Below are 72,089 nucleotides of genomic sequence, written 5' to 3'. Positions count from 1 at the left end.
TCCTCCAACAAGGCTCCTTTTTCCTTTTTCGACAATTTCTAATTAATTCGTACAAATCAAAGTGTGAATCAAGAACTTGTGAAATTTTGCAACCATTAATAGGTTAGTTCCAAAAAAAATATAAAGTTGTAGTAAAGATGATTGTAAATGGTCCAAGAATGATAATATAACAGCATGGAACAAGAAAAATTATAGATACGTTGGAGACGTATCATGTACCTCACCAACTCTCGTTGTAGTGTGTGGTTATTTGATACCGGTTCAGTTGCTCACACTTTCAACTCAAAGCAGGAACTACGGAATAGAAGGAGGTTGGCAAAGGACGAAGTGACGATGCGTGTGGGAAATGGTTCCAAGGTTGATGTGATCGCTATCGGCACGCTCTCACTTCAATTACCATCGGGATTAGTGATGAATCTGAATAATTTTTATTTAGTGGTTGCGTTAAGCATGAATGTTATATATGGATCTTGCTTATTGCGAGACGGTTACTCATTTAAATTAGAGAATAATGTTTGTTTCATTTATATGAGTAATATCTTTTATGGTCATGCAACCAATGTGTGGGGTTTATTCTTGCTGAATCTCGATAGTGATGACACACATGTTCATAACATTGATGCCATAAGATGTAGAGTTGATAATGATTGTACCACTTTATTGTGGCACTGTCGCTTAGGTCATATTGGTGTAAAACGCATGAAGAAACTCCATGCTGATGGACTTTTGGAGTCACTTGATTTTGAATCACTTGACACATGTGAACCATGCCTCATGGGAAAGATGGTTAAAACTCCGTTCTCCGGAACAATGGAGCACGCAAGTGACTTATTAGAAATCATACATACTGAATGTGTGCAGACCATGAGCATTGAGGCGCGTGGTGGATATCGTTATTTTCTCACCTTCACAAATGCCTTAAGTAGATATGGGTATATTTGCTTATAGAAACACAAGTCTGAAATGTTTGAAAAGTTCAAGCAATTTCAGAGTGAAGTTGAGAATCATCGTAACAAGAAGATTAAATTCCTACGGTCTGATCGAGGAGGAGAATATCTAAGCTATCAGTTTGGCTCTCACTTAAGACAATGTGGAATTGTTTCACATTTGACACTGCCTGGAACACCATAGCATAATGATTTGTCTGAACGTCGTAATCGTACTTTATTGGATATGGTGTGTTCTACGGTGTCTCTTGCCGATTTGTTGTTATCATTTTGGGGTTATGCATTAGAGAGGGCTGCATATACTTTAAATAGGGCATCATGAAAATCCGTTGAGACAACGCAATATGAACTGTACTTTGGCAAGAAAGCAGAGTTGTCGTTTCTTAAAGTTTGGGGATGCGATGCTTATGTCAAAAAGCTTCAGCCCGAAAAGCTGGAACCCAAAGCGGAGAAATGCGTCTTCATAGGATACCCAAAAGAGATAGTTGGGTATACCTTATATCTCAGATCCGAAGGCAAAGTGTTTGTCGCTAAAAACAGAACTTTTCTTGAGAAAGAATTTCTCTCGAAAGAATTGAGTGGGAGGAAGATAGAACTTCATGAGGTTGTAGAACCTTTACTTCAACTAGAGAGTAGCGAAACACAAGAAAATGTTTATGTGGAGCCTACATCAGTTGAAGATGAAGCTGATGATGATGATCATGTAGCTTTACATCAAGTTGCTATCGAACCTCGTAGGTTGACAAGGGAAGCTACTACTCCTGAGTGGTATGGTAACCCAGTCTTATCATGCATGTTGTTAGACAACGATGAGCCTCGAACTATGAAGAAGCGATGGTGGGCACGGATTCCAACAAATGGTTAGAGGCCATGAAATCCAAGATAGGATCCATGTATGAAAACAAAGTGTGGACTTTGGAAGTATTACATGAAGGGCGAAAGGCCATTCAGAATAAATGGATCTTTAAGAAGAAGACAGACGCGGGCGGTAATATCACAGTCTATAAAGCTCGACTTGTCGCAAAGGGGTTTTCACAAGTTCAAGGATTTCACTACGATGAGACTTGCTCACCCGTAGCGATGCTTAAGTCTGTGAGAATCATGTTAGCAATGGCTGCATTTTTTGATTATGTAATTTTTCAGATGGATGTCAAAACAACGTTCCTTCAGGGTTTTCTGAAGGAAGAGTTGTATATGATGCGACCGGAAGGTTTTGTCGATCCAGAGAATGCTGACGAAGTATGCAAACTCCAGCGATCCATTTATGAACAGGTGCAAGCATCTGAGAGTTGGAATCAACGCTTTGATGGGGTGATCAAGGCGTTTGGGTTTATACAAGTTTATGGAGAAGCTTGTATTTACAAGAAAGTGAGTACGAGCTCTATAGCGTTTCTAATATTATATGTGGATGACATATTGCTGATTGGAGACAATATAGACCTTTTGGGAAGCGTAAAGGATTATTTGAATAAGATTTTTTCAATGAAGGACCTAGGATAAATAGCATACATATTAGGCATCAAGATCTATAGGGATATATCAAGACGCTTAATAGGACTTCCACAGAGCACATACCTTGACAAAGTTTTGAAGAAGTTCAAAATAGAACAGTCCAAGAAAGGGTTATTGCCTATGTTGCAAGGTGTCAAGTTGACTAAGACTCAATGTCGAGTTACTGCAGAAGATATAGAAAAGATGAGTGTTGTCCCCTATGCTTCAGCCATAGACTCTATCATGTATGCAATGTTGTGCACAAGACCAAATGACAGCCTTGCCATAAGTATGACGCGAAGGTTTCAAAGTGATCCAAGAATGGAACACCAGACAACAGTCAAGAATATTCCGAAGTACCTGAAAAGGACTAAAGAAATGTTTCTCGTATATGGAGGTGATAAAGATCTCGTCGTAATGGGTTACTTCGATGCAAGCTTTAACACTCATCCGGATGACTCTAAGTCTCAAACATGATACGTATTTATTATCAATGGGGGTGCGGTAAGCCGGTGCAGTTCCAAGCAAAGCGTGGTAGCTGATTCTACATGTGAAGCGGAGTACATAGCTGCTAAAGAAGGTGTCTGGATGAAGGAGTTCATGACCGATCTTGGATTTGTTCCAAGTGCACTCAATTCAATGACTCTGTTCTTTGACAACATAGGTGCCATTGCTCTAGCCAAGGAACCAAGATTTCACAAGAGGACCGGACAAATAAATCGATGCTTCAAGTCCATCCGCGATTACATCAAGGAGGAGGACATAAGTATTTGCAAAGTGCACATGGATTTGAATGTTGCAGACCCATTGACTAATCCTCTTCCACGAGCGAAATATGTTCGACACCAGAACTGTATGGGTGTTAGGTTCATTACAATGTAGATCACATAGTAATGTGAGCTAGATGATTGACTCTAGTGCAAGTGGGAGACTGTTGTAAATATGCCCTAGAGGCAATAATAAAGTAGCTGTTATTATATTTCTTTGTTAAAGATAATCGTTTATTATCCATGCTATAAATGTATGATTGGAAACTCAAATACATGTGTGGATACATAAACAACACACTGTCTCTAGTAAGCCTCTAGTCGACTAGCTCGTTGATCAAAGATGGTCAAGGTTTCCTGGCCATAGACAAGAGTTGTCATTTGATAACGGGATCACATCATTAGGAGAAATATGTGATGCACAAGACCCAAACTATGAACGTGGCATGTGATCGTGTAAGTTTATTGCTACAGTTTTTCTGCATGTCAAGTATCTGTTCCTATGACCATGAGATCATGTAACTAACTGACACCGGAGGATTACCTTGTGTGTATCAAACGTCGCAACGTTACTGGGTGACTTTAAAGGTTCTCTACAGGTATCTCCTAAGGTGTCTGTTGAGTTGGCATGGATCAAGACTGGGATTTATCACTCCGTGTGATGGAGAGGTATCTCAGGGTCCACTCGGTAATACAACATCACAACAAGCTTCCAAGAAATGTGACTAAATAGTTAGTGATGGGATTTTATATTATGGAATGAGTAAAGAGACTTGCCGGTTATGAGGTTGAACTAGGTATAGAGATACCGACGATCGAATCTTGGGCAAGTAACATACAGATAGACAAAGGGAATAGTATACGTGATTAACTGAATCCTTGACATAGAGGTTCAACCGATAAAGATCTTCGTAGAATATGTAGGATCCAATATGGGAATCCAGGTCCCGCTATTCGTTATTGACTGGAGAGTGTCTTAGTCATGTCTGCATAGTTCTTGCACCCACAGGATCTGCACACTTAAGGTTCGATGACGTTTTGGTATAGTTGAGTTATGTATGTTGGTGACCGAAGGTTGTTTGGAGTCCTGGATGAGACCCCGGACGTCACTAGGAGTTCCCGAATGGTCCAGAAACAAAAATTGATATATAGGAAAGAGGTAAACGAATTACGGAAAGGTTTCCGGCATTACCGGTAAAGTACCGGAATTTACAAATGGGTTCCCGGGGTTCACCGGGATGGGCCACCCACCCCGGGGGGGGGGCATAGGCCTTAGAGGTAGCGCACCGCCCCTGGTGGGCAGGGTGGACAGACCTATGGGCCTATGCACTTTAATTGAGGAGGTGGGGAGGAGTCCGACTAGGAGGAGGACTCCTCCTCTTGGGAGCCGCCGGCCAACCCTAGGGTTTTCCCCTAGGGCGCCACCCATTCCCTCCCTCCTATATATATTGGAGAGGAGAGAGGGCAGCCGCACCCAAGCCACGGCGCAGCTCTCTCTCCCTACTCTAGTTCGTTCCATGTCTAGATTGTTTCGGTAGCGCACGGCGCAGCCCTGTCGGATCAGCTCCACCAACACCGCCACCACGCCGTCGTGCTCTCAGAGAACTTGTCTACTTCTCCCACCATCTTGCTGGATCAAGAAGGTGGAGATCATCATCGATATGTATGGGTGCTGAACACGGAGGTGCCGTCTGTTCCGGACTAGATTGTGATTGGATCGCGGGATGGCTTCCGATTTTGATCTTGAAGACGTTCAACTACATGAACCGCGATTCTTAATGCTTCCCGCTTTGCAATCTACAAGGATATGTGGATCCGATCTCCCCTCTCGTAGATGCTCATCATCATGGATAGATCTTGAATGTGCGTAAGATTTTTTTTGGTTTCCCATGCAATGTTCCCCAACACCCTCGACCGTCCGCGTCGGGGCTCTACGTCGCACCGCCCCGGTCGCGCCCTTGCGAGCGCCCCGGCTCGACCTCACCCAACGCCTGCCCTGCCGCGCCTCTAGTTCCGACTTGCAGTGCGTCTAGCCCGCACCACTCCGGCTGACCACCCCATGCCCGCGTCACGCACTGGCTCCACCTCCACCCGCCCACTGCGGCAGCCTCCATCACGACCGCCGGCTCACTGTCATGGCGCCTGGCCGGTTCGCTTTCACCGCGCGTGGGCTCTCTTTTAAGCCCGACACGTTCGTTCCCATGAGACGACTTAGTAGCTTGTACGGTACCAAAGGCCCATTCTTTGTCTCAGCTACAGACTGCACCATGGCTGTCTAGCTAGCGAGAGCAAAATTTGGAGGTCACCACACGCGAAAAATGTCTAGGGAGAAAACGGTTTGGGAGACACGGTCGCTTCATTTGTGAGAATCTGCTCCGTCGAGTCTGCTCCTAGAGTCCGAGTACTGTACACTCCATTCCACAACCCAGTATTTGCCTCAGATACAGACCGGCTCCCGACTGTCCGACTGGCAAGTGAAACAGCCAAAGAACGGAGAGATCATGAAAAACACTAAAGGGGGCTCGAACAAAAACGAGTCGACACCCTCTGCATAAACTTGCACTGCCAAAACCGAATATTTAATATGACCTAGAGGCTACTATCACGGGGGTAACCTCGGGTAGGCCTCCGTCCAGCCGGCTCCAAGGTGGGTCGGATCCCAAGTTGATTGGTCCCCAGTTTGGCCGGCTCCCCGGTCCGGCTGCTCCAGCTCCCTCCCCGTCCGGCTCCTCAAGCTGGCCAGCTACACGAAGTCCCCGGCGGACTCCGCGCCCGGCAGCGCCTCGCGCCCTTCACCCGGTGGACTCCGTGCCCGCTCCCGTCAACCGATGGACTCCGCGCCTGCGCCCGTTAGCCGGCGTACTCCGCGTCCGTGCCCATCAACTGACGAACTCCGCGTCTGCGCCCATCAGTCAGCATACTCTGCGTCCGCACCTGTCAGCCGGCGGACTCCGCATCTACGCCCGACATCTTTGACGCCACCATCTGCTTCAGCAACAACAAAGACCCGCCTGACTCTTCAAGTCGCCTGGAGGCTCGAAGGTTACACCTAGGAGGTGTGCTTGTGTGCCCCTGCTAGAAACAGCCAGACAGCTGGCCCCGCGCCCACCAGCCGACGGACCCCCATGTCGCCGTCCGGCAGGGCTCTGCGCCATCAGCCGGCAGACCCCACGTCTGCGCGTGGTAGGGCTGCACGCCCATCAGTCGGCGGACTGTACGTCCGCGCCCGACATCTTTGATGCCACCGTCTACTTCAGCAACAGCAAAGACCCTCCGCCCGACTCTTTGAGTCGCCCGGAGGCTCGGAGGCTACACCTACAGGTGCGCTTGTGCGCCCTCGCTGGAAACAACTAGCAGGCGGACTCTGAGTCCACGCCCGGCAAGGCCCCACGCCCACCAGCAGACAGACCCCGCGTCCATGCCCAACAGGGCCCCCGCGTACCAGTCAGCACACTACACGTCCGCACCCGACATCTTCGACGCCACCGTCTGCTTCAGCAATAGCAAAGACCCTCTGCCCAACTCTTCGAGTCACTCGGAGGCTCAGAGGCTACATGCAGCTCGTGCGCTTGCGCGCCCCCGCTAGACATAGCCAATCAGCGGACTCCACGTCCATGCCCAGCAGGCCCCGCGCCCATTGATACGTCTCCAATGTATCTATAATTTTTGATGGTTTCATGCTATTATCTTGTCAAACTTTGGATGTTTTGCATGCCTTTTATATATTTTTTGGGACTAACTTATTAACTCAGTGCCAAGTGCCAGTTCCTCTTTTTTCCATGTTTTTGACCCCTTTCAGAGGAGATTTTGAAATAGAGTCCAAATGGAAGAAAATCCCTGAAAAGATTTTTTCCGTAACGGAAGAAGATCGGGAAGCTTGAGAGCCAAGGCAGGGGAGCCTAAGGGGCCCCACAAGCCCCCACCCTGCGGCCAGGGAGGAAGCCGCGGCCCACAGGCTTGTGGGCCCCGTGGGCGCCCTCTACCCTAGGGGTTGCGCCTATATATTCCCTAAAAATCCCAAAAAATCAGGAGATAATCGAAAGTACTTCTCCGCCACCGCAACCTTCTGTCTCCGCAAGATCCCATCTGGGGCTCGTTCTGGTGCCCTACCGGAGGGGGGATTCGGACATGGAGGGCTTCTTCATCAACACCATGACCTCTCCGATGATGCGTGAGTAGTTCACCATAGACCTACGGGTCCATAGCTAGTAACTAGATGGCTTCTTCTCTCTCTTGGATCTTCAATACAAAGTTCTCCATGATCTTCATGGAGATCTATCCGATGTAATCTTCTTTTGTTGTGTGTTTGTCGAGATCCGTTGAATTGTGGATTTATGATCAGATTATCTATGAATCTTATTTGAGTTTCTTATGATCTCCCTTATGCATGATTTCATATCCTTGTAGTTCTCTTCGAGTTGTGGGTTTTGTCTGGCCAACTAGATCTATGATTCTTGCAATGGGAGAAGTGCTTGGTTTTGGGTTCATACCGTGCGGTGACCTCACCCAGTGACAGAAGGGGTAGCGAGGCACACATCATGTTGTTGCCATCAAGGGTAAAAATAAGGGGTTTTCATCATTGGTTTGAGATTATCCCTCTACATCATGTCATCTTGCTTAAGGCATTACTCTGTTTGTCATGAACTCAATACACTAGGGGGGTGTTTGGTTGCCTGGGGGGCTCCAGGCTGCATCGCATGAAGGAACCTGGGTGAGCGTGGCCTGGTTGAGCTGATGCAAATATGAACCAAGATGTGTGTTTGGTGGACGGTATGATATGAATGCATGAGAGATGCTATAGACAACATATGATGTTTGGTAGACTGCATTTGAGCTTAATTATGTGAACCTTTTTCTTCCAATAAAAGATGTGTTTAATGAGATGGAATTAAACATGAAACAATCAGACTGCAGGTACTAATTAAATCTACGAATGACAGCACTAACAACCTCAACCTTACATCCTGTCAACTCTCCTAGAGATCTCACAGATCCTACAGAACCCAAAGAAATATACTACAAGAATGTACCTAACGATAATCTCGCTACAACAAATCAGAAACAAAAACTGTAGAAATCTAAAGATCAAGGCTACGACATGAGCTTACAGGTGGTCATCAAAATCAAAGACGAAATCGACATGCATCCATGCATAGATGAGCATAGGTGGCGTCGCGAGCTCCAACTCTCGCCCGCAGGGCTGGGTGCACGTGGCTATGGTGAAGTTTGGGGGCGTTGAGGCTGCGATGGAACCCGGCGAGTCGAGGCAGGGAGGCGAGCCCCCGACATGGGCATGGAGGAGCGCCGGCGACGGAGCTTCGACCGATGGAGGGCAAGAGAGCTCCAACCTGCTGCGCACGCGGGGGCTTAGACGACGGCGGCGACGGGTTGGTGTGCTCGATGCCTCGATCTAATGCATGGGAGAGAGAAAGAGGATTGTGGTCGAGGCATGGATGCAGCTGCAGGCCTGGCTCCCGGATACGCCCGATTTCTGCGTTCCCCTCGGCCTGGCTGAGCGGGCTCCTTTTGCATGGATCGGGCCAGGCTGAGGACGCCGCGCAGGAAACCAATCACACTCAAATTTGCATGGCGGGTGCGAGCCAGGTGTGAGCCACTCATCCAAACACGCCGTAGATGCATGCTGGATAGCGGTCAATGTGTGGAGTAATAGTAGTAGATGCAGAAAGTATCAGCCTACTTGTCTCAGACGTGATGCCTATATGTATGATCATTGCCTTAGATATCGTCATGGCTTTGCGCGGTTCTATCAATTGCTCGACAGCAATTTGTTGACCCACCGTGATATTTGCTATTTTGGGAGAAGCCTCGAATGAACACTATGGCCCCCGGGACTACTCCACACCATATTTTCATCCTTAGACTTTTTACTTCGTTGCACTTTCCGCCTTCAGATCTCACTTTGCAAACAATCTTGAAGGGATTGACAACCCTTTGAAGCGTTGGGTGTAAGCTTGTTTGTGTTTGTGCAGGTACTTTGGACTTGACGAGACCCGCCTTCTGGATCGATACCTTGCTTCTCAAATTGAGGGAAATACTTACTGCTCCTGTGCTGCATCATACTTTCCTCTTCAAGGGAAAAACCGACGCAAAAAGAGAAGTAGCAAGAAGAATTCCTAGCGCCAAGGAAGGACTTTTGTTACCGTAGCACCCACCAGCTGACGGCCCCTCACGTCCTTGCGCGGCTGGGCTCCGTGCCCATTAGCCCGCGGACTGCGCACTAGCGCACGGCAGGGCTCCGCGCCCACCACACGATGGACTTCGCATCCGCACCCGACATCCTCGGTGTCATTGACTGCTTTAGCAACTAAGAAGACCAACCGCCTGACTCTTCGAGTTGCACTGCAAGCAAGCCATGTTGAATGCGTCCCGTTGTCGTCCACCACCAACGAACTCTCCTACGACCACACTAAAAACCCTCCGCCCAACTCTCCAAGTCACCCGGAGGATCGGATGCTATACTATCGGGGGGATAACACACGAGTAGACTCAAGGAGATGACTCAACATTTCAAAACATCGGGGTGGCTAACGCCCCTAGTCCTGTTACTCCGGCTGGCTCCCGGGTCCGGCTAGCTCCCCACTCCGGCTGGCTCCCCAGTTTGGCTAGCTCCCAGTTGGCCGGCTCCAAGGTTAGCAGCTCTAGGGTTGGCCGGCTACAAGCCCCTGTCTGGCTGCTCCGGTTGGCTCCCCGGTTAGGCTAGCTCCTCGGTCCTGCTGGCTCTCCAAACGGGCTGGCTCCTCAGTCCTTCTGGCTCCCCAGTTAGGTTGGCTCCTTAGCGCCATGGGGGCTTGTGGGCAGCCCACTGGCCGACTGGCCCCCCTCCTTTGCTATATGGAGGGTTTCATCCACGAAAAAATCAAGGAGGAGCTTTTTCGTGGTTTCGCCGCTGCCACGAGGCGGAACTTGAGCAGAACCAATCTAGAGCTCCGGCAGGACGATCCTGTCGGGGAAACTTCCCTCCCAGAGGGGGAAATCGTCGCCATCGTCATCACGAACACTCCTCTCATTGGAGAGGACTCATCACCATCAACATCTTCATCAGACCATCTCATCTCCAAACCCTAGTTCATCACTTGTAACCAATCTCCGTCTCGCGACTCCGATTGGTACTTGTAAGGTTGCTAGTAGTGTTGATTACTCTTTGTAGTTGATGCTAGTTGGATTATTTGGTGGAAGAGTTTATGTTCAGATCCTTGATGCTACTCATTACCTCTATGATCATGAATATGATTATGTTTTGTGAGTAGTTACTTTTGTTCCTGAGGACATGGGATAAGTCATGCTAATAGTAGTCATGTGAATTTGGTATTCGTTCGATATTTTGATGTGTTGTATGTTGTTTTTCATCTAGTGGTGTTATGTGAACGTCGACTACATAACACATCACCATTATTTGGGCCTAGAGGAAGGCATTGGGAAGTAGTAAGTAGATGATGGGTTGCTAGAGTGACAGAAGCTTAAACCCTAGTTTATGCGTTACTTCGTAAGGGGATGATTTGGATCCACTAGTATAATGTTATGGTTAGACGTTGTCTTAATTCTTCTTTCATAGTTCCGGATGCTTGCGAGAGGGGTTAATCATAAGTGGGATGCTTGTCCAAGTAAGGGCAGTACCCAAGCACCGGTCCACCCACATATCAAACTATCAAAGTAACGATCGCGAATCATATGAACATGATGAAACTAGCATGACAGAAATTCCCGTGTGTCCTCGGGAGCGTTTTTCCTCCTATAAGACTTTGTCCAGGCTTGTCCCTTTCTACAAAAGGGATTGGGCCACTTTGCTGCACCGTTGCTACTTTTGTTACTTGTTGCTTGCTACGAATCATCTCACCACACAATCAGTTGTTACCGACAATTTCAGTGCCTGCAGATTTTACCTTGCTGAAAACCACTTGTCAGATCCTTCTGCTCCTCGTTGGGTTTGACACTCTAACTTATCGAAAGGACTAGATTGATCCCCTATACTTGTGGGTCATCAAGACTCTTTTCTGGCGCCGTCGCCGGGGAGTGAAGTGCCTTTGGTAAGTGGAACTTGGTAAGGAAACATTCATATAGTGTGCTGAAATTTATTGTCACTTGTCACTATGGATACTAATCCTTTGAGGGGCTTGTTCGGGGTATCTTCACCTCGAACGGAAGCACGAATGGTTTCTCCTCAACCTTCTGCACCTACTGAAAATATTTGCTTTGAATTTCCTTCGGGTATGCTTGAGAAACTGCTGGCTAATCCTTTTACAGGAGATGGAACATCACATCGAGACTTGCATCTAATCTATGTAGATGAAGTTTGTGGTTTATTTAAGCTTGCAGGTGTGCCCGAGGATGAGGTCAAGAAGAAGGTCTTTCCTTCATCTTTGAAGGATAAGGCGTTGACATGGTATAGGCTATGTGATGATATTGGATCAGGGGACTACAATCGGTTGAAATAGGAATTTCATCAAAAAATTATCCTATGCATTTAGTACATCGTGATCGGAATTATATTTACAATTTTTGGCCTCGTGACAGAGAAAGCATCGCTCAAGCTTGGGGGAGGCTTAAATCAATGCTATATTCATGCCCCCACCATGAGCTCTCGAGAGAAATTATCATTCAGAATTTCTATGCTCGGCTTTCTCATGATGATCGCACCATGCTTGACACTTCTTGTACCGGTTCTTTTATGAAGAGAGATATTGACTTCAAATGGAATTTATTGGAGAGCATTAAACGCAACTCTGAAGATTGGGAGCTTTAAGAAGGTAAGGAGTTAGGTATGAATTTCACGTTTGATTGCGTTAAATCCTTTGTTGAGACAAATACCTTTAGTGATTTTAGCGCTAAGTATGGACTTGACTCTGAGATAGTAGCTTCATTGTGTGAATCCTTTCCTGCTCATATTGATCTCCCCAAAGAGAAGTGGTTTAAATATCATCCTCCTTTAGAAGTCAATGTAGTTAAACCCACTCCAGTTGAAGAGAAATTCATTGCCTATAATGATCCTGTTGTTCCAAGTGCTTACATTGAGAAACCACCTTTCCCTGTTAGGATAAAGGATCATTCTAAAGCTTCAACTGTTATACGTAGAGGCTATATTAGAACACCTACACCCCCTGAGAAAATTAGAGTTGAACCAAGCATTGCTATTATCAAAGATGTTCTGTCCGACGATGTTGAGGGACATAATATTCACTTCTGTGAAGATGCTGCTAGAATTGCTAAACCTCACGTTAGAGACAAACATAGGCATGTTGTTGGCATGCCTGTGGTTTCTGTTAAGATAGGAGATCATTGTTATCATGGCTTATGTGAAGTGGGTGCTTGTGTTAGTGCAATACCTCAATCATTATACGATGAAATCAAAGATGAGATTGCACCTGTTGAGATAGAACCTATTGTTGTCACTATTCATCTTGCCAATAGAGATACCATCTACCCTGTGGGAAGTATCCTGCTGATTTCCTCGTTCTTGCTACTGCACAAGATAGCTTTTGTCCCATCATATTTGGCAGACCCTCCCTCAATACTGTCAATGCTCATATTGATCGTGAGAAGCAAACTGTCACTGTTGGCTTTGAGGGTGTGTCACATGAGTTCAATTTCTCTAAGTTTGGTAGACAACCTCATGAAAAGGAATTGCCTAGTAGGGATGAAACTATTGCCTTAGCCTCTATTGTCGTGCCTCCTACTGATCCCTTAGAGCAATACTTGCTTGAGCATGAAAATGATATGCATATGGATGAAAGGGATGAGATAGATAGAGTCGTCTTAGAACAATATCCTATCCTAAATAATAACTTGCCTGTTGAACTGCTTGGGGATCCACCCCCACCAAAGGGTGATCCTGTGTTCGAGCTTAAACAATTGCCTGATACTCTTAAGTATGCTTATCTTGATGAAAAGGAGATATATCCTGTTATTATTAGTGCTAGCCTCTCAGAGCATGAAGAAAAGAAGTTACTAAAAACTCTGAGGAAGCACCGTGCTGCTATTGGATATACTCTTGATGATCTTAAGGACATTAGTCCTACCCTATGCTAGCACAAGATTAAAATTGATCCTGACTTCAAACCAGTTGCCGATCATCAAAGGAGATTAAATCCTAAGATGAAAGAAGTAGTAAGAAAAGAAATACTAAAGCTCCTGGAAGCAGGTATCGTTTATCATGTTGCTCACAGCGATTGGGTGAGTCCGGTGCATTGCGTCCCTAAGAAGGGAGGCATTACTGTTGTCCCTAATGATAAGGATGAATTGATCCCACAGATGATTATCACTGGCTATAGGATGGTGATCAATTTTAGGAAATTGAACAAAGCCACTAGGAAAGATCATTACCCTTTGCCTTTTATCGACCAAATGCTAGAAAGACTGTCCAAACACACACACTTCTGCTTTCTAGACTGTTATTCTGGTTTCTCCCAAATACCAGTTCCACAATCTGATTAGGAGAAAACCACTTTCACCTGTCCTTTCGGTACCTTTGCTTATAGACGCATGCCTTTCGGCTTATGTAATGCACCCGCCACCTTTCAAAGATGTATGATGGCTATATTCTCTGACTTTTGTGAAAAGATTGTTGATGTTTTCATGGATGACTTCTCTGTTTACGGGTCTTCCTTTGATGATTGCCTCAGCAACCTTGATCGAGTCTTACAGAGATGTAAAGACACCAATCTTGTCTTGAATTGGGAGAAGTGCCACTTTATGGTTAATGAAGGCATCGTCTTAGGACATAAAATTTCTGAAAGAGGTATTGAAGTCAATAAGGCTAAGGTTGATGCAATCGAGAAAATGCCATACCCCACAATATCAAAGGTATAAGAAGTTTCCTTCGCCATGCTGGTTTCTATAGAAGGTTCATCAAAGACTTCTCTAAGATTTCTAGGCCTCTTACCAATCTCTTGCAAAAGGATATTCCCTTTGTCTTTGACGATGATTGTGAGGAAGCCTTCGAAATACTTAAGAAGGCTTTGATAACTGCACCTATTGTTCAACCACCTGATTGGAACTTACCTTTTGAGATCATGTGTCACGCTAGTGATTATGCTGTTGGTGTAGTTCTAGGGCAAAGAGTCGATAAGAAGTTGAATGTTATTCACTATGCTAGTAAAACTCTAGACATTGCCCAAAGAAACTATGCCACTACGGAGAAGGAATTTTTAGCAGTCGTGTTTGCATGTGAAAAGTTCTGGTCTTACATAGTTGATTCCAAAGTCACTATTCACACTGATCATGCTGCTATTAAGTACCTCATGGAGAAGAAAGACGCTAAACCTAGACTTATCAGATGGGTTCTCTTGCTACAAGAGTTTGATTTGCAAGTTGTCGATAGAAAGGGTGCTCATAACCCCGTAGCAGATAACTTGTCTAGGTTGGAGAACGTTCTTGATGACCCACAACCTATTGATGATAGCTTTCCCGATGAGCAACTGAATGTCATCAATGCTTCACGTAGTGCACCGTGGTATGCTGATTATGCGAACTATATCGTTGCCAAATATATACCACCTAGTTTCACGTACCAGCAAAAGAAGAAATTCTTCTTTGACTTGAGACATTACTTTTGGGATGATCCTCACCTTTATAAGGAAGGAGTAGATGGTGTTATTAGACATTGTGTACCTGAACATGAACAGGGACAGATCCTACAGAAGTGTCACTCCGAGGCCTACGGAGGACACCATGCGGGAGATAGAACTACACACAAGGTATTGCAATCAGGTTTCTATTGGCCCACTCTCTTCAAGGATGTCTGTAAGTTTGTCTTGTCTTGTGACGAATGTCAAAGAATAGGTAATATTAGCAAACGTCAGGAAATGCCTATGAACTATTCACTTGTCATTGAACCATTTGATGTTTGGGGCTTTGATTATATGGGACCTTTTCCAAAATCCAACAGGTATACTCATATCCTAGTTGATGTTGATTACGTCACTAAGTGGGTAGAAGCTATCCCTACTAGTAGTGCTGATCACAACACCTCTATCAAGATGCTGAAATAAGTTATCTTCCCTAGATTTGGCGTCCCTAGATATCTAATGACCGACGGTGGTTCACACTTCATTCATGGTGCTTTCCGTAAAATGCTTGCTAAGTACGATGTCAACCATAGAATTGCGTCTCCCTATCACCCTCAGTCCAGTGGTCAAGTACAGCTAAGCAATAGAGAGATTAAACTGATTCTGCAAAAGACTGTCAACAAGTCTAGAAAGAATTGGTCTAAGAAGCTCGATGATGCACTGTGGGCTTATAGAACTGCCTATAAGAATCCCATGGGCATGTCTCCGTACAAAATGGTGTATGGGAAAGCATGTTATTTACCTCTTGAGCTAGAGCATAAAGCTTATTGGGCAATCAAAGAGCTTGAATGGCACTCTCTGGCAATAGCTAGACGAATGCTGATTCTGTAACAATAGACCTTCCCCTGCAACGGTACCAGAAGAATGCTGCTAGCACTCCCCGGCAACAAAACTAGAAGAATGTTGTTGACGGCCCACCAGCGCGTGGGTTCGCAACAGTTTTCGAGGGTAGAGTATTAGACCCAAAATGGCTGATTTGCCAACGGGAGGTGAGAGGATACTCTCGAGTATTAGCAGCTGAATTTGTCTGATTCAACCGCACCTGAAAGATTAGTATCTGCAAGCAAAGTAGTAGCAGCAAGGTAACGAGTAATAGCAGTGGCAAGGAACAGCGGTAGTGACAGCAGTAGCAAGTAGCAACAGTAGCAAGTAACAACAAGACAAGTAACAACTACAACAACAGTAGTAACAGCAGTAGCAGCAGAGCAAGACAAGTAACAGCAGCAGCAACAGTAGTAACAGCAGTAGCAACAGAGCAAGACAAGTAACAACATCAGCAACAGTAGTAACAACAGTAGTGGGACAAACTCGTAGGCAATGGGTCGGTGATTTGTTTGGATGATATTCATCATGCAACAGTTATAACACGGAGAGATATGTGGCTAGCTCCCGTTCATCAATGTGATGTAGGCATGCATTCCATGTGTCGTCATACGTGCTTAGGGAAAAGAACTTGCATGACATCTATTGTCCATCCCTCCCGTGGCAGCGGGGTCCAAAAGGAAACTACGGGATATTAAGGTTCTCCTTTTAATAAAGAACCGGACCAACACATTAACACTTGGTGAACACATGAACTCCTCAAACTATGGGCATCACCGGGAGTGGTTCCGGTTATTGTCACTCCGGGGTTGCCGGATCATAACACGAAGTAGGTACCTACAACTTGCAAGATCGGATCTAAAACACACATATATTGGTGGCAACATAATAATTTTAGATCTGAAATCATGGCACTCGGGCCCTAGTGACAAGCATTAAGCATGGAAAAGTAGTAGCAACATCAATCTTAGAACATAGTGGATACTAGGGATCAATCCCCGTCAAAACTAACTCGATTACATGATAGATCTCATCCTACTCATCACCGCCCAGCGAGCCTACGAATAGATTACTCACGAACGACAAAGAGCTTCATGGAATATGAGAGGGAAGAAGGTTGATGATGACGATGGCGACGATTTCCCCTCTCTGGAGCCCAAAACAGACTCCAGATCTGCCCTCCAGATGAAGAACAGGATGTGGCGGTGCCTCCCTATCGTAAACGCGATGAAATCTTCTCTTTTATTTTTTCTGGGACGAAAGTGAACTTATGGAGCTGAGATTGGGGACGGCAGAGCCACGTGGGCCCCACAAGCTTGCCATCCTCCACCAGGGGGTGGCGGCTACAGGGCTTGTGGCCCACTGGCCCACCTCCTCGGGTGGATCTTTGTGCAGGCATTTTTCATATTTTCCAAAACTATTCCGAGTAAATTTTCAGGACGTTCTGAGAACTTTGATTTCTGCACAAAAACAACACCAAGGCAATTCTGCTGAAAACATCGTCAGTCCAGGTTAGTTCCATTCAAATCATGCAAATTAGAGTCCAAAACAAGGGCAAAAGAGTTTGGAAAAGTAGATACGATGGAGACGTATCAACTTCCCCAAGCTTAAAACCTTGCTTGTCCTCAAGCAACTCAGTTAACAAACTAAGAGAGAAAGAAAAACTTTGACAAACTCTGTTTGATCTTGTTGTTGCAACTATGTCTAACTCATAACCAGAATTTCAGCAAGATCACAAGTTAACCACATAAGCAAGTGACACAAATGTCTCACGGTAAACTAATATCAATGGCATAATCAGCTAACGAGCAAATAATAATGAGTTTCAAATACCAACACTTCAATCAAAACAAGCATGAAGCAATATGAATAGGTGGCATCTCACTAGCTCTTTCTGAGACTGCAAAACATAAATGCAGAGCACTTTCAAAGATCAAGGGCTGACTAAACATTGTAATTCATAACAACGAAGATCCTGTCATAGTCATACTCAATATCAATCAAAAGCAAAGCATAAAAATGACAGAGGTGCTCTCTAATTGGTGCTTATAAAATAGGAGGATGACTCAACAGGAAAATAAATAGACAGGCCCTTCGCAGAGGGAAGCATTAATTTACAGAGGTGCCAGAGCTCAAGCTTTGAAAACAGAGATAATAATTTTGGGTGGCATGCTTTCATTGTCTATGCAATGACCAAGAGTTCTCAATATCTTCCATGCTACTCATGTTATAGGCGGTTCCCAAACAGAAAAGTAAAGTTTTAACTCCCCCCCACCAATCAATCACACTCCACGGCTAGCCGAATCCTCGGGTACCGTCCATACTAACATCAATCCGGGGGGAGTCTTGTTTTACAGTTATGTTTTCGATTTAAGCGTGGAACTGGGCATTCCAATTACCGGCCCCTTTCTCGTGAATGACAATGAATAAACACATGTCGAGGATAACACTCCTAACATGGAAGATACCAATAGCCCTCGGTCACCACACGAGCGGTTCGGGCATGCAAAACAGATTATTTCTTGAAGGTTTAGAGAGTGGCACATGCAAATTTACTTGGAACGGCAGGTAGATACCGCAAATAGGTAGGTATGGTGGACTCTCATTGAAAAAAATTTGGGTTTATGGAGGTGGATGCACAAGCAGTATTCCACTTAGTACAAGTGAAGGCTAGCAAAAGACTGGGGAGCGACCAACTAGAGAGCGACAACAGTCATCAAGATGCAATGAGTTTGACTAACATTGAATGCAAGCATGAACAAGATATAAATCACCATGAACACGAACATCGTAGAGGCTATGTTGATTTTGTTTCAACTACATGCATGAACATGCGCCAAGTCAAGCCACTTGAATCATTCAAAGGAGAATACCATCCTATCATACTACATCATAGTCATCTCAAAATCTATGTTGGCATTCAAGACAAACAATTATAAGCTCTCAACTAGTTAAGCATGGCATCAGAAACTATGATCTCTAAATTGTCATTGCAAACATGGTTGTCTCACAACAAAGCTGAATCAGGCATGACAAGCTACTCATATTTACAAAAACAAAATAGATAGAGTTCATACCAGCTTTTCAGTCTCAGTCACTTCATCATATATCATCATTATTGCCTTTCATTTGCACGATCGGACGATGTGAACAATAATAAGAGCATTGGACTAAGCTGAATCTGCAGGCAAACACAAAGGAGAAGACAAAGTAATATGGTTGTTTGAAAGCTAAACAGGTAAGCATGTAAGAACCACTAAACATTGTAACCAATATCTTCTACCTTGAGCCAAAGAAAAAGAAAACTATTCACACGGGAAAACTCCCAACAAGCAAAAGAAGAAACAAAAAACTTTTTGGGTTTTCTCAAAAGGACACAAAACAAGAAAATGAAAAATAAACTAGCATGGATAATACAGTGGCAAAGTGTAAACACTAACAAAGTGAAAGCATAAGCATGAATGTAAAGTCGGTGAGAACACGTACTCCCCCAAGCTTAGGCTTTTGGCCTAGCTTTGTCTACTTCCATGGTGGGAAATAACCATCTCGAGGATACTCCGTAGCAGACTGTGGATGCCACTGCTGTGTGAGCTCCTCTGGCTCCCACTAATAAACTGGCGTCTGGTACTCGACTGGCGGCTCGAGCACGGGCGCCTGTGGTTGGGCCAAGCCCCAATATGCGTAGATGTCCGAGGGCATAATAGTGTACCTGCCTGCATGAAGATCGAACAAAGAAGGAGCAGGCAAAGTAATAGTCTCTCGAGTACCCTGACTAAATACTGGGTTATAAATCATCCGTCTACTAGCATCTCTATCCAGAAAATCATGGCGAACCATGTTGTCATAATCCGGATATTCCTCAGGGAGAAGCATCTCTCCTTCCTCTCCCAGTCTAATGGGTATCTCAAAGTGTCTGGCAAGATGGGTAGCATAGATACCTCCATAGACGACACCCTTGGAACGGTTGGTGTTCAACCGCTGGGCCACTATAGCGCCTAGGCTGTAAGTCTTATCGTTATAAAGGCCTTCGCACAAAACCGCAAGGTCTAGAGAACTAAGTGATCCAGCCTCCCCATGGCCAATTAAACATTTTCCCACAAATAATGAGAAGTACCGAAGCACAGGAAAATGTATGCTAGCAATTCTAGCGCGAGACACTCCTCTCTCCTCTCCAACAACAATAGTACCAATGAAATCCTCCAAGTCCCGTGGACGAGGGTATAAAGCCTGGCGGCGCGCAAAAATTCATCACTTGGCCACTCGCACGCTCGAACTTCTGTGACTCGAGGGACTACGTACTTGGGGTGGTTCTTCTCATCCTCCTTGGGGTTACGACTTGAAGAGCCTCTCAAGAACCTCCTCATCTTTTCCTTTTTCTAGCTCTGAAAAATTCTGAAATTTTTAGAGACTTCGAAAGGAAAGTGAATAAAGATTAACCCAACTTGTAGCAACTACTCCTACTAGTGCCTAGAGACCGTATCATGCGCTAAAACTACTTGGGACCAGCTAAAATCAACATTTCTAGCTCAAGAACAGGGTCACCAAGGTAGCAAGAATATGCGAAGGATAAAGCACTGGAGCAAAAACTAATTGGACCAATGGAGGAGTCACTTACCATGGAGTAATTTCCCCAAAACGGTTCGGAGAATGGTGCTTTGAGCAAGGAGATCGAAAATCATAGCCAAATGAGCAAGAACACGGGTTTGAGCTGCGAAACAATTTTTTTCTGGAGGTGGAAGAAGAGGATGGGAGCTGGAATGAGTGGAGGGGGTCCCTGTGGTCCCCACAAGCTTGCTAGCCGCCACCAGGGTGGTGGCGGTGGCAGGGCTTGTGGCCCACTGGTCTGGCCCCTAGGCCAGCTCTCAGCCACAATATTTTTCAAATATTCCAGAAAAAATGATACTAAATTTTTAGGACCATCGGAGAACTTTTATTTTCGAGGTATTTTTCTCCGGGACGCTAAAATAGAAAACAGGAAAAGCTAAACTAAATCTATCATTTTTCTTCTAAGCAACAGAAAATGAAAGCTCAAAACAGAGGTATGTGACTCTTTGATTCATCCATTTCATGGTCATCGAATGAAATCCGTCAATGGGGTTGATCAAGTCCTCATGACAAAAACCTTCTCGAATCGCAAGAGAAAACGGAGAATTTTCGAATAGCCACTAAGTCACCTCAATGGGGATATGTATCTCCCCAACAAGCAAATCATACTTCATCTTGACACGAGGAATAGGGCATTCAAAGCTCCCAATAAGAATCGATGAAGTCTTTTCGATAGCATTGATGCAATGTACTTGATATCATTTCTTCGGAAAGTGCACTTTGTGCCCATTACCGTTGACATGGAAAGTGACATTGCCTTTGTTGCAATCTATAACAGCCCCTGCAGTGTTTAAAAAGGGTCTTCCGAGGATGACAGCCATGGCATCGTCCTCAGGAATATCCAAGATAACAAAGTCCGTTAAGATAGTGGTGTTAGCAACCACAACAGGCACATCCTTGCAAATGCCGATGGGGAAAGCAGTTGATTTGTCGGCCATTTGCAGAGAAATTTCAGTAGGTGTCAACTTATCCAATTCAAGTCTACGATAAAGAGAGAGGGGCATAACACTAACACCGGCTCCAAGGTCACATAAGGCAGTTCTTACGTAGTTTCCTTTAATGGAGCAAGGTATAGTGGGCACTCCGGGAACACCAAGTTTCTTAGGAGTTCCACCTTTGAAAGTGTAATTGGCAAGCATGGTGGAGATCTCAAGATCTGGTATCTTCCTTTTATTAGTCACGATATCTTTCATGTACTTGGCATACGAAGACATCTTGAGCATATCAGTTAACCGCATCTGCAGAAAGAGGGCTCTTATCATCTCAACGAAGCGCTCAAAATCCTCATCATCCTTTTTCTTGGATGGCTTAGGAAGAAAGGGCATAGATGTCTGAACCCATGGCTCCCTTTCTTTACCATGCTTCCTAGCAGTGAAGTCATTCTTATCGTATTTCTTAGGTTGTGGGTTATCAGGATTAACCATAGGTTTAATCTCCACATCCTCATCATTGCTAGGTTGAGCATTATTATGAACATCGATGTCCATATTATCACCAGGTTCATGTTTATCACCAGATTGTGTTTCTACATCAGACACAGAAATATCATTAGGTTCTTCAGGTGTGACAGTATTTGGTGAACTGGCATGTAGGTTTCTATCATCCTTCTTCTTCTCCTTAGGATGACTGGGTGTATCAGCATTGATTCCTTGAGAATCTTGATCAATTCTCTTAGGATGACCTTCAGGATACAAAGGTTCCTGAGTCATTTTGCCTCCTCTAGTAATGACTCTGACAGAGTTGTCATTTAATTCATTGAGCAAGTCATTCTGAGCTTTAAGTAATTGTTCTACCTGAGTAGTAACCATAGAGGCATGTTTACTCAGAAACTTCAGATCATTGAGATTTCTGTCTACACAAGCACTTAAATGGCTAAGCATACGCGTGCTTTGTTCCAAATGTCTGCTAACATAATCATTGAAACTGTGTTGTTTGGCAACAAAGTTGTCAAATTCATCAAAGCATAGGCTAGCAGGTTTATCAAAAGGAATATCACTCTCATCAAACCTACGCAGAGAATTCACTTCTACTACGTGTATCGGGTTATCGAGACCATGGATCTCTTCGATAGGTGGTAGATTTTTGACATCTTCAGATCTAATGCCTTTCTCTTGCATAGATTTCTTGGCTTCTTGCATATCTTCAGGACTGAGGAATAGAATACCTCTTTTCTTGGGAGTTGGCTTAGGAGGTGGTTCGGGAATAGTCCAAGCATTATCGTTGATCAAGATGTTATTCAGTAGATTCTCAGCGTGTTCTATAGTTCGTTCCCTCAAAACACAACCGGCACAACTATCTAGGTGGTCTCTAGAAGCATCGGTAAGTCCGTTATAGAAGATATCATGTATCTCGTTCTTCTTAAGAGGGTGATCAGGCAAAGCATTTTGCAGCTGGACGAGCCTCCCCCAAGCTTGTGGGAGACTCTCTTCTTGGAGTTGAGCAGAGTTGTATATTTCCTGCAAGGCAGCTTGCTTCTTATGGGAAGGGAAATATTTCACACAGAAGTAATAGATCATATCCTGGGGACTACTCACACATCCAGGAGCAAGAGAGGTGAACCAGGCTTTAGCGTCATCCTTTAGAGAGAAAGGAAACAACTTAAGGATATAGTAGTGGCGGATCTTCTCCTCACTAGTGAAAAGGGTGGCTATATCGTGTAGTTTTGTAAGATGGGCTACGACCGTCTCAGACTCATAACCGTGGAAAGGATCAGATTCGACTAGAGAGATTATCTCAGGATCGATAGATAATTCATAATCCTTATCGGTGATAAAGATAGGTGAAGTGGCAAACTTCGGGTCGTATTTCATCCTAGCTTTCAGAGATTTTTTCCTTCCACTTGAGAAGTAATTTCTCAGCGTCATAGACATCCTTACACGCAAGAAAATCCTCAGCTATCTCTCCCTCCATAACGTAACCCTCAGGTATATCAGGCAATTCATATCTAGGAGAGCTAGATCTAGCAAGAGAAAAAGCAGGTTCTATGTCAATAGTATCGGCAGTTTCAAAAGCATCACGAGCATTGGCAGTAACTCTAGCAATATGAGCATGTAGGAACACCCCTAGTGGAACATAAGGCAAAGTAGTATCTCTAGTAGTATCAAGCATAGCATCATCAGGCATAGTATCAAGCATAGTATCTCTAGCATCATCAGGCATAGCAGTATCAGGCATAGCATCTCTAGCAGTATCAGGCATAGCATCTCTAGCAGTACCAGGCATATCATCTCTAGCAGTATCAGGCATAGCATCATCAGGCATAGTATCAAGCATAGTATCTCTAGCAGTAGCATCATAAGCATCATCAAGCGCATGCGACATATCAAGATTTCTAGCAGGACGTGATGTCGCAAACTTACTCATAATCGAAGGTGAATCAAGTGCAGAGCTAGATGGCAATTCCTTACCTCCCCTCGTAGTTGAGGGCAAGACTTTGGGTTTTGGATCCTTCAGATTCTTCATAGTGATCAGGAGATATAAATCCCAAGTAACTCAGAGAATATAGCAATACCTCCCCGGCAACGGCGCCAGAAAAATGCTGACTGGCACTCTCTGGCAATAGCTATACGAATGCTGATTCTGTAACAACAGGCCTTCCCCTGCAACGGCACGAGAAGAATGCTGCTAGCACTCCCCGGCAATGGAACTAGAAGAATGTTGTTGACGGCCTACCAGCGCGTGGGTTCGCAACAGTTTTCAAGGGTAGAGTATTCGACCCAAATTTGTTGATTCGCCAACAGGAGGTGAGAGGATACTCTCGAGTATTAGCAGCTGAATTTGTCTGATTCAACCGCACCTGAAAGATTAGTATCTACAAGCAAAGTAGCAGCAGCAAGGTAATGAGTAATAGCAGTGGCAAGGAACAGCGGTAGTGACAGCAGTAGCAAGTAGCAACAGTAGCAAGTAACAGCAAGACAAGTAACATCAGCGGCAACAATAGTAACAGGAGTAGCAGAAGAGCAAGACAAGTAACAGCAGCAGCAACAGTAGTAACAACAGTAGCAACAGAGCAAGACAAGTAACAGCAGCAGCAACAGTAGTAATAGCAGTAGTGGGACAAACTCGTAGGCAATGGGCTGGTGATTTGTTTGGATGATATTCATCATGCAACAGTTATAACACAGAGAGATATGTGGCTAGCTCCCGTTCATCAATGCGATGTAGGCATGCATTCCGTGTGTCGTCATACGTGCTTAGGGAAAATAATTTGCATGATATCTATTGTCCATCCCGCCCGTGGTAGCGGGGTCCAAAAGGAAACTACGGGATATTAAGGTTCTCCTTTTAATAAAGAATCGGACCAACGCATAAGCACTTGGTGAACACAAGAACTCCTCAAACAATGGTCATCACCGGGAGTGGTTCCGGTTATTGTCACTCCAGGGTTGCCGAATCATAACACATAGTAGGTAACTACAACTTGCAAGATCGGATCTAAAACACACATATATTGGTGGCAACATAATAATTTCATATCTGAAATCATGGCACTCGGGCCCTAGTGACAAGCATTAAGCTTGGCAAAGTAGTAGCAACATCAATCTCAGAACATAGTGGATACTAGGGATCAATCCCCGTCAAAACTAACTCGATTACATGATAGATCTCATCCTACTCATCACCGCCCAGCGAGCCTACGAATAGATTACTCACAAACGACGAAGAGCTTCATGTAATTGGAGAGGGAAGAAGGTTGATGATGACGATGGCGACGATTTCCCCTCTCCGGAGCCCAAAACGGACTCCAGATCTGCCCTCCAGATGAAGAACAGGATGTGGCAGCGCCTCCATATCGTTAACGCGATGAAATCTTCTCTTTTTATTTTTTCTGGGACGAAAGTGAACTTATAGAGCTGAGATTGGGGGCGGCAGAGCCACGTGGGCCCCACAAGCTTGCCATCCACCACCAGGGGGTGGTGTCTACAGGGCTTGTGGCCCACTCGCCCACCCCATCAGGTGGATCTTTGCGCAGGTATTTTTCATATTTTCCAAAAATATTCCCCGTAAATTTTCAGGACGTTCTGAGAACTTTGATTTCTGCACAAAAGAACACCAAGGCAATTCTGCTGAAAACAGCGTCAGTCCAGGTTAGTTCCATTCAAATCATGCAAATTAGAGTCCAAAACAAGGGCAAAAGAGTTTGGAAAAGTAGATATGATGTAGATGTAGGAGAGCTCAACTTTGATTTCAAGCTTGCCAGTGAGAAGAGGTTATTTGATATTATCTCGCTTGATGAGTGGAGAACTCAGGCATATGAGAATGCTAAGCTGTTCAAAGAGAAGGTTAAGTGGTGGCATAATAAGAGGATACAAAAGCGTGAGTTCAATGTAGGTGATTATGTCTTGCTATATAACTCTCGTTTAAGATTCTTTGTAGGCAAGCTTCTCTCTAAATGGGAAGGTCCCTATGTTTTTGAGGAAGTATATCGTTCCGGTGCAATCAAGATCAACAACACGGAAGGTAATTGTCCGAGAGTGCTAAATGGCAGAAAATCAAGCATTATATCTCAGGTATTCCCATAAATGTTGAAAGCAATATCATTAATACCATAACTCCGGAAGAATGCCTAAGGGACATTTATCAGCCCGTTTCAGACTCCGAAAACAAAGAGCTATGTGATTCGGTAAGAAAACAGAGTCCAAAACTTTTCTAGTAGAAATTTTTCTCCATTTTGGAATATTTGAAAAAATACAAAAATTGGAAGTAGTCCGGAAAGTGCGCGAGGAGGCAACAAGCCTGCACGGCGCGGGCCCACCCTCTGGCCGCGCCGTGAGGGCTTGTGGCCACCTCGTGCGTCTCCCGGACTCGGTTTTCATGCAGGGAACTCCTTTTGGTTTGGAAAAATCATTATATATACTCCTGTTTGGTCTGACCCCTACACCACGCAGATTTCCTCTGTTTTTCGTTTCGATCCTGTTTTCTGCCGCAGATCTAGGTCAAGATGTTGTCCCAGGAATATGTGGGGGAGAACAACCTCCGTCAATTCTATGGAGAAGTTCATGCTGATCTGAAAAGGATGGAGGTCATGGAGGCTAAGGAAAGGCTACCTAAAGAAACCAAGGGCAAAGCTAAGGAGAAGGATCAGGCATGGGACGAAGTGCAATCTGTGCTCAACAAGGAAGAAGTTGAAGAAGTGGATTTCCTCCAACCCTACCTCCACCTACTGTCTCCCTCTTTGATTGAACTCTTAAGTTTTTGTTAAACAACTCGTGCTCACGATACTTGTCTCACTCGTGAAGTTGTTTTGCTGGAAAAACATATCACAGATCTCCAAGGTATAAATCAAAGATTAATGGCCCTCTTGGAGTCAAAGATTGCAACAACTCCACCATCACCAGCAAAGGAAGACAACTAAACATGGGTATGGGCAATCCCCTTGGCTTGTGCCAAGCTTGGGGGAGTTGCCCCGGTATCGTATCACCATCACATCTTTTGCCTTTACCTTTGTTTTAGTTTTCCTTTTTAGATTTTTCTTTCTCTAGTAGATTAAAAGTCTTAGTGTTTTAGTCTTGAGTTTTGCTTTGTGTCTCCCCCGATGTATTCGAGCTCGTGAGCCATATAATAAATAGTGTCTTAGTTGAAGGGCTTTGCCTCTTGCCATGATCAAAAGAGTGAGAATAGGACAAAAGCATGAAAGATCATGTAATGATCTTAGGGGAAGTGATGGCTTCACATACAAAAAGATTGAGGATTGGAACTTGTTGAGGGTAGGCAAACGTAGACCTTGGTCATGGTTGCAAATAATAGGAAGTGATAAAGAAGGAGAGGTTCACATATAAATATATCATCTCTGACACCATCTATGATTGTGAACACTCACTAAACTGTTAGACAAGCAAGACAACATAATGAATTGTGTTTTCTTGGTTCCCAACAATGTTATATGATTAGAGATCCCTTAGCATGTGACGATTGCTTCCACCTCATATTAGCCAAAACCTCCCGCACTAAGTAGAGATACTACTTGTGCATCCATGAACCATCAAACCAGTTTTGCCATGAGTGTCCACCATACCTACCTATGGATTGAATAAGATCCCTCAAGTAAGTTGTTATTGGTGTAAGCAATAAAAATTTGCTCTCTAATATGTATGATCTATTAGTGTGTGAAAAATAAGCTTTGTACAAATCTATGATGAGGAAGACATAAAAGCGACAGACTGCATAATAAAGTTCTTTATCACAGGAGGCAATATAAAGTGACGTTCCTCCGCACTAAGAGGACACGCATCCAAACCTCAAAAGCGCATGACAACCTCTGCTTCCCTCTGCGAAGGGCCTATCTTGTACCTTTACTTTTTGCCCTTGAAAGAGTCATGGTGATCTTCACCAATTCCCTATTTCGCCTTTATCTTGGCTACCGTCATATGCTTGGGAAAGATCTATATTCATATGTCAACTTGGTGGTAAGTATTCATGAATTATTATTGTTGACATTACCCTTGAGGTAAGCAGTTGGGAGGCAAAACTGTAAGCCCCTATCTTTCTCTGTGTCCAGCTGAAACTTTGATCTCATGAGTACCACGTGAGTTGTAGCAATTGTAGAGAACGAAAGAATGATTGAGTATGTGGATTTGCTTTACAAGCTCTTATTTGACTCTTTATGATGTTGTGATAAATTGCAATTGCTTCAATGACTAAAGGCTATCGGTTGTTACTTCTCGGTAAGGTTCTTGATCCATGCTTTACTTTGTGAAGGAATTATCACTTTAGAATGAGAGATTATATGTTGGTATTGTTGTTCCGATCTTGATCATGATGCATGCATGTTCGTATCTTGTTTTATCGACACCTCTCTCCCTAAACTTGTGGACATATTTATTGAGCTCGGCTTTCGCTTGAGGACAAGCGAGGTCTAAGTTTGGGGGAGTTGATACGTCCATTTTGCATCATGTTTTCATCTTGATAGTTATCGCTTCTTTGGCTGTTATTTCACCTCATGGTACAATTCTTATGCCTTTTCTCTCTTATTTTGCAAGGTTTACATGAAGAGGGAGAATACCGGCAACTGGAATTCTGGCCTGAAAGTGGAGCAAAGTTGAGATACCTATTCTGCGCAACTCCAAACGCCGTGAAAATCAACGGGGATTTTTTTCCCAATTTATAAAAAATACTAGGGCGAAGAAGTGCCAGAGGGGCACCAGGGGGTGCCCACAAGCCTGCACGGCGCGGCCACCCCCCCAGGCCGCGCCATTGGGGCTTGTGGGCAGCCCACTGGCCCACTGGCCCCTCTCTTTTGCTATATGGAGAGTTTCGTCTAGGAAAAAATCAACGAGGAGCTTTTTCTTGGTTTCGCCGCCGCCACGAGGCGGAACTTGAGCAGAACCAATCTAGAGCTCCGGCACGACGATCTTGCCGGGGAAACTTCTCTCCCGGAGGGGGAAATCGTCGCCATCGTCATCACCAACACTCCTCTCAACGGAGAGGACTCTCACCATCAACATCTTCATCAACACCATCTCATCTCCAAACCCTAGTTCATCACTTGTAACCAATCTCCGTCTCGCGACTCCGATTGGTACTTGTAAGGTTGCTAGTAGTGTTGATTACTCTTTGTAGTTGATGCTAGTTGGATTATTTGGTGGAAGAGTTTATGTTCAGATCCTTGATGCTACTCATTACCTCTATGATCATGAATATGATTATGTTTTGTGAGTAGTTACTTTTGTTCCTGAGGACATGGGATAAGTCATGCTAATAGTAGTCATGTGAATTTGGTATTCGTTCGATATTTTGATGTGTTGTATGTTGTTTTTCATCTAGTGGTGTTATGTGAACGTCGACTACATAACACATCACCATTATTTGGGCCTAGAGGAAGGCATTGGGAAGTATTAAGTAGATGATGGGTTGCTAGAGTGACAGAAGCTTAAACCCTAGTTTATGCGTTACTTCGTAAGGGGATGATTTGGATCCACTAGTATAATGTTATGGTTAGACGTTGTCTTAATTCTTCTTTCGTAGTTCCGGATGCTTGCGAGAGGGGTTAATCATAAGTGGGATGCTTGTCCAAGTAAGGGCAGTACCCAAGCGCCGGTCCACCCACATATCAAACTATCAAAGTAACGATCGCGAATCATATGAACATGATGAAACTAGCATGACAGAAATTCCCGTGTGTCCTCGGGAGCGTTTTTCCTCCTATAAGACTTTGTCCAGGCTTGTTCCTGAGGACATGGGATAAGTCATGCTAATATTAGTCATGTGAATTTGGTATTCGTTCGATATTTTGATGTGTTGTATGTTGTTTTTCCTCTAGTGGTGTTATGTGAACGTCGACTACATAGCACTTCACCTTTATTTGGGCCTAGAGGAAGGCATTAGGAAGTAGTAAGTCGATGATGGGTTGCTAGAGTGACAGAAGCTTAAACCCTAGTTTATGCGTTACTTCGTAAGGGGCTGATTTGGATCCACTAGTTTAATGCTATGGTTAGACGTTGTATTAATTCTTCTTTCGTAGTTGCGGATGCTTGCGAGAGGGGTTAATCATAAGTGGGATGCTTGTCCAGGTAAGGGCAGTACCCAAGCGCCGGTCCACCCAGATATCAAACTATCAAAGTAACGAACGTGAATCATATGAACATGATGAAACTAGCATGACAGAAATTCCCGTGTGTCCTCGGGAGCGTTTTTCCTCCTATAAGACTTTTTAGGCTTGTCCCTTGCTACAAAAGGGATTGGGCCACTTTGCTGCACCGTTGCTACTTTTGTTACTTGTTGCTTGCTACGAATCATCTCACCACACAATCACTTGTTACCGACAATTTCAGTGCCTGCAGATTTTACCTTGCTGAAAACCACTTGTGAGATCCTTCTGCTCCTCGTTGGGTTCGACACTCTTACTTATCGGAAGGACTACGATTGTCCCCTATACTTGTGGGTCATCAGCTCCTAGTTGGGAGGCTCCTATGTTGGACAGCTCCCCAGTTTGCCCGGCTCCCTGGTCCGGCTGCTCCAGGTGGCTCCCCGTCTGCTCACCGGCCGGCTCCCCGTCTAGCTCCCTGGCTAGCTCCACGTCCGGCTCCAAGGTTGGCTGGCTCCAACGTTGGCCGGTGATACGTCTCCAACGTATCTATAATTTTTATTGTTCTATGATATTACGTTATCATTCTTGGATGTTTTATAATCATTTATAGCAACTTTATATCATTGTTTGGGACTAACCTATTGATATAATGCCTAGTGCCAGTTGCTGTTTTTTCCTTCACAGAAAATCCATATCACATGAGGTCCAATTGCCACAAAACTTTATGGAGATTCTTTTGGACCAGAACCAAACTTGAGGGCCAAGATTGAGCAGCAGCCAAGGCCCAAGGGACCACTAGCCACCAAGGCGCGCCAGAGGCCCCTCACGCGGCCTGGTGTCTAGTGGGGCCCTCGGGAAGCTTCTCCACCGCCTCTCAACTCTATGAATACCCCAATATTCAGAAAACCCTAGAGGAGTCGACAAAAAATCATTTCAGCCGCCACAAGTTCCAGAGCCAGGAAAACCAATCTAGAGCCTTTTCCAAAGAAGAACAAGATCATGGAGGGGTTCACCATCTTCATTGGTGCTCCCCCCATGATGCGTGAGTAGTTCATATCAGACATATGGGTCCTTAGGCAGTAGTTAGATAGATTTATCTCTCGTTTTGTTTCTCAATACAATGGTCTCTTGGAGATCCATATGATGTAACTCTTTCTTTTGCGGTGTGTTTGTTCGGATCCGATGACTTGTGAGTTTATCATCAGATCTATGAAAAAAATATTCATGCTTCATTATTACAACCTCATATTTCTTCCTCGATATTTGGTTTTTGTCTGGCCAAATTGATCTTTTATCTTACAATGGGAAGGGATACTTTGTGATGGGCTCGATCTTGCGGTGCTCAATCCCAGAGAGAGAAAGAGACATGACACGCATGTATCGTTGCTATCAAGGATAAAACGATGGGGCATATTCCTACATGAATAGATCTTGTCTACATCATGTCATCGCTCTTTAGGCATTACTCAGTTTCTCCACACTAGATGCATGCTCGATAGCGGTCGATGTGTGGAGTAATAGAAGGAGATGGAGGCAGAAGTCGGTCTACTTATCTTGGACGTGATGCCTATATACATGATCATTGCCCTGAATGTCGTCATAATTATTTTCTTTTCTATCAATTTCCCAACAGTAATTTGTCTACCCACCGCTTTCTATTTTCTCGAGAGAAGCCACTAGTGAAACCTACGGCCCATGGGTCTACTTCACATCATCTATTTGCAATCTCTACTTTGCTATTTGCTTTTCTACTTTATTTGCTCTTTTGTTTTCAGATCTATATTACAAAAAAACCAAAAATATCTTGTCGCATTATATTTTCTATCACTCTTATTTGCATCTATCAATCTATCCTTACTTTACCCACAAGGGATTGAGAAACCCTCCATGTGTTCGGTTGCGAGGATTTGCTATTTGTGTGCAGGAGTTGCTTACATAGTCTTGTGGATCTTCCTACTGGATTGAAACCTTGGTTTCTTAACTGAGGGAAATACTTGCCGTCGTTGTGCTACATCGCCCTTTAAGCTTGGAGGGAAACCAACGCAATCAACGAGGATTCAAGATTTCTCGCGCTGTTGCCGAGGAAGATCAAGTCAAGATCTATCAGGGTCCTACATACAAATCTCATCTCCTTGCAATTACATTATTTTCCATGTGCCTCTCGTTTTCCTCTCCCCCACTTTAAAAAATTGCCTTTTTTATTTGCCATCTTTCCTTTGACGTTTTCCTTGTCGGGTTTTTTGTTTACGTATTACTATGGCAAACTCCTCCCTGAGCACGAGTGCCCATGGGATTGAAGTTGTCACTTTCCAGCAAAGGGGAGAAGAAAGTTTGAAAGATGCTTGGTATAGGATTTGCAACTCTCGTGATAGATCTATCCACAAGCAATCTACTGCCATTCTTCTTCAAAACTCTTATGTGGGAATTACTACTTGGCATAGATTTGTTCTTGATACTATCACTGGGGGAAATTTCTTAAGTTGTCCACCCTCCGATGCTCTCTATGCCATGGAAGTTTATTGGGGTCTCCACTTTTCATTATAATTGAAACGTTTTTAACGCTTGATCATGTTATGCAAAGGATAGATGCTACTGAAAAGAAAATTCTTACCAAATACCATGTTGAAAATTTGGATAAAAAGGTGCAAGATATCGTTAACCGTATTTACTCAAGGATGGGGGATGCTATTAAGATGCTAAAAGAAAAACAACCCATAACTAATAAAAGGGTAGTAAAGAGTCCCACTCGAATTCATAAATTAGAGGAAATATTTAGTAGCTTGAGCACAACTTTTTCTTCCGTTGAAAATATTGAAAAAAACTCCTCTTGGCAAGAAAACTACCCAAACTCCCAAGAACAAGGGTGCCTCTTCTAGCAACAACGTAGATCTTAAGATGATTAGGGCATGTTTGAACTTGAATGAACCTCCTCATATGAATGAATTCTTTAACTTTATCCCTAGGAGTGTGATTTTTGATAATATGCATGCCAAGTCTCTAAGAAATCAGGGATATGTGATTAAGGAGTTGGAAACTAAGGATGACAATACCTAAATTTATCCTATATGCCTAGTTAGGGGCGTAAAACGATAGCGCTTGTTGGGAGGCAACCCAATTAATAAAATTTATTTTTGTGTTATTTTTATGTTATTGAGTGTTTTCACAATTATGCCACTTTTATAATTGTGTTTTATGTGTTATTTAGTGTTTGTACCAAGCAAAGCCTTTGAGATCATGCGGGGTATTAGTTGCTTTAATCCTCATATTAAACAGAAACTTTTGCGTCCAGTAAAAAAATTCCTAAAAATGACAGAAATGTCAAAAGTTTCTGAAAGTTTTACACAAGATTAATATACAAATTGTCTACGTTTTACTAATTTATTAGAATTTTTGGAGTTACATAAGTATAAGTAAATTGCGAATCGTTATAGACTGTTCTGTTTTCAATAGATTATGTTTTCTTTGTGTTATGTGCTTATTTTAATGATTCTATGGTTTATATCGCGGAGATAAGCCATGGTAAAGTTAGGATATAGTAGGTATAATGTAAACACAAAATTGGAATGGGTTTTCAATAGTACCTATAGTAAGGTTTGGTTTTCTTATACTAACGGATCTCACGAAATTTTGTCGAGTTTTGTGTGATTGAGGTTTATTTGCTGGTTAGTTTGTCATAATAAACATTGCTAGATGCACCCATTTCAGAGTGCTAAATTATGCCATTATTTGTTAGAATCACTCTTTATGCTTCACTTAAATTTTTTGAGCCATGGAATTGGTCAAGTACTTCACTTATATATATAATAGCACAGCGGTGCTGTTATTCTGAAGAAAATTGTTGTCATGCTTCACTTAGATTATTTGGAGAGTCACTGCAATTTTGAATAAATCCTCTCTTGCTTCACTTATATAATTTTGAGAGTTGATATTCTAAAGAAACGTGTGCTTTCGTGCTTCCCTTATACTTGTTTGAGAGCTTGTTGTTTGCATAGGTAAATTTATTTTAATGAAAATTAGTTCCAAAGAGATGAATATCTAAGAAAGATGTAATAAAAAAATTCTTGAAGAACATTGGATATTAAACTTGATTCTTTGCAATAGTTTTGCGATATAAAGATAGTAATATGTGAGTTATGTTGATGAGTAATTATGCTCTAGTAATAATATCGATGTTAAGGTTTGTGATTACCTATGCGTGAACATGAAGTCAATAATTACGCTATGAAATTACATCCTACTTGTGTTGCATTATTCGGTGTTAGTTATGTTTAATGTTCACCTATGTTGATTTTTGTTCCTTGGTTGGGCGCTTCTCAATCTATTTGCTAGCCTTCATTTGTACAAAGCGGGAATACTACTTGTGCATCCAAATCCTAAACTCAAAATTGTGCCAAATGAGTCCATCATACCAACCTATATGCGCTATTTCAACATCGTTCCAAGTAAATTTGCAAGTGTCAACTCTAATATTCAAAATAAAATTTTGTTTTGTGTGCCCGTACCGGTCATGAAGCGGCGAGGGGTGGCCGGTATCTTCCATGTTAAATAGGTTAGTCTCAAGATGAGTGTTTATTCACTTGTCATTGCACGAGAGTATGGTGGTAATAGGGATGCCCAGTCCCAAAAATAAAAAACAATATTTGATGTTGTCAAATAATAAATTCCTTGGAAAGTATTGGTATGGACGGCACCCGTGCATATGGTTAGCCGTGGAATGTGAAAGAATGGTGGAAAAGGAATAAACCTAATTTTCAGTTTGGAACCGCCTATAATTTGTTTAGCATGGAGAATATTGAAAACTCTTAGTCATTGTGTTGACAGGAAAATCATGCCACCCTAAAAAATTATCTCTAAGTTTTTCACGTTGAGCTATGGCACCTCTACAAATCCACGTTTCCTTCTCCGAAGGGCCTATCAATTTACTTTATGCAATTTTTATTTTTGAATTTGAGTCTCCAACTTCTCTTATAAAGCCCCTACTAAGGAACACCATTATCACAATTGAGAATTGGATGTAGTTAATATTTGAGTGTGTTGCATGAATGGGTCAATGATAGAGCATGGTGGGCTAGGGATAACGTTCTTTAGCATTGATATTTTGAAAGACTTGGTTGCTTGTTGATATGCTTGAGTATTGAGATCTTCATGTCAAATTATAGACTATTGCTTTGCATCATCTATAAGTCCATATGTCCACGCCGAAAGAAAAATAATATGATGAAAATGCGAGACAACATTCCATAATGAAAAATTCTGTTATCATTTACCTACTCGATGACGAGCAGGAATTAAGCTTGGGGATGCTGATACGTCTCCAATGTATCTATAATTTTTGATTGTTCTATGTTGTTATGTTATCATTATTGGATGTTTTATAATCATTTTATAGAAATTTTATATCATTTTTTGGGACTAACCTATTGACATAGTGCCTAGTGTGAGTTGTTGTTTTTTGATGTTTTTTCCTTAGTAGAAACTGCATATCAGATGAGGTCCAATTGCCACGAAACTTTACAGAGATTTTTTTGGACTACAAGGAAACTTGTGGGGCCAAGATTGAGCACCAACAAAGGCCTAGGGGGGCCACTAGACACCATGACACGCTAGATGCCCCTCTCATAACCTAGTGTCTAGTGGGGCCCTCGGGAAGTTTATGCACCGCTTGTGACCTCTATAAATATCCCAATATTAAAAAATACCTAGAGGAGTCAGCGAAAAATCGTTTCAGTCGCAAGTTCCATAGCCACGAAAACCAATCTAGAGCATTTTTTAGAGAAGAACACGATCATGGAGGGGTTCACCATCTTCATCGGTGCTCCTCCCATGATGCGTGAGTAGTTCATATCAGACCTACGGTCCATAGGCACTAGCTAGATGGCTTTCTCTCTCGTTTTGTTTTTCAATACAATGGTCTCTTGGAGATCCATATGATGAAACTATTTCTTTTGGAGTGTTTTTTTGGGATCTGATGAAATGTGAGTTTATGATCAGATCTATGAAAACATATTCATGCTTGATTATTATATCCTCGTATTTGTTCTTTGATATTTGGTTATTTGTTCATTTAGGAATAGCTTGATTATTTGGCCAACTTTATCTTTTATCTTGCAATGGGAAGACGTGTTTTGTGATGGGTTCGATCTTGCGGTGCTGAGCCTCAGTGACAGAAAGAGACATGGCATGCATGTATCGTTGCTATCAAGGATAAAACGATGGGGTCTATTCCTAAATGAATAAATCTTGTCTACATCATGTCATCATTCTTCAGGCATTACTCTGTTTCTCCATGAACTCAATACACTAGATGCATGTTGGATAGCGGTCGATGTGTGGAGTAATTTTCGGAAATGGGAATAGATTTATGAAGTTCCGACCATCCCAACCTTACATGTACAACCATGTTACCCCATTATGCGATGGGGCATGTTGATTACTCTGGTCGGTGCTAGCAAAGAACCACATTACTAGTGGCGGGAGCGATGTGTGGTCACTCTCGTGATGGGGTCGTGCCAGTTAGGATGACTATGTCGTTTTTACATGTTCCGGGCACACCGTTGGTCTCCGCATGGTTGATACTGTCCAGAGTCGGTGCTCGTAAGACATACAACATGTGGGCTAGGTATCAATCGAGTGGACCTCTTTGTCTAGTATTGTCAGGGGAAAGGCATTGATGGGGTACTTACCTCGGGTATGTTATATACCGCGAGTCGTGGATGACCCGACAGTTTCCCAGATCTCGTGGGTCTAGCGTACTACCTCTGCAGAGTGTAAAACTATTCGCATTGTCGTGTCCATGGTCAAGGACAGTTGGGTAATCTGCTTAAACTACGTCCAGCCGTTTCCGCAGAAAACCAAGTGTGTGTGTTTAATGGTGTTAATATGGAAGAGTTGATACGACCAAGGTTGGTGACTTGGCATATCGGGGGAACCCGAAGTGTTCAGCCCATGACAGATATATTGATATCTGTAACTTGTTCTTCTAAATACCATCTAGTTATGTTGCACATCCATGAACAAGTTTATTTATAGTTAAGATGATATCCACCAGATATTGCATACTACTTGTTATTCTACCCATTTTCTTTGTTCATATCATGGTCTGTTTGCGAGTACATTCAAAAGTACTCATTGGCTTGCCACTGGTTATATTATTGACCAAACATATAAGGACCGGAGTTTGGAGAAGAGTACGTCTTCAGAGACGGCCCTATGAACTAGGACGCTTCCCAGTCAGAATGCATGTTGGTGTAGGCTGATGGCATGGGCACCCGCTTAGCCCTAAGATTTCCTCTACTAGTTGCATCAGTGTGATTTGGCCTTATAGGCCCTACCTTGTGAACTTGACCATTTGGTCATGTGATGTAATAATTCGGTACTTGGATGTAAGACTCTTAATATTCAGTATCTGTGTGTTCGGTGAGCGTTGATCTCTCGGATCACTGAGTACGTTCATTCGGTGATCTCGACTCATAAGTCGGGGTCCCCACAGAGCTAGTATCTGAGCCATCCTGACTGTAGGTAGCCTTAGGTAGCATGGACGATACACGAGACGAGTATGCATTCATCCCTTACACTTGAGATTTTTTGCACCCACCAAAACTTTATAACCCTCTCCCACATCCTTGTAGATGGCCGTCGTTCCTGAGATTCTTCTTGAGACGGGCTTTCCCCTACTTTTGGGAGATAGCCTCGAGAAGTGTCAAGTACGCCGCACGCCCATCTTCCTCTACCACGAGCACTGGGTCAACGCCGACACCAAGGAATATCATGTGGACGTGATAGTGAAGGCTAATGACTCCCCAACTAGTTGGTTCTTTGAAGGACCAAAGATGGAGGATGTGATGTTGGCAGTGGAGATAGCCGCACGAGAGGCGCTCGAGCGTCTCCATGAAATCCTTCCCGAGAGGGCTAACAAGCCAGCTACTCGTCACCTGCCTTTTATTAAGGACGGGATTGACGGGAGTTGGACACTCAACCCATCTTCAGAGGACGGGACGCCAGTAAGGTTTCAAACCTACTTCAGCCTCTCCTCCGACACTTTGACTCACCTTTTGATCAAAAAGTCGACAAAGATTAGCCAAGAACTGCACCAAGTCAAGGACCTACTTCGCCTGGAGAAGATGAATACCCGCAAGGTCAAGAAAGAAGGAGCACGCGGAGGGCGGTCAGCCATTGCTTTCCGTGGAGGAGTACCACCGCTCCAGGCCACTCCTATTCAGAGTCGCCGACTGACCGCAGAAGAGTACATTGAACTCCTGACTGCTTCACCAACTAAGAGATGCCGTGATGGACCACTTCCTTCTCCCACACCTCTGAAGGAGGAAAGTACCGAATTAGACGAAGACGAAGACCCTGCAGAACCCGCCTACGAGACCGAGCAGTCCACCGCTTAGGAGTACAGCTTAGGCAATTAGGATTCTTCCCCAAGCATAGTGAGGTCATGTATCGGTTCATGTGAACCATGAGTGTTGTGTGAGCATGTATGATGCAAGCCGCATTTCTGCCTTAGGCAGCCTGTAAGCGACTACATCAATTGTTCTAAATTTAATGCATTTTCTTCCCCAAAAACCTTTATTTAAAATATCACTAGCACGACACCAACCCCCTTAGTAGAGCATCATCCCTTATGATTCCCAGCCAATACGGCATATTGAAATGTCTACTCCCCTGATAGGATGGTGATTTCAACTTGCACCGGCACCTTCAGCAACCCCGGCTCTGCCTCTTCTGGCCAGCAGCAGGGAACCGGAGGGGACGCTCAAGCTGGAGATCACCACGAGCAGCAGCAAGGCGATATTCCACCGCCACCGCCTCCTCCGGAAAGCTTGACTATGGCTCAGTTCCTTCAAGTTCTCCAAGAGGAACGTCAAGCCAATAATGCCGCCATCCAGCAGCTGGCTCAAGTCTTGGTGAACAATCCGCCGCACAATGGAAATGGCAACGGTCGCTCTACTCTATCTGAGTTTATGCGGACTACGCCTCCCATATTCACGGAGCCGGCTGGACCATTGGATGCCGATGACTAGATCTGTACTATCCAAGACCTCCTCGCGCTGGTTAAGTGCACCGATGATCGCGAGAAATTCCTTTATGCTTCTCACTGTCTCGGAGCCACGACCAGAGCTTGGTGGGATGGGTTCCAGATAATGCGAGCAGGACAAGTCATCACTTGGGCAATGTTCAAGGAAGGATTCCACGCTGCTCACATTCCTCCCGGAATGATGACCATGAAGAAGCGGGAATCCCAAGCTTTAAGGCAAGGCAGTGGAACCGTCAAGGAGTGTCTGCAGAAGTTTAACCTCCTGTCAAGATATGCATCAGAGGACGTCAACGCTGAGGCCGCAAAAGTGGAACGCTTTATGGAAGGACTACAACAGTCACTCCAGTATCAACTGGTTGTTTGTGAATGTCGGACCTTCAGCGATCTGGTTAAATAGGCCCTTATGTTAGAGGATAAGCGTCGTGCAATGGACGACACTCGTAAGCGCGAGCAGATGGGTAATGAAGGGCCTAGTAATCCAAAGCCACGCCCATGGTAGTCAGCTCCAGCAAGACCCAATTATCAGCAGCAGCAGTATAAGGCTCCAACATTCCGCCAGAACTACCAGCCTCAGCAGCAAGTCAAGACCAAGCCAGCATTCAACCCACCGAACAATAGTGGAGTCAAGACCAACATTCCGGGACAGGTTACCTGTTTTGGATGTGGACAAACTTGGCCTTATTCCAGGCAGTGCCCCAATACGAAGCCCGACGCACCGTGCATTGATACGTCTCCGTCGTATCTACTTTTTCAAACTCTTTTGCCCTTGTTTTGGACTCTAATTTGCATGATTTTAATGGAACTAAACCAGACTAACGTTGTTTTCAGCAGAATTGCCATGGTGTTGTTTTTGCGCAGAAATAAAAGTTCTCGGAATGACCTGGAAATTTACGAGGATTTTTTGTGGAATATATAAAAAAATGATACAAGAATCAACCGGAGGAGTGGAGCGAGGAGCCCACAAGCCCACTAGGCGCGCGGCCCCCTAGCCGCGCCTAGCACGCTTGCGGGGCCCTCGAAGCTCCACCACCTCCAACTCCAGCTCTATTTAGTCCCTTTCGTCCGGAAAAAATCAAGGAGAAGAGTTCATCGCGTTTTACGATACGGAGGCACCGCCACTACCTATTCTTCCTCTGGAGGGCAGATCTGGAGTCCGTTCTAGGCTCCGGAGAGGGGAGATCGTCGCCATCGTCATCACCAACCTTCCTTCATCGCCAATTCCATGATGCTCTTCACCGTTCATGAGTAATCTCATTGTAGGCTTGCTGGACGGTGATGGATTGGATGAGATCTATCATGTAATCGAGTTAGTTTTGATGGGGATTGATCCCAAGTATCCACTATGTTCTGAGATTGATGTTGCTGCTACTTTGCCATGCTTAATGCTTGTCACTAGGGCCCGAGTGCCATGATTTCAGATCTGAACCTATTATGTTCTCGTCAATATATGTGTGTTCTTGATCCTATCTTACAAGTTGTAGTCACCTACTATGTGTTATGACCCGGCAACCCCGGAGTGACAATAGCCGGAACCACTCCTGAAGATGACCATAGTATGAGGAGTTCATGTATTCACTAAGTGCTAATGCTTTGTTCCGGTTCTCTATTAAAAGGAAAACCTTAACATCACGTAGTTACCATTAGGACCCCGCTGCCACGGGAGGGATGGACAATAGATGTCATGCAAGTTCTTTTCCCTAAGCACGTATGACTACATACGGAATACATGCCTACATTACATTGACGAACTAGAGCTAGTTACATATCTCTCCATGTTATAATTGTTGCATGATGAATATCATCCGGCATAATTATCCATCACCGATCCAATGCCTTCGAGTCTTTTCCTACTGGTCCTTGCTATGTTACTTTGCCGCTACTGCTGTTACTGCTGCTACTGTTACTTTGTCACTACTGATGTCATTGCTGCTACTGTTACTGTTGCTACTGTTGCTATCACACCACTTTGCTACTGATACTTTGCTGCAGATACTAAGTCTTTCAGGTGTGGTTGAATCGAGAACTCAACTATTAATACTCGAGAATATTGTTTGGCTTCCCCTTGTGTCGAATCAATAAATTTGGGTTGAATACTCTACCCTCGAAAACGGTTGCGATCCCCTATACTTGTGGGTTATCAAGACTATTTTCTGGCGCCGTTGCCGGGGAAGGCATAGCTATATTCTCTGAGTCACTTGGAATTTACGTCTGCTGATCACTATGAGGAATCTGATAGATCCAAAAAACTAAAGTCTAGCCCTCAACTACGAGGACAGGTAAGGAACTGCCATCTAGCTCTGCACTTGATTCACCTTCAGTTATGAGTAAGTTTGCGACACCACCTCCTGCTAGAAATTTTGATGTGTCGCTTGTGCTTGATGATGCTACTTCTTCTATCCATGATACTTGTGATGATGCTTTGATTGATACTGCTTTGCCAATAGGTGCATTCCTTGATGCACAAATTGCTAGAGTTGCTGCTCGATGTGATGATACTTCTGAAACTGCTGAGATTATTGAAGTAGAACCTGCTATTTCACCTATTAGAACTAGCTCTCCTAGATATGAATTGCCTGATATACCTGAGGGTTATGTTATGGAGGGAGAGATAGCTGAGGACTTTCTTGCTTGTAAGGATAGCTATGATCTTGAGAAATTACTGCGCATCTGGAAAGAAAAATCTTTGAACGCTAGGATGAAATACGACCCGAAGTTTGCTACTTCACCTATCTTTGTGACCGATAAGGATTATGAATTCTCTGTCGACCCTGAGTTAATCACTCTGGTCGAATCTGATCCTTTTCATGGTTATGAGTCTGAAATAGTTGTAGCACATCTTACTAAGCTGCACGATATAGCCACCCTATTCACGAGTGAGGAGAAGATCCGCCACTACTATATCCTTAAGTTGTTTCCTTTCTCGCTAAAGGATGATGCTAAGACTTGGTTCACTTATCTTGCTCTTGGTTGTGTGCAAGCCCCCAGGATATGATCTACTACTTCTCTGAGATATATTTTCCTACCCATAAGAAGCAAGCTGCCTTGTAGGAAATATATAACTTTGCGCAAGTTGAAGAAGAGAGTCTCCCACCAGCTTGGGGGAGTCTTGTCCAGCTACGGAATGCTTTGCCCGATCACCCTCTTGAGAAGAATGAAATACTTGATATCTTCAATAATGGACTAACCGATGCTTCTAAGGACCACCTAGATAGTTGTGCTGGTTGTGTTTTCAGGGAACGAACTATAGAACAAGCTGAGATCTTATTGAATAATATCTTGTGCAATGAGAATTCTTGGACTATTCCTGAACCACCTCCGAAGCCAACTCCGAAGAAAAGAGGTATTCTATTCCTCAGTCCTGAAGATATGCAAGAAGCTAAGGTATCTATGAAAGAGAAAGGCATTAAATCTGAAGATTTCAAAAATCTACCACCTATCGAAGAGATCCATGGTCTCGATAACCCGACACGGGTAGTAGAGGTAAATTCTCTTCGTAGATTCAATGAGAGTGATATTCCTTTTGATAAACCTGCTAGTTTATGCCTGGATGAATTTGATAACTTTGTTGTCAAACAACAAAGTTTCAATGATTATGTTAGGAGACAATTGGAACATAATGCTCGTATGCTTAGTCATTTAAGTGCTTGTGTGGACAGAAACATCAATGATCTTAAGCTTTTGAGTAAACATGCCTCTATGGTTACTACTCAAGTAGAACAAGTACTTAAGGCTCAAAATGACTTGCTCAATGAGTTGAATGACAATTCTGTCAGAGTCGTCACTAGAGGCGATAGAATGACCCAAGAACCTTTGTATCTTGTGGGTCATCCGAAGAGAATTGATCAAGATTCTCAAGGAGTTAGCACTGATGCACCTAGTCATCCTAGAAAGAAAAAGAAAGATGATAGGAACCTGCAGGCTAGCAACCCTGTTGCTCTTACACCCGAGAATCCAAATGATATCTTTGTTTCTGATGCCGAAACACAATCTGGTGATGAACATGAGCCTAATGATAATATCGATAGTGATGTTCATGTTGATGCTCAACCTAGCAATGATAAGGATGTGGAGATTGAACCAGTTGATCTTGATAACCCACAGTCTAAGAATAGGAGATACGATAAGAACGACTTCATTGCTAGGAAACATGGTAAAGAAAGGGAACCATGGGTTCAGAAACCCATGCCCTTTCCTCCCAAACCATCCAAGAAAAAGGATGATGAGGATTTTGAGCGATTTGTTGAAATGATTAGACCTGTCTTTCTACAAATGTGTTTGACAGATATGCTCAAAATGTCTCTGTATGCTAAGTAAATGAAGGATATTGTTACTAATAAGAGCAGGATACCTGAGGTTGAGATTCCACCGTGCTTGCCAATTTCACCTTCAAGGGTGGAACTCCTAAGAAACTAGGTGATCCCGGAGTGCCCACTATACCTTGCTCCATTAAAGGAAACTACGTTAGAACTGCTTTATGCGACCTTGGAGCCAGTGTTAGTGTTATGCCTCTCTCTCTTTATCGTAGACTTGAACTGGTTAAGTTGACACCCACTAAAATCTTTGTGCAAATGGCCGACAAATCAACTGCTTTCCCTATCGGCATTTGCGAGGATGTGCATGTTGTGGTTGCTAATGTTACTATCTTAACGGACTTTGTTATTCTGGACATTCCCGAGGATGATGGCATGGCGGTCATCCTTGGAAGACCCTTTTTAAACACTGCAGGGGCTGTTATTGATTGCAACAAAGGCAATGTCACTTTCCATGTCAATGATAATGACCATACAGTGCACTTTCCAAAGAAACAATATCGAGTACATTGCATCAATGCTATTGAAAAAACTTCATCGATTCTTATTAGGAGCTTTGAATGCCCGATACCTACTGTTAAGATGAAGTATGATTTGCTTGTTGGGGATATGCACATCCCCATTCAGGTAACCTAGTGACTATTCGAAAATTCTCCTTTTTTTACGCAATTCAAAAAAAGTTTGTCAAGGAGACTTGATCAACCTCATTGACGGATTTCTTTTTGATGACCATGAGATGGATGAATCTGAGAGTCACAGCCCTCCATTCCAAACCTTTACCTTTAGTAGCTTAGAAGAAAAATGATAAATTTAACTTTAGTTCTCGTGTTTTCTGCTTTTTACGTCCTGTAGAAAAGTGTCCCGAATATAAAAGTTCTCCGATTGCCCTAAAAATCAAGTATGATTTTTTCTGGAATTTTTGAAATTTTTTGAGACGGAGAGCTAGTCATGGGGATGCACCAGTGGGCCACAAGCCCACGTGGCGCTGGCACCCCCTGGCCGCGCCTACCAAGCTTGTGGGGCCCACGTGTCCCCCCTCCACTTATTCCAGCTCCCATCTCCTTCTCCTACCTCCAGAAAAATTCATTCTACAGCTCAAACCCGTGTTCTTGCTCTTCTTGCTGCGATTTTCGATCTCCTTGTGCAAAGCCCCATTCACCAAACTGTTTTGGGGAAATCGCCCCTTGGTATGTAACTCCTCCATTGGTCCAATTAGTTTTTGCTATAGTGTCTTATTCGTTGCGTATTTTTGCTACCTTGGTGACCCTGTTCTTGAACTTTGCATGCTAATTTTAGCTGGTCCCAAGTAGTTTTGATGCGTGATATGGCCTCTAGGCACTTGTAGGAGTAGTTGCTATGAGTTTAGTTGAGCCTTGTTCACTTTTCCTTTGAGTCACTGAAAATTTCAGAAAAGGAAGATGTTCAGGAGAAACTATCATGGTGGTTCCTCAAGCAAGAGGAGTCCCCGTCTCGCGATTCGGGAGCCCGATCCTTACCAACCGAGGAACGCACAGGTACAACCATGTGAATGGCCTTCCGATGAATTCATGATTGATGCAGGTTTCAAAGACGAGTTTGATACACTTGTTCACAATGTTGGACTTGAAGAATTCATCTCCGATAAATGTGAACAGTATACTACTCTCACTGCCTCTTTTGTTCGTCGATTCAAATTTTCAGCTCGCCGTGACACATCCGTACTGTTTGATCTCTATGACAAATCGTATACCATGGATTTAGAGGATCTCAATAGAATTTGCAAGATACCTTATTGGAGTAGTCTCAATGATCCTCCTAAACCTTCGGTTAGAGATTTTTTCTCTAGTACAACTGTCGGAGAAACTAGAGATATTACGCAGTCTACCATGGGGAGCATTCATTTTCCTGCCTTACATAACTTTGCCCTCTTCATAGGTAGATGCATTAATGGAAAGATCGAGCATTGTCACCTCTGCGCACCTGACCTTAGTATTCTTAAGAGCGCAGTAACGGGTGATAGAAGTTTCAACATGGGAGCTATAATAGCAAGGAGGTTGAATAATAATGCTAATGAAGGGGATTTCTTTGGTGGGATCTATGCCACTCGTATAGCTAATTTTCATGGAGTACCCATCCGCGAAGGAGATCCCCCGCTCCATACAGCTTTCCTTGATCACGCCGCTATGACACGCTAACAGTTCCTTAAGAGGGATAATGAATCCCTCCTATACTGCTTAATATTTAACCGACAGCATGTTTTCCATATTACCCTTCCTGCCCGTGCCTTCTTTGAGTTCCAGGTAAAACGGAGATATTACATAACCAGAGAAGAGGCAGAGGAGTATGAGAGGGAGACGAAGGCTGCTCACCTCCGTGAGGCAGCTATTCAGACAGTGGCTGCCGCATTCCCGTACAAACCCCATTATGATTTTGGATATCGCCCGAACGAGTCATGGGAGTAGACCAACTTAGGCCAAAAGCCTAAGCATAGGCGAGTACGTGTTTCTCACCGATTTTATATTCTTGTTCACACTTTCACTTTGATAGTCAGTGTTCACACCTTGCCACTTTATCATACACCTTGCCACTTAGATAGTCAGTGTTCTCGCTTTCTTCTCGTGTGTTTGTCTAGTTTGAGAAAACACAAAAAGATTTCTCGTTCTTCTTTTTCTTGTTGGGAGGTTTCCCGTGTAAATAGTTTTCTTTTTCTTGGGTCAAGGTAGATGACCATGGTTACAGTGTTTAGTGGCTCTCGCATGCATATCTATTTATCTGTCAAAGAGCCATATTACTTTGTATTCTCCTTTGTGTTTGCTTGCAGATTCCAGCATAGTCCAATGCACGAACACTCTTATTATTGTTCACATCATTCGGTCGTGCAAGTGAAAGGCAATAATGACAATACATGATGAAGTGACTGAGCCTGGAAAAGCTGGTATGAACTCGATCTATTTCGTTTTTGTAAATATGACTAGATCATCGTTCCTGATTCAGCTTTATTGTGAGAGAAACATGTTTGCAATGACAACTTAGAGATCATAGTTTCTGATGCCATGCTTAATTAGCTAGGAGCTTATAATGGTTTGTCTTGGATGACAACATGAATCTCAAGATGATTATGATGTAGTGTGATAGGATGGTATCCTCCTTTGAATGATTCAAGTGGCTTGACTTGGCGCATATTCACGCATGTAGTTGAAACAAAATCAACATAGCCTCTAGGATATTCATGTTTATGGTGAATTATGTCCTACTCATGCTTGCACTCAATGTTGGTTAATCTCAATGCATTTTGATGACTGTTGTCGCTCTCTAGTTGGTCACTTCCCAGTCTTTTGCTAGCCTTCACTTGTACAAAGCGGGAATACTGCTTGTGCATCCACTTCCATAAACCCAAAGTTGTTCCATATGAGTCCACCATACCTACCTATATGCGGTATCTACATGTCGTTCCAAGTAAATTTGCATGTGCCACTCTATAAACCTTCAAGAAATAATCTGTTTTGCATGCCCGAACCGCTCATGTGGTGACAAGGGGCGATCAGTATCTTCCGTGCTAGGCGTGTTATCCTCGATATGTGTTTATTCACTATCATTCACGAGAAAGGGGCCGGTAATTGGAATGCCCAGTTCCATGCTCAAATCGAAAAGATAATTGCAAACAAAACTCCCCATGGATTGTTGTTGGTATGGACGGCACCCGAGTATTCGGCTAGTCGTGGAGTGTGATTGATCGGTGGTGGGGGAGTCAAAACTTTACTTTTCTGTTTGGGAACCGCCTATAGTATGTGTAGCCTGGAAGATGATGAAAATTCTTAGTCCTTGCGTTGACAATGAAAGCATGCCACCCAAAATTATTTATCTCTGTTTTGAAAGCTTGAGCTCTGGCACCTCTGCAAATCAATGCTTCCCTCTGCGAAGGGCCTATCTATTTATGTTTCTGTTCAGTCATCCTCTTCTTATAAAAGCACCAATTAGAGAGCACCTCCGTCATTTTTATGCTTTGCTTTTAATTGTTATTGAGTATGACTGTGACTGGATCTTCTTTGCCATGAATTACAATGTTCAGTCAGCCCTTGGTCTTTGAAGATGCTCTGCATTTATGTTTTGCGGTCTCAGAAAGAGCTAGCGAGATACCATCTGTTCATATTGCTTCATGATTGTCTTGATTGAAATGTTGACGTTTGAAACTTATTATTATTGCTCGCTAGTTGATTTTGCCATTGATATGAGTTTGCCATGAGACCTAAATGTCATTGCTTATGTGGTTAGCTTATGATCTTGCAGAAAATATGAATATGAGTTAGACATAATTACAGCAACAAGATCAAACAGAGTTCGTAAAAGTTTTTCTTTTGTCTCTTTCAGTTTGTCAACTGAATTTCTTGAGGACAAGCAAGGCTTTAAGCTTGGGGGAGTTGATACGTCTCCGTCGTATCTACTTTTCCAAACTCTTTTGCCCTTGTTTTGGACTCTAATTTGCATGATTTGAATGGAACTAACCCGGACTAACGTTGTTTTAAGCAGAATTGCCATGGTGTTGTTTTTGCGCAGAAATAAAAGTTCTCGGAATGACCTGGAAATTTACGAGGATTTTTTGTGGAATATTTAAAAAATACTGGCGCAAGAATCAACCGGTGGAGTGGAGCAAGGAGCCCACAAGCCCACCAGGCGCGGGTCCCCTGGCCGCGCCTAGCAGGCTTGTGGGGCCCTCGGAGCTCCACCGCCTCCAACACCAGCTCTATTTAGTCCCTTTCGTCCAGAAAAAAATCAAGAAGAATAGTTCATCACGTTTTACGATACGGAGGCTCCGCCACCACCTGTTCTTCCTCTGGAGGGCAGATCTGGAGTCCGTTCTGGGCTCCGGAGAGGGGAGATCGTCGCCATCGTCATCACCAACCTTCCTTCATCGCCAATTCCATGATGCTCTTCACTGTTTGTGAGTAATCTCATCGTAGGCTTTGCTGTACGGTGATGGGTTGGATGAGATCTATCATGTAATCGAGTTAGTTTTGATGGGGATTGATCCCTAGTATGCACTAGGTTCTGAGAATGATGTTGCTACTACTTTTCCATGCTTAATGCTTGTAACTAGGGCCCGAGTGCCATGATTTCAGATCTGAACCTATTATGTTCTCGTCAATATATGTGTGTTCTTGATCCTATCTTGCAAGTTGTAGTCACCTACTATGTGTTATGACCCAGCAACCCGGGAGTGACAATAGCCGGAACCACTCCCGGAGATGACCATAGTATGAGGAGTTCATGTATTCACTAAGTGCTAATGCTTTGTTCCGGTTCTCTATTGAAAGGAGAACCTTAATATCCCGTAGTTTCCATTAGGACCCCGCTGCCACTGGAGGGATGGACAATAGATGTCATGCAAGTTCTTTTCCCTAAGCACGTATGACTACATACGGAATACATGCCTACATTACTTTGACGAACTGGAGCTAGTTACATATCTCTCCATGTTATAACTATTGCATGATGAATATCATCCGGCATAATTATCCATCACCAATCCAATGCCTACGAGTCTTTTCCTACTCGTCCTTATTACGTTACTTTCCCAATACTGTTGTTACTGCTGCTACTGTTACTCTGTCACTACTATTGTCAGTGCTGCTACTATTACTGTTGCTACTGTTGCTATCACACCACTTTGCTACTGATACTTTGCCGCAGATACTAAGTATTTCAGGTGTGGTTGAATTGACAACTCAACTTCTAATACTCGAGAATATTCTTTGGCTTCCCCTTGTGTCGAATCAATAAATTTGGGTTGAATACTCTACCCTCGAAAACTGTTGCGATCCCCTATACTTGTGGGTTATCACGCACCAATGCGCCAAATCAAGGTCAAGGAGCACCAAGTAGGAACCAAGCTCCCACAATCAGCAGTATCATAGCAGGGGACATATTAATCACATCTCCGCAGAAGAGGCACGTGAAGACCCGGACTGCATTCTGGGTACGTTCCTCATCAACTCCACCCCAACAACAATATTGTTTGATTGTGGTGCTTCGCATTCTTTTGTTACTCAAAAGTTTGCAGAAAAATGTGATTTGAACCCTACCCTACTTAACGGGAAAATGGAAATACATACCCCGGGAGCAGTGTTAAGGACCAACCTAGGATGTAGATGAGTCGGGATCAATATTAATGGGATAAGCTTCTCAACAGATCTCATCGTCATTAAGTCGCAAGGCTTAGAAGTAATCCTTGGAATGGATTAGTTGGCCAAACACCAGAGCACCTTGGATTGTGCCAACAGGGCTATTACTATGACAAGCGACCAAGGGGTCAAAGTCAAGTATGTCTCTGAGCATATATCCACTCAAGTCCCGCAGGTTAATAGCCTATCGGGAGAAGAGCTGGACCGAGTGCCGATAGTCTGTGAATACCCGGACATCTTTCCTGATGAGCTACTAGGGATGCCTCCCGACAGAGACATCAAGTTCATCATTGAGCTCATGCCTGGGTAGTGGCCTATCTATAAGAAGCTTTATAGGATGGGATCTGAAGAGCTAGCAGAGCTGAAGTAGCAACTGGATGAGCAACTCAGGAAGGGATTCAATCGTCCGAGTGCATCACCTTGGGGATCACCTGTTTTGTTCATGTCTAAGAAGGATGGAACTATCAGACTCTGCGTCGATTACCGTTCTCTCAATGAAGTCACGATCAAGAACAAGTACCCACTCCCCAAGACTGAAGACTTGTTTGACTAGTTAAATGGAGCCAAGGTATTTTCCAAGATCGATCTCCGATCTGGATATTACCAACTGAAGATCCGACCTAAAGACATACCCAAGACTGCATACGTGACCCGGTACGTTCTATATGAGTGCACTGTCATGTCATTCGGATTGACAAATGCCCCCATCTTACTTCATGTACCTCATGAACAAGGTCTTCATGGAATACCTGGATAAGTTTGTCGTCATGTTCATCGATGACATATTAATCTTCTCCAAGTCTAAAGAAGAGCATGAGCAACACCTGAGGTTAGTGTTGGAGAAGCTTCAAGAGCACCAACTTTATGCCAAATTCAGCAAATGGGAATTCTGGCTGAACGAAGTTGGATTCTTGGGTCATACCATGAAGGCAAGCGGATTGGCGGTCGATCCTTCCAAGATTACTACGGTAACCAACTAGGAGTCGCCAATCGATGTGAAGGAAGTCAGGAGCATCCTCGGACTCGCGGGATATTACCGCGAGTTCATCGAAGGATTCTCCCGCATTGCCCGACCTATGACTCAGCTCTAGAAGAAAGGCAAGAAGTTCGAATGGACGCCGGAGTGTGAAGCAAGATTCCAGGAGTTGAAGAAGAGATTGACTACCGCCCCGGTATTGGCTACTCCAGATATCAGCAAGGAGTTTGTGATATATTGTGATGCCTCTAGAACAGGACTCGGTGGAGTTCTAATTCAAGACGGCAGGGTCATGGCATATTTATCACGGCAACTGCACCCGCATGAGTAAAATTGTCCCACCCATGATCTCGAGTTGGCAGTAGTAGTGCATGCCCTGAAGACATGGCGACATTACCTTCTGGGGAAGCGATGTGAAATATACACTGACCACAAGAGTCTGAAGTATCTATTTACTCAAAGGGAATTGAATATGAGGCGGCGAAGATGGTTGGAGTTATTCAAAGACTATGACCTCGGCATTCAATACCACCCTAGAAAAGCCAATGTGGTGGCCGATGCCTTAAGCAGGAAGGCCAGCACCTTGAATGTTATGCTCAAGGAAAGGCTACCCGCCTTATATGAAGAAATGGAAAGCTTCGGGTTGGAGCTAGTTGAACCAGGATTCCTAGCTAACCTCGAAGTCAAATCAATGCTGGCAGACGACATCAAGGAGGCCCAGAAGGGGCACACGAGCATTAAAGGCATCAAGAAGAAGATCCAAGAAGGCAAGGCCCTAGAATTCTCGGTGGATGAGCAAGGAGTAGTGTGGTTTGGGAAACGTTTATGCGTACCCAACAAGGTGGAACTCAAGGATTTGATCCTACAGGAAGCCCATGACACACCCTACTCTATGTTGGAATTATGCCCTAGAGGCAATAATAAATATAGTTATTATTATAATTCCTGTATCAAGATAATCGTTTATTATCCATGCTATAATTGTATTGAATGAAGACTCATTTACATGTGTGGATACATAGACAAAACACCGTCCCTAGCAAGCCTCTAGTTGGCTAGCCAGTTGATCAAAGATAGTCAGTGTCTTCTGATTATGAACAAGGTGTTGTTGCTTGATAACTGGATCACGTCATTAGGAGAATCACGTGATGGACTAGACCCAAACTAATAGACGTAGCATGTTGATCGTGTCATTTTGTTGCTACTGTTTTCTGCGTGTCAAGTATTTATTCCTATGACCATGAGATCATATAACTCACTGACACCGGAGGAATGCTTTGTGTGTATCAAACGTCGCAACGTAACTGGGCGACTATAAAGATGCTCTACAGGTATCTCCGAAGGTGTTAGTTGAGTTAGTATGGATCAAGACTGGGATTTGTCACTCCGTGTGAACGGAGAGGTATCTCGGGGCCCACTCGGTAATACAACATCACACACAAGCCTTGCAAGCAATGTAACTTAGTGTAAGTTGCGGGATCTTGTATTACGGAACGAGTAAAGAGACTTGCCGGTAAACGAGATTGAAATAGGTATACGGATACTAACGATCGAATCTCGGGCAAGTAACATACCGAAGGACAAAGGGAATGACATACGGGATTATATGAATCCTTGGCACTGAGGTTCAAACGATAAGATCTTCGTAGAATATGTAGGATCCAATATGGGCATCCAGGTCCCGCTATTGGATATTGACCGAGGAGTCTCTCGGGTCATGTCTACATAGTTCTCGAACCCGCAGGGTCTGCACACTTAAGGTTCGACGTTGTTTTATGCGTATTTGAGTAATATGGTTGGTTACCGAATGTTGTCCGGAGTCCCGGATGAGATCACGGACGTCACGAGGGTTTCCGGAATAGTCCGGAAACGAAGTTTGATATATAGGATGACCTCATTTGATTACCGGAAGGTTTTCGGAGTTACCGGGAATGTACCGGGAATGACGAATGGGTTCCGGGAGTTCACCGGGGGGGCAACCCACCCCGGGGAAGCCCATAGGCCTTGAGGGTGGCACACCAGCCCTTAGTGGGCTGGTGGGACAGCCCAAAAGGGCTCTATGCGCCAAGAAGAAAAAATCAAGAGAAAAGAAAAAAAAGGAGGTGGGAAGGAAGGGGGACTCCCTCCCACCAAACCAAGTCTAACTCGGTTTGGGGGGGAGTCCTCCCCCCTTGGACTCGGCCGACCCCCTTGGGGCTCCTTGAGCCCCAAGGCAAGGTCCCCTCCCTCCCACCTATATATACGGAGGTTTTAGGGCTGATTTGAGACGACTTTTCCACGGCAGCCCGACCACATACCTCCACGGTTTTTCCTCTAGATCGCGTTTCTGCGGAGCTTGGACGGAGCCCTGCTGAGACAAGGTCATCACCAACCTCCCGAGCGCCGTCACGCTGCCGGAGAACACTTCTACCTCTCCGTCTCTCTTGCTGGATCAAGAAGGCCGAGATCATTGTCGAGTTGTACGTGTGCTGAACGCGGAGGTGCCGTCCGTTCGGTACTAGATCGTGGGACTGATCGCGGGATTGTTCGCGGGGCGGATCGAGGGACGTGAGGACGTTCCACTACATCAACCGCGTTCACTAACGCTTCTGTTGTACGATCTACAAGGGTACGTAGATCACTCATCCCCTCTCGTAGATGGACATCACCATGATAGGTCTTCGTGCGCGTAGGAAAATTTTTGTTTCCCATGCGACGTTCTCCAACACTCTATTCACCCCGGTGGAACCAAGATGTATCAAGACCTCCGAGAAAAATTCTCGTGGCACGACATGAAGAGGGAGATAGCATCCTATGTTGCCAAGTGCGACGTGTGCCAGGGACTCAAGGCTAAACACCAATGACCTGCTGGACTGCTACAACCTCCCCAAGTGCTCGAATGGAAGTGGGACCAAGTCGGCATGGACTTCGTCACCGGCTTACCCAGGTCCAGCAGAGGCCATGACTCTATATGGATTATCGTCAACCATCTGACCAAAGTGTCTCACTTCATCCCGGTCAGTACCACCTATGGGGGCGACAAGCTAGCTAGCCTCTACAATGAGCGTATTGTGAGGCTTCATGGAGTCCCCAAAGAGATCATATATGACCGAGGCACACAGTTCACCTCAAGATTCTGGAAGAAGTTCCAAAAAGCCCTCGAAACCAAGTTCTCTTTCAGCACTGCTTTCCACCCGCAGATGGGCGGACAGATGGAGAGAGTAAACCAGATACTCGAGGATATGCTCCGCGCTTGTGTCTTGGCACATGGTGCCAAATGGGAAGACTGTCTGCCGTTCGTTGAGTTCTCTTACAACAACAGCTACCAATCCAGTCTCCAAATGGCCCGATTTGAAGTGATGTATGGACAGAAGTGCCGCACCCCGCTCAACTGGTCCGAAACCGGTGAAGGTTGATTTTTGGGATGGATGTTCTGCAAGAGGCAGAAGGTAAGGTGCAGCTTGTCCGAGAAAACTTGAGGGGACCCAAGTCACGACAAAAGAGCTATGCGGATTCTCACCGTAGGGAATTGGAGTTCAACCTCGAAGACTAGGTGTACCTCCGTGTCAAACCTCTCAAGGGAACCAAGCATTTCCGCGTCAAGGCAAAACTTTCTCCAAGGTTCATTGGTCCTTTTAAGATCACGGCAAGGCGTGGAGAAGTTGCTTACCAGCTGGAGCTACCTCTGGAATTTTCGGGTGTGCACAACATCTTCCACGTGTCACAACTTCGGAAGTGTCTACAAGCGCCACACCGTCCAAATACTTATAAGGACATTGACCATCAAGCCATCGACGTCCAGCTAGATCTAGCTTATCGTGAGAGGTCGATCCGTCTCTTGGATGAAGCACAGCGTTGCACCAGAAGCCGCACCATCAAGTATTTCAAGGTTCAGTGGAGCAACCACACCGAAGCAGAAGCAACCTGCTAGCGTGACGACTATCTCCGATCTGAGTTTCCGTACCTTTTTAGCACCTAGCTTAGGAATCTCGGGGGCGAGATTCTTGTAAGGGGGATAGGTCTGTTACACCCTGTTTTCACTACACTTTTACTATAATTCAAGAGTTTATTAAAACTTTTCCAAAACCAATGATGTGAATGCCACTGCTTGTATGCTTGATTGTGTATTATCAAAACCATGTTTTTCATAACTTAAATATTCTCAAAAACCCTTTTTCTTATTTCTCGTTAATTCAAAACCCTGCTTTGGGTTGCACTACAAGTCCTTGATAACAAGGAGTGCTCTTAATTACCCCAAAGTTGGTGATTTGGTTCTGAAACTATTTTGGTCTACCCAAACCATAAAATAATTACTTTATAAATTATTTTCCTATTTTATTTGCATGTCCACTTCACACGCCAGAAATGATATTCCTATATGGAAAAATACTTTTCTGCCTTAGAAAAATCTGAGAAAATTTGGAGATACTCAGAGGACATATATTTTCCATACAAAAGATTTTCAACCCCTATTTATATTATAAATAATTGAGTAAAACCCTGAAAACCTATTCTCTCTGTTTTGATGTTTTGAAATAATTCCAAAGGAAATATTCTCCATAAATTCCTAGGAAATTCCAGTGACCTTCCTAAGCCATATTTGTTGCCCATATAAAGTTTCACCTTGATCCAAGGTGGTTAGGGTCACCAAATAATTCCAAAACCCTTTCAGTCCAGAATGAAGTTGGAGCAACTCTTCATAGCAAAGTTTATCCAATGGAGCTGAAACTTTGCACGAGTGCCTAATACCTCAAATGATGACTCCAGGCCAAAAATGGGATTTGTGGGACTTGATTTGCCCACACTCCCTTTGGAAGGATCAGATCTAGCCATTTAGGAGTCATTACAAGTTTACATAGCTAAACTTGTCCAATGGAGCCCAAACTTGGTGTAGCCTCATCTTTTTGCACCAAGCCTAGTCTTGTTAAGTTGCATAGCGAGTGGTGGGGTGCAACCACCCCAAACCACTATCGAGCACCTTCTGACAGTATGGCAAAACCCCTCTTAACCCCAGCTACACCCACTCCCTTTCTCTCAAACTCCTAGATTAGGTGGCTAGCATCAGTGCCTAACTCCAGTCAAGTGGCTCTTCTCTGGTTCTTAGTAGAAAATCCAAAAACTCTAATCTAAGCTTCAGCCCAAGGCTGGCAGCACCTGTTTTCCTCCCCTCCTTTGACTAGCCGAAGCTCCCACGTGATTCAAACCGCTAGGCATCTCCCAGCAAGGGCCCAGGACACGCCAGACGCGTCCAAGATGCCCCAGAGCGTGCCAGCATGTCGTGGCATGCGAAAGCTGCGCTCTGGGAATGCTAGAGAGAGCAACAGGGGTGGGGGCGACCTCCCACGGCCAGTTCCAACCTCCCCCCGTTGTCTATCCTCTCCCCCAACAGCTCCTCTGCATCAGGCAACTCCCAGGGCCCCTCCTTTCCCGCGCTGAGAGCATGTGCGACGCGTGCCCGCACGCACCAGGTTCGGCCAGAGGAACGCGGCCACGCAGGCACGCCACTCCTCACTTCCCTCTCTCGCAGTGAGCTCAGAGGTCCAAAACCACGTCCTGAGACCGTGGTTTCGACCCCAGCCCCTCTCTGTGCTCCCCTGTGCGCCACGATGAAACCACGGGAGCTTCCCGCCCGGTGCACCATCGTGGGCCTATATAAGGCCACCCCTCGCTCCAGCTCCCCTCACTCCACTCCAACTAGACCTCAATCACATCCCAAGCCACCCCATTGAGCAAGTAGAGCCTCGCTGCTCGAGATCGACCGAGGCCCTTCCGTCTCGGAGCTCCGGTCGATCTCTGGCCACACGTCGGTTCTCACACCCCTCTACCCACCTACACACTCCTCATGACCCGAGGACCCTTTTCCCCCACTTCCCTGAGCGATTTCGTGCCCGTAGACACCACCTCCATCGTTGACCGAAACCTCTCCGCTGCGACCACCTCGTCGCAGGTGAACTAGTACCTCCCCCCCCCCCCGTTGTCGGCTTGATCACCAGCATGTAGGCGACGACGAGCCGGACCAATTCCTGCCATTGTTAGGGCCTAAGGACGTCGGTAGCCATGTCGGCGTGCTCCTCCTCCTCTCTGTCCAAGGTAGGAGACGACCCCGACAGGTGTGCCCCACCTGTCCGTGGCCCATCCTCCTCTACCTCATTCCCCGCAGCCCCTGACCGTAGGGGCACGCGCGTCATGTTCAAACTTGACGGCGCACGCACCCGGGCAGGTTGGCTGGCTGGCCGTCTGGGCCGGCCCAGCCCCAGGCCAAGTCAGGCTAGCGATGTTGCCCTTTTGCTTTTATTTTAAAACTCTGTTTTAAAAGATTTTTGTAAAAATATTGTACCAGTGAAAATTAACAATTCTTCCTATGTTATTTTTCTAAAAACGAGGAGTATTTAATAGATCTGGTAGATAAATTTTAGGAAAACTTATCTGTTTTATAATAATTAAAGATGCTATTTGAAATAGTTTTGCTTCTGTTAAATTGATTTTAAAATATTCCTTTCACTAAAACCAGAGATAAATATTTTTTAAATAACAATATGGATTTATCAGAATTAAACAACATTTTTAAAGTAACTTTGTGATCTGTTTTGGAGTGAGCTACTTATTGCTTTTTATTTATTACAACAATAGAAACCCCATGTGACGAAGGAGTTGGACTTGAAGACCTCGAAGACCCCGGGTACTTAGCTGACAAAGGCAAGTAGCCCTTTGACCGTGTCTGAGCATATGTTATATTGCATGCTAGTGTAGCAAATATTTCTGTTGCATGTGATCATAAGCATCGGTAAATCATTGAAGTGATGTTACCGATGGCTCCTCTGGAGCACTTGCATTTTGAGCATGATCCTACCACCTATGAGGGTCACGCTAATATCATGTTGACAAATAGAGCTAAGCATAGTAGGATGAGCATGATGTTGGTATAAATCAAAGGTTTGTGAAAACCCCGTCAGGTGCCACTAATGCCTGAGGGTGACGATGAGTTAGGTGGCCACTTTTGGTGAAGTGGAGCACCGAATACTTCGTGTGTGTATGGTTTTCAAAATGGGAATAGATTTATGAAGTGTTGACTGTAACAACCTTACATGTACGACCACGTTACCTCATTATGGGATGGGGCTTTGTTGATTACTCTGGTCGGTGCTAGCAAAGAACCACATTACTAGTGGCGGGAGTGATGTGTGGTCACTCTCGTGACCAGGTCGTGCCAGGTAGGACGACTATGTCGTTTCATGTGTTCGGGGCACACCGTTGGTCCCCGCATTGTTGACACTGTCCAGAGTCGGTGCTCGTAAGAAGTACAACATGTGGGTTGGGTACCAATCGAGTGGACCTCTTTGTCTAGTATCGTCAGGGGAAAGGCATTGATCGGGTACTTACCTCGGGTATGTTATATACCGCAAGCCGTTGATGACTCAGAAGTTTCCCGGATCTCGTGAGTCCAGCGTACTACCTCTGCAGAGTGTAAAACTATTCGAACAGCCGTGTCCACTGTCAAGGACAGTTGGGTAATCCTGCTTAAACTACGTCATGTCGTTTCCGCATAAACCAAGTGTGTGTGTGTTTAATGGTGTTAATATGAAAGAGTTGATATGACCAAGTTTGGTGACTTGGCATATCGGGTGAACCTAGAGTGTTCAGCCCATGACAGATATATTGATATATGTAACATGTTCTTCTAAATACCATCTAGTTATGTTGCACATCCATGAACAAGTTTATTTATAGTTAAGATGCTATCCACCAGATACTGCATACTACTTGTTATTCTACCCATTTGCTTTCTTCATATCATGGGCTGTTCGTGAGTACATTCAAAAGTACTCATTGGCTTGCCAGTGGTTATAGTATTGACCAGACATGAAAGGACCGGAGTTTGGAGAAGAGTACATCTTCGTAGACTGCCCTCCGAACTAGGATGTTTCCCAGTCAGAATGCATGTTGGTGTAGGCTGATGGCATGGGCACCCGCTTAGCTCTAAGATTTCCGCTACTAATTGCATCAGTGTGATTTGGCCTTATAGGCCCTACCTTGTGAACTTGACCATTCAGTCATGTGATGTAATAATTCGGTACTTGGATGTAAGACTTAATATTGAGTATGTGTGTGTTCGGTGAGCATTGATCTCTCGGGTCACTGAGCACGTTCATTCGGCGATCTCGACTCATAAGTCGGGATCCCCACAGAGCGAAAAATAACAGTGGAAGAATTGTTAATTTTCACTCGTTAAATCTTTTAAAAAAATTCTTTTAAAACATAGTTTTAAAATAAAATAAAAAGGCCAACAGCCCTGGCCTGGCTTGGCCTGGGGTTGGGCCGGCCCAAACGGCCGGCCAGTGCTAGCAGTTCCCGGCAATGACACTAGAGAAATGTTGTTCACGTGTTTCTGACTTGATGCCTCCACGGCAGCGGAGCCAGAACTGCTCCCAGTTGCTCAACAATTAGCAATTGTCTTGCAATGGCCCACCGGCGCGTGGGTTCGCGGCAGTTTTCGAGGGTAGAGTATTCAACCCAAATTTGTTGGTTCGCCAGACAAGAAGTGGAAGAATATTCTCAAGTATTAGCAGCTGAATGCGTCAGATTCAACCACCCCTGAAAGATTAGTATCTGCAAGCAAAGTATTAGTAGCAAAGTAGTATGATAACAACGGTGCCAGAAATGATCTGTTGACGGCAGACTATTCCTAAATGTTGTATCAATGGCGCCAGAAGTTGACCGTGGACGGGAAATATTCTTTCCCGTCAACGGCGCGAGAAAAAGTATTGTGGCAGGTAGCAGCAGTGGCAAGGAACAACAGTAGTGACAACAGTAGCAAGTAGCAACAGTAGTAACAGCAGCAGAGCAAAGCAAGTAACAGCAGCAGAGCAAAACAAGTAACAGCAGCAGTGGGACAAACTCGTAGGCAATGGGTCGCTGATTTGTTTGGATGATATTCATCATGCAACAGTTATAACACAAAGAGATATGTGGCTAGATCCCGTTCGTCAATGTGATGTAGGCATGCATTCCGTGTGTCATCATACGTGCTTAGCGAGAAGAACTTGCATGACATCTATTGTCCATCCCTCCTGTGGCAGCGGGGTCCAAAAGGAAACTACGGGATATTAAGGTTCTCCTTTTAATAAAGAACCGGAACAACGCATTAGCACTTGGTGAACACATGAACTCCTCAAACTATGGTCATCACCGGGAGTGGTTCCGGTTATTGTCACTCCGGGGTTCCCGGATCATAACACATAGTAGGTAACTACAACTTGCAAGATCGGATCCAAAACACACATATATTGGTGACAACATAATAATTTAAGATCTGAAATCATGGCACTCGGGCCCTAGTGACAAGCATTAAGCATGGCAAAGTAGTAGCAACATCAATCTCAGAACATAGTGGATACTAGGGATCAATCCCCGTCAAAACTAACTCGATTACATGATAGATCACATCCTACTCATCCCCACCCAGCGAGCCTACGAATAGATTACTCACGAACGATGAAGAGCTTCATGGAATTGGAGAGGGAAGAAGGTTGACGATGACGATGGCGACGATTTCCCTCTCCGGAGCCCAAAACGGATTCCAGATCTTCCCTCCAGATGAAGAACAAGATGTGGCGGCGCCTCCGTATCGCAAACGCGATGAAATCTTCTCTCTTGATTTTTTCTGGGACGAAAGTGAATTTATAGAGCTGAGTTTGGGGGCGGCAGAGCCACGTGGGCCCCACAAGCTTGGTAGCCGCCACCAAGGGGGCGGCGGCTACAGGGCTTGTGGCCCACTGGCCCATCCCCTCCGGTGGATCTTTGCGCAGGTATTTTTCATATTTTCCAGTAATATTCTCCGTAAATTTTCAAGACGTTCCGAGAACTTCCATTTCTGTACAAAAACAACACCAAGACAATTCTGCTGAAAACAACGTCATTCCAGGTTAGTTCCATTCAAATCATGCAAATTAGAGTCCAAAACAAGGGCAAAAGAGTTTGGAAAAGTAGATACGATGGAGACGTATCAGCCAGCCAGCCTGCTGAGGCGCGTGTGCCGTCAGGTTTGAACCTGACGCGCGGGCCCTTGCGGTCAACGGCTGCGGGGAGCGAGGGAGAGGAGGATGGGCCACTGACAGGCGGGGCACACCTGTCGGGGTCGTCTCCTACCTCTGGACAGAGAGGAGGAGGAGGAGGCCAGTGTGGCTACTGACGTCCTCGGGCCCTAACAACGGCGGGAATAGGTCCGGCTCGTCATCGCCTACCTACTGGTGGTCGAGTCGACGACGGGGGTCCTGGTTCACCGGCGACGAGGTGGCCGTGGCAGAGAGGTTTCGGTCAACGGTGGAGGTGGTGGCTACGGGCACGGAATCGCTCGGGGAAGTGAGGTAAAAGGGTCCTCGGGTCACGGGGAGTGTGTAGGTGGGCAGAGGGGTGCGAGAACCGATGTGTAGCCGGAGATCGACCGGAGCTCCGAGGCGGAGGGGCCTCGGTTGATCTCGAGCACTGGCTCGACTTGCTCAATGGGGTGGCTAGGGAGGTGATTTAGGTCTAGGTGGAGTGGAGTGAGGGGAGTTGGAGCGAGGGGGTGGCCTTATATAGGCCCGCGATGGTGCATTGGGCGGCAAGCTCCGGTGGTTTCACCGTGGCGCACAGGGAGCACAGAGAGGGGCTGGGGTCGGAACCACGGTCTCAGGACGTGGTCTTGGACCTCTAAGCTCACTGCAAGAGAGAGGGAAGAGAGGAGTGGCGTGCCTGGGTGGCCGCGTTCCTTTGGCCGAACCTGGTGCGCGTGGGCACGCGTCACACCGGCTCTCAGCGCGGGAAAGGATGGGCCCTGGGAGCTTCTTGATGCAGAGGAGCTGTTGGGGGATAGGAGAGACATCGCGGGGAGGCTGGAACTGGCCGTGGGAGGTCGCCCCACCTCGGTTGCTCTCTATAGTGCGCCCAGAGCGCAGGTTTGGCATGCCACGGCATGTTGGCGCGCTCTGGGCATCTTGGACGCGTCTGACGTGTCCTGGGCCCTTGATGGGAGATGCCTAGCCGTTTGAATCCCGTGGGAGCTTCGACTAGTCAAAGGAGGGGAGGAAAATAGATGTTGTCAGCCTTGGGCTGAAGGTTAGATTGGAGTTTTTGGATTTTCTACTTAGAACCAGAGAAGAGCCACTTGACTGGAGTTAGGCACTGATGCTAGCCACCTAATCTAGGAGTTTGAGATAAATGGAGTGGGTGTAGCTAGGGTTAAGAGGGATATTTCCATACTATCAAAAGGTGCTCGACACGGGTTTGGGTGGTTACACACCACCACTCGCTATGCAACTTAACAAGACTAGGCTTGGTGCAAAAACATGAGGCTACACCAAGTTTGGGCTCCATTGGACAAGTTTAGCTACATAAACTTGAAATCACTCCTAAATAGCCAGATCTGATCCTTCCAAAGGGAGTGTGGGCAAATCAATTCCCACAAATCCCATTTTTGGCATGGAGTCATCATTTGAGGTATTAGGCACTCATGCAAAGTTTCAGCTCCATTGGAGAAACTTTTCTATGTAGAGTTGCTCCAACTTCATTGTGGACTCAAAGGGTTTTGGAATTATTTGGTGACCCTAACTACCTTGGATAAAGGTGAAACTTTATATGGGAACCAAATATGGCTTAGGAAGGTCACTGGAATTTCCTTGGAATTTATGGAGAATATTTCCTTTGGAATTATTTTAAAAGTTCAAAATAGACAGAATAGGTTTTTAGGGTTTACTCAATTATTTATAAGATAAATAGGGTCTGAAAATCTTACGTATGGAAAATATATGTCCTGTGAGTATCTCCAAATTTTCTCAGATTTTTCTAAGGCACAAAAGTATTTTTCCATATAGGAATATCATTTCTGGCCTCAGAAGTGGACATGCAAATAAAATAGGAAAATAATTTAGAAAATAATTATTTTATGGTTTTGGTAGACTAAAATAGTTTTAGAACCAAATCACCAACTTTGGGGTAAGAGCACTCCTTGCTATCAAGGACTTGTAGTGCAACCCAAAGCAGGGTTTTGAATTAACCAGAAATAAGAAAAAGGGTTTTTGAGAATATTTTAGTTATGAAAAACATGGTTTTGACAATACATAATAACGCATACAAGGATACAATGACAACCATGGCACTCACATCATTGGTTTTGGAAAAGTTTTAAGAAACTCAGATTTTTGAATTACAGTAAAAGTGCACTGAAAACAGGGTGTGATAGTAATAGAAGTAGATGCAGGCAGAAGTCGGTCTACTTATCTTGGACATGATACGCATATACTTGATCATTGCCTTGAATATCGTCATAATTATTTACTTTTCTATCAATTGCCCAACAGTAATTTGTCTTCCCACAGCTTGTTATTTTCTCTAGAGAAGCCACTAGTGAAACTTACGGCCCTCGGGTCTACTTCACATCATCTATTTGCAATCTCTACTTTGATATTTTATTTTCTACTTTATTTGCTCCTTTGTTTTCAGATCTATATTACCAAAAAAACAAAAATATCACGTTGCGTTCTATTTGCTATCGCTCTTATTTGCATCTATCAATCTATCCTTACTGTACCCATGAGGGATTCACAACCCCTCCACGCGTTCAGTTGCGAGGATTTGCTATTTTTGTGCAGGTGTTGCATACTTAGTCTTGAAGATCTTCCTACTGGATTGATACCTTGGTTTCTTAACTAAAGGAAATACGTGTTGTCGTTGTGCTACATCACCCATTAAGCTTGGAGGGAAACCAACACAATCAGCGAGGAGTCAGTCGGCTCCCCGGTCCGACTGCTCCAGCTCGCTCCCCGTCTCGCTCCCTCTCTCGCTCCCCAGCTAGCTCCCCGTCCGACTCCTCCACCTGGCCAGCTACAAGAAGTCAACCACAACGTCATGTCGGACACGACATGAAGACACTATAGCACGCGTCCTGAGTTGTCATCTATATTGTAACTTGTCCCTGAGCATTGACTTATAAAGTGCCCCAGGGGACAAGCATAGCCCAGCTCCCAAGCTACCTACAGCTTGGCATGTAAGCTACCCACCCTAGCTTACATATCAAACCACCCACTCATGCCTATATCAAGCGCACCCATGCCCAAACACTCAGAGGAGAGCCGAGCCAGCTCACACATGCTCCCTCGCGGGCTCACTCTCTCATATTCTCACATGCATAAGGCTAGGGGAGAGCTCTCACAGATCCCTCTTCCTCCCCTAATACAACTCCAAGAGCAACTCTGTACTACGACCATATACACCGCATATATTAGTAAACATGCAGGAGTAGGGGTATTATCTCTCCAGAGAGCCCCGAACGTGGGTAAACCACCCCGTGCTACTACCCTATCCCGTCCCGGATCTTCCACGGCAGCCTCGCTCTCACCTCGATTAGCCACCCCCTCGCATCTGTTGTGAGAAAACGATGATAGGTATACCGTGTGTACACTTAACTTTTGGCTTCCATATACGCCCTGTAACACCACAACATTGAGAGCTCGCTGCCGATCATGACTTACACGTAAGTCGAGTGCTTCCCCACGACTTTCAGTAACTACCCAAGATCCCTCGAACATCGCCACGTGTCACCTATAACCATGTGTTATCCTGGAAACACTTGGCTTATCACGCCATTTCAGGTTACTTGTACGCCATGTGCTCGCTACCCTTCACGGCGTACACATAAACTGAGTGCTTCGGCAGGGTACACTACGCTTATCCATACGATGCCACAGACCATTTGGGTCTCTCATTTTTTATAAGTTCAGTGCTTCGAACTGGGCGAACCGGCTTACTCACCGTAAGTTGAGTGCCTCCGCTCAGTGACATGGCTTCCTATATGTAAGCCAAGTGCTTCCTCTGGGTGACACGGCTTCCTATATGTAAGCCGAGTGTTGCACTCGCTTAGATGCCAAAACTAGTTTTTAGTAATTTGCTCTGTCGGCCCTGCAATTTGAAACAATAGTATATCAAATGGCTCAACCAACCTAAACATGTATACATCCAACAATCTATAGTATCTCCACAACAAAAGTGCAACATCCATCCATATCCAATAATATATATAGTATCTCTAGAAACAAAGTACAACAACCATACATATATATCCAACAATATATATGTTGGAAATTTACCCTAGAGGCAATAATAAATTGGTTATTATTATATTTCCTTGTTCATAATAATTGTTTATTATCCATGCTAGAATTGTATTGATTGGAAACTCAAATACATGTGTGGATACATAGACAACACACTGTCCCTAGTGAGCCTCTAGTTGACTAGTTCGTTGATCAAATATGGTCAAGATTTCCTGGCCATAGGCAAGTGTTGTCACTTGATAACGGGATCACATCATTAGGAGAATGATGTGATGGACAAGACCCAAACTATAAACATAGCATATGATCGTGTCAGTTTATTGCTACTGTTTTCTGCATGTCAATGTATCTGTTCCTATGACCATGAGATCATGCAACTCCCGGACACTGTAGGAATACCTTGTGTGTATCAAACGTCACAACGTAACAGGGTGACTATAAAGGTGCTCTACAGGTATCTCCGAAGGTGTCTGTTGGGTTGGCATGGATCAAGACTAGGATTAGTCACTCCGTGTGACGGAGAGGTATCTCGGGGCCCACTCGGTAATACAACATCACAACAAGCCTTGCAAGCAATGTGACTAATGAGTTAGTTACGGGATCTTATATTACGTAACGAGTAAAGAGACTTTCCAGTAACGAGATTGAACTAGGTATGAAGATATCGACGATCGAATCTCGGGTAGGTAGCATACCAAAGGACAAAGGGAACATCATACGGGATTAACTGAATCCTTGACATAGAGGTTCAACTGATAAGATCTTCGTAGCATATGTAGTGGGGTGTCACGCAGCAAGGGGTCTCATGGGCTATGGGAAGAGATAAACCAGCCCTTAGTGGGCTGGAATAAGTTCCCACTAAGGCCCATAAGGTTTGAGAAGGAAAAACACAAGGTGGAAAGAGTTTCCAAGTGGGAAGGTGGAATCCTACTCCAAGTAGGATTGGAGTAGGACTCCTCCACCTCCAATTTCGGCTAAACCTTGAGGTTTTGAGGCTGCCTCCTCCCCTCCCTCCCTCCTATATATAGCGGTGATTTAGGGCTGATTTGAGACAACTTTTTGCCACGTGCAACTCGGATCTAGACACCATAGTTCATCCACTAGATCGTATTTCTGCGGAGCTCGGGCGGAGCCGTGCAGGATTTGATCATCACCACCACCGGAGCGCCGTCACGCTGCCAGAGAACTATTCTACCTCTCCACCCCTCTTGCTGGATCAAGAAGGTGGATATCGTCATCGAGCTGTACGTGTGCTGAACGCGGAGGTGCCGTCCGTTCGGCACTAGTTCGGAACGAATCATGAAGACGGATCGCAAGACGGTTCGTGAGACGGATCACGGGACGGTTCGTTGGACGGATCGCGGGACGGTTCGTGGGACGGTTCGGGGGCGGTTCGAGGGACGTGAAAACGTTCCACTACATCAACCGCGTTTCTTAACGCTTCCTGCTGTGCGATCTACAAGGGTATGTAGATCTAAATCTCCTCTCGTAGATGGACATCACCATGATAGGTCTTCGTGTGCGCAGGAAATTTTTTGTTTCCCATGCAACGTTCCCCATCAGTGGTATCAGAGCTAGATTCATCCGTAGATGTTATATTGAGTAGAACACAAAGGGTTTGTTGGACGGTGATGTTCGATTTGCTGCCATCCTTAGTCTTTTCTTGATTCGGCGGTATTGTTGGATTGAAGCGGCCCGGACCGACATTATTCGTACGCTTATGAAAGACTGGTTTCATCAATTGACATGCAACCTCGTTGCATAAAGATGACTGGCGGGTGTCGGTTTCTTCAACTTTAGTTGAATTGGTTTTGACCGAGGCGGTCCTTGGAGAGGTTAAATAGCAATTTACACATCTCCGTTGTGGTTTTTGTGTAAGTAAGATGCGGTCATACTAAATACCCATAGCAGCCACGTAAAACATGCAACAATAAATTAGAGGACGTCTAACTTGTTTTTGCAGGGTATGCTTGTGATATGATATGACCAATGACGTGATGTGATATATTGGATGTATGAGATGATCATGTTGTAATTGTTAATATCGACTTGCACGTCGATGGTACCGCAACCGGCAGGAGCCATAGGGTTGTATTTAAACTAACGTTTGTGTTTGCAGATGCGTTTACTATATTGCTAGGACGTAGCTTTAGTAGTAATCGCATAAGTAGCACGGCAACCTCGATGGCGACACGTTGATGGAGATCATGGTGTGGCACCGGTGACAAGAAGATCATGCTGGTGCTTTGGTGACGGAGATCAGGAAGCACAAGATGATGGCCACGTGATGATTAGGTGCGATAGACTCAATGTTCACATACAACGGGTGCAAAGCAGTTGCACACGCGGAACACAAGAGACCGAAAGGTCGAGCATGAATCGTATAGTTTATATGATTAGCATAGAGATGCTTACCACTGAAACTATTCTCAACTCACGTGATGATCGGACACTGCAAGAGTAGAAATCAACAAGGAGCATCAATTGTTGACACTGCAAGAGTAGAAATCAAGAAGGAGCATCAATTGCTGATGGTTAGTAAAACCACTAGTTTCAAGAAATGCAAGGGCTAGAAGGGATACTTCATGAAACGGCAAATCAGTTGCTGCTCTAATGAAGAAACCCAGGATTGAACCCAAACCCAAGACCAGGTGCTTCTGTTATGAGGGGAACGGTCACTGAGGCGGAGCTACCCTAGATGCTTGGTAGATAAGAAGGTTGGCAAAGTCGACAGAAGTATATTTGATATACATGATATTGATGTGTACTTTACTAGTACTCCTAGTAGCACGAGGTTATTGTATACCGGTTCGGTTGCCAAGTGATTAGTAAGTCGAAATGAAAGCTACGGTATAAATGAGACTAGCTAAAGGCGAGGTGACGATAAGTGTTGGAAGTGTTTCCTAGGTTGATGTGATCAAACATTGCACGCTCCCTCTATCATCGGGATTGGTGGTAAAACCTAAATAATTGTTATTTGGTGTTTCCGTTGAGCATGAACATGATTGGATCGTGTTTATTGCAATACGATTATTCATTCAAAGAGAATAATAGTTGTTCTATTTGCTTGAATAATTACCCTTCAATGGTTTATTGAATCTCGATCGTAGTGCTACACATGTTCATAATATTGGTGCCAAAAGATACAAAGTAATAATGATAGTACCACTTACTTGTGGCACTGCCACTTGAGTCATGTTGGTATAAATGCATGAAGAAGATCCATAGAGATGGATCACTTGAGTCATGCAAATCATGCCACATGAAACAAGAGAGTAACTTGTTGGGAGTAATACATTTTTTATGTGTGCAGTCCAATGAGTGATGAGGCATGCAGTGGATATCATCATGTTCTTACTTCATTGACGATTTGAGTAGATATAGGAGTATTTACTTGATGAATCACAAGTCTGAAATATTGAAAAGTTAAAAGCTATTTCAGAGTGAAGATCGTTGTGACAAGAGGATAAACTGTCTACGATATGATCATAGAGATGAATATCTGAGTTGCGAGTTTTGGTACACAGTTAAGACAATGTGGAAATTGTTTCGCAATACAGGCAACCTAGAAAACCATAGTGTGATGGTGTGTCCGAACGTCATAGCCACGCCCTATTTTGATATATTGCATACTGTGATGTCTCTTATCGAATTGCCACTATCGTTTATGGGTTATGCATTAGAGACAACCACATTCACTTTAAATAGGGCACCGCGTATTTCCGTTGAGAGGACACAGTATAGACTATGGTTTGGAGAAACCGGAGTTGTCGTTTCTTGAAAGTTTGGGGTTGCAATGCTTATGTGAAAAAGTTTCAGTCTGATAAGCTCGAATCCAAAGCGGATAAATGCATCTTCATAGGATATCCAAAACAATTGGATACATCTCCTATCTCAGATCCGGAAGCAAAGTGTTTGTTTCTAGAAACGGGTCCTTTCTCGAGGAAAGGTTTCTCTCGAAAGAATTGAGTGGGAGGGTGGTGGAACTTTATGAGGTTAGTGAACCGTCACTTCAACCAGTGTGTAACAGGGCGCATGAATATGTTCCTGTGGCACCTACACCAATTGAAGTGGAAGCTAATGATGGTGATCACTAGAGCTTCGGATCAAGTTACTACAAACCTCGTAGGTCGACAAAGGTCGTGTACTACTACAGAGTGGTACGGTAACCTTGTCTTGGAGGTCATGTTGTTGAACAACAATGAACTTACGAGTTATCGAGAAGCAATGGTGGGCCCGGATTCCGACAAATGGCTGGAGGCCATGAAATCCGAGAGAGGATCCATGTATAAAACTAAGTGTAGACTTTGGAAGAACTACTTGATGGTAGTAAGACTATTAAGTAAAGATGGATCTTTAAAAGGAAGACAGGCGATGATGGTGATAAGTCAGTGTTAAGAAAAGCTCGACTTGTCACAAAGATGTTTTCGACAAGATCAAAGACTTGACTATGATGTGACTTTCACACTCGTAGCGATGCTAAAAGTCTGTTGGAATTATGTTAGTAGTTGCTGCATTATTTGTGAAATATTGCACACAGGAAGTCAAAACATTGTTTCCTCGACGGTTTCCTTGAGGAAAGATTGTATGTCATACAATGAGAAGGTATTGTCGATTCTAAGGATACTAATAAGTATGCATGCTCCAGCGATCCTTTTATGGACTCGTGCAAGCATCTTGGAGTTGGAATATACGCTTTGATGAGATGATCAAAGCTTTTGGGTTTGTACAAGGTTTATGAGAAACTTGTATTTCCAAAGAAGTGAGGGTGAGCACTATAGTATTTCTGATAAAGTACATGTGGTTAACATATTGTTGATCGGAAGTAATGTAGAATTTCTGTAAAGCATAAAGGTTGTTTGAAAGGGGGTTTTCAAAGGAAAACCTGGATTGAGCTACTTGAACATTGAGCATCAAGATCTATGGAGATAGATCGAAACGCTTAATAGAAGTTTCAACAAAATGCATGCCTTGACAAGTTTTTGAAGGACTTCAAAATAGATCAGCAAAGAAGGAGTTCTTGGCTATGTTGTAAGGTGTGAATTTGAGTAAGACTCAAAAGCCCGACCATGGAAGAAGAAAGAGAAAGGACGAAGGTCGTCCCCTATGTCTTAGCCGTAGACTCTACAGTATGCCATGTTGTGTACCCCACCTGATGTGTGCCTTGTCACAAGTCTGTTAAGAGGTACAGAGAGTGATCTAGGATTGAATCACTGAACAGCGGTCAAAGTTATCCTTAATAACTAATAGACTAAGGAATTTTTCTCGATTATGGAGGTGGTTAAAGAGTTCGTCGTAAAGGGTTACGTGGATGCAAGCTTTGACACTAATCCAAATAACTATGAGTAGTAAAATGGATTCGTATAGTAGAGTAGATATTTGGAGTATTTCCGAATAGCACGTAGTAGCAGCATCTATAAGATGACATAAAGATTTGTAAAGCACACATGGATCTGAAAGATTCAAAACCGTTAACTAAAACCTCTCTCATGAGCAAGACGTGATCAGACCCGAGAACTATATGGGTGTTGGATTCGTTGAAATCACATGGTGATGTGAACTAGATTATTGACTCTAGTGCAAGTGGGAGACTGTTGGAAATATACCCTAGAGGCGATAATAAATTGGTTATTATTATATTTCCTTGTTCATAATAATCGTTTATTATCCATGCTAGAATTGCATTGATTGGAAACTCAAATACATGTGTGGATACATAGACAACACACTGTCCCTAGTGAGACTCTAGTTGACTAGTTCGTTGATCAAAGATGGTCAAGATTTCCTGGCGATAGGCAAGTGTTGTCACTTGATAACAGGATCACATCATTAGGAGAATGATGTGATGGACAAGACCCAAACTATAAACGTAGCATATGATCGTGTTAGTTTATTGCTACTTTTTTCTGCATATCAATGTATCTATTCCTATGACCATGAGATCATCCAACTCCAGGACACCGAAGGAATACCTTGTGTGTATCTGATACGTCTCCAACGTATCTATAATTTTTGATGGTTTCATGCTATTATCTTGTCAAACTTTGGATGTTTTGTATGCCTTTTATATCTTTTTTGGGACTAACTTATTAACTCAGTGCCAAGTGCGAGTTCCTGTTTTTCCGTGTTTTTACCCTTTTCAAAGGAGGAATTTAAACGGAGTCCAAACGGAATAAAACTTCCGGAAAAAAATTCCGGAACAGAAGATACGCAGAAAGCTTGGGAACCAAGGCAGGGAGTCCTGGGGGAGGCCACAAGCCCCCATGGCGCGGCCAGGGGGGCCGCGCCTCCCAGGCTTGTGGGCTCCCTAGGCCTCCCCTGCCCTAGCTCCTTCGCCTATAAATTCCCTAAAATTCCTTAAAAAATGAGGGGAGCCACGAAAATACTTTTCCGCCGCCCCAAGCTTCTGTCTCCGCAAGATCCCATCTGGGGCACGTTCTGGTGCCCTGCCGGAGGGGAGATTTGGATACGGAGGGCTTCTTCATCGACACCATGACCTCTGCGATGATGCATGAGTAGTTCACCATAGAACTACGGGTCCATAGCTAGTAGCTAGATGGCTTCTTCTCTCTCTTGGATCTTCAATACAAAGTTCTCCATGATCTTCCTTGAGATCTATCCGATGTAATCTTCTTTTGCGGTGTGTTTGTCGAGATCCAATGAATTGTGGATTTATATGAGATTATCTATGAATCTTATTTGAGTTTCTTCTGATCTCTCTTACGCATGATTTCATATCCTTATAATTCTATTTGAGTTCTGGGTTTTGTTTAGCCAACTTGATCTAGGATTCTTGCAATGGCAGAAGTGCTTGGTTTTGGGTTCATGTCGTGCGGTGACCTCGCCCAGTGACAAAAGGGGTAGCGAGGCACGTATCATGTTGTTTCCATCAAGGGTAGAAAGATGGGGTTTTCATCATTGGTTTGGGTTTATCCCTCTACATCATGTCATCTTGCTTAAGGCGTTACTCTGTTCATCATGAACTCAATACACTAGATGCATGCTGGATAGCGGTCGATGTGTGGAGTAATAGTAGTAGATGCAAAAAGTATCGGTCTACTTGTCTCGGACGTGATGCCTATATGTATGATCATTGCCTCAGATATCGTCATGACTTTGCACGGTTCTATCAATTGCTCGACAATAATTTGTTCACCCACCGTAATATTTGCTATTTTGAGAGAAGCCTCTAGTGAACACTATGGCCCCCGGGTCTACTTCACACCATATTTTCAGCCTTACTCTTTTACTTCGTTGCACTTTCCGCCTTCAGATCTCACTTTGCAATCAATCTTGAAGGGATTGACAACCCCTTTATAGCGTTGGGTGCAAGCTCTTTTGTGTTTGCATAGGTACTCTGGACTTGACGAGATTCTCCTACTGGATTGATACCTTGCTTCTCAAACTGAGGGAAATACTTACTGCTCCTATGCTGCATCACCCTCTCCTCTTCAAGGGAAAAACCAACGCAAGCCAAGTCTCCGTCAACGTGCCAATTTCTGGCGTTGTTGTTTGAGAAGTAGCAGAAGGATTTCTGGCATCGTTGCCAGGGAGGATCAAGTCAAGAACTCATCCAAGTAAGTGTCGCAAACTCATCTCTTGCATTTACTTTTTTGCCTCTCGTTTTCCTCTCCCCCACTTCTGAAAAACAAAAATTTACAAAAATATTTGCCTTTTTCTTTTGCCTTTTTCGTTCGCCCTTTTCTCTCGCTTGCTTTCTGTCCTCTTGTGTGCCTGAAAAGACCTGTATGGCCCAACCAAGGGATTTTGATGATTACTATGCGAGGTTGGAAGAGATT

This window comes from Hordeum vulgare, chromosome 4H, assembly GCF_904849725.1.
Source record: "Hordeum vulgare subsp. vulgare chromosome 4H, MorexV3_pseudomolecules_assembly, whole genome shotgun sequence".
Classification (NCBI taxonomy): Eukaryota; Viridiplantae; Streptophyta; class Magnoliopsida; order Poales; family Poaceae; genus Hordeum; species Hordeum vulgare.
Note: the sequence above shows the minus strand (reverse complement) of the source record.